Raw genomic sequence first — 72,089 nt, forward strand, 5'->3', positions numbered from 1 at the left:
GGTTCCTGGACATCGCAATGAACGCATCTCTCCTCTGAGATGCTCTCCAAGTAAGATTCATTAATTTCCACTTAATATAACATTGCAAATATGACAACCTGGCTGAAGTAATACCCGTTCGAATTGTGGTGTTACGAAAGAATGCTGAGGGTGAGATTGGTAGGTCGAATCACGAATGAAGAGATAGAATCGAATTACTGAGAGGTAATCAATTTGTCTGAATTTGATGAGGGGAAGATTTATAATGATAGGGCACATCTTAAGACAATCAAGACTTGCTCACATCGTTTTAGACGGAAGTGTAGGCGGCAATAATGGTAGGGCTAGACCGGGGTATGAACATGACGAGCAGATTAGAGGCGATGTAGGATGTAATAGTTACGCAGAAATGAAAGGATTAGCACAGGATAAGGTGAAATGAAGAGCAGCATAGGCTGGTGACTCAAACAATAACATTCATACGTGCTTGCTGCTGAATCACCACTTTGCCTGTAGATGTTAATTAACCTGCGAATGGAAAAACTCGACAGGTCCCCAGGTTAATTACATAACACCCACATTTACGCTGTCATGGTAGTTTACTTCCAATTCAGTGACACGAAACTAATCATTCCTGTAATTATTTATTGATTTATCGCATGGTTTTTAGTGCCAGGAGTGTCCGAGGACAAGTTCGCCTCGCCAGGTGTATCCCTTGTTAGGAAGACACTGCATTGATTGTGGGCGGCGTCAGTCGTGTAGGGGAACTGTGTGTTTTGTGATGAAGGCGTCTACGCTGACCATTCAGCCAAGGAGACGGATATTCCCGTACGTGAAGGTGATGGTGGTGATTATTGTGTTAAAAGGAAGTACAAGTAGGCATCCATCCTCTATATACCCCTAATCAGAGAGAAAAGGGGAAGGTATACGATACTTCGAAAAATGAAGGTATCGGCCATAAAAAGATAACGGCCATGAAGGGCGTGAAAATGAAAGACTTCTTAGGCCTCGAGTGCTCTATTACCGTCGGGGTCGTAAAAGAACAAGGGTTGACCAAGGGAAGTCTGATAGGATAGATAAAAGTGAGGAGCCTGGCACAAGTAAGTAGAAGCATTGCCAGGACTCGGCTAAGGGCGTTGGGGTCGCCAACCAACGCTTCCAAGTTTTAATCCCCTGGAGCCCCTTTTAGTCGCCTCTTACGACAGGCAGCGGATACCATGCGTGTTATTCTTCCTGCCTCCGCACACAGGGGGATATTCCCGTATTGAGAAACATACACATTGACGTGCAATTTATATGGGTCCTACCAGTGGCTTACACGCTCTATACATTACATCCTTAATACAACATTTAATACCGTCATAAACATGGGAAGAGATTTGTAAATTTCCTATACTTTACTATTGGGACATTGTTCTCGGTTTTGCGACCCGCGAACAAACTACAAAATTTCAACGAGCGTTGAACTCCAGTCTTCAATTTGCTTTTTACTTGAGCTACGCGGCTTTTTTTCTGGCTGAAACCTGAAGGCGACAGAAGTTTCACATACTTACGTTGATTTATTAATCTCTAAAGTAAATCTTCCCAAATTAATTTCTTCAAAATTCCACTTATTATCCCCATTCCATAATTGTGACACTAGATCTGGCACATCTCTTGCTATTCCCAACAACCACTCTTCAATGTATAATACATCCTTCGTTGTGGCTGAGTCACGACTTTGGAATTCACTTCCAGCTGTTGTCAGGAACTCCATTTGAACAACAAACTTTTAAATTGCATGCAGAGATTACCTGTTGAATACCGATGAATGTCTCGTGTGATTTGTGACGTTGTGTATTTGTGGTACGTAGGCTAGTAACAGTGGCATTTGACTATACAGGTGAAGAACACTGTAATAATTAATGTTAGGTTATTATCATATTTTTTTATTATAGAGAAAATGTACGTAATATTTAGGTTTTAACGCATGTACATAGATAAATGCTTATTGCCACACTTGTATTTCCGTTACTTTGTTATGTAATGTGTTCTGTTTATGTATTGCTTATGTTTTTCGGTTTTATTTTACTTTCTTCTTGTTATGAATTTTTCTCATTCTTTTTTTATTTTTATGCCCCTTATTTTTTGTCTTTATTTGTTGAGCTTTGCTTTCATTCTTATTTATATGTTCTTCATATGTGGTTTTTAGGTTATTTATCCTTGATTTCATATTAGTATATCTCTTTTATATATGTAATATCTTGTAATTTACGTGGTTACGTGTAAGAAATGACCACGAGTCCTAACTTCACGACTGCTAAAGTCAAATAAATAAAAAATAAATAACATCGTTAATATGATTTTCTCAATGAAGATCATTCCCTAATTTAACACCTAGATACTACACCCTTCCTGGGCTTGACCAGGAGACCCAAGCATAATAATGCGTCAGCGTAACCTGACGAACAACCACGGATTTGATTATATCGGAGAGCGTCCCGAATTGCCAACGCGGGCTTCGAACCGCCCCTCTCCTACTTTCTGTGCTAGCCTCGGCATACTCGAGCACTCGGGTGGTGGTAACTTTCGAAAAAATAAATAAGAAAAGTACTTATGATGGAGCCTTATCTAATGTGAAAGTAGGATTTCTCTGTTCAACTGTTTACTGGATACTTCTTAGCACTGCTGGAAATGAAAATAATCATGTAATTGGGTCACGAATATCAATTTATTCCTGAATTGTGGCATAAGGAGAAAACAAACACTATCGCAATAAAATCTCCGCATAAAGAGGAAAGAAGAAAAACACAGTACGCAAATTAAATTGATTCGCCTGAAGGGCGTTACTGATCTCACCCAGCACAAGCTTCATTTGGCAATGAAGTATAATCGAAGTCTGGCAATTAAACATCATCTATCTTTCTGTCCTTAAATTACTTTCTTTCGGTCGATCACCACCATACAATTTGAGAAGATGCCCCCTAAATAATATACAATATCATTAGCACTTAACTAACCCGTCCCTACGCTACATAATTAACACACGAGAGAAATATTTACATTAAAAAACACACAACAATGAGTCCCCGAACTCCTCGTAACCCTGACACCAAGACAGACAACGATGAATATCGATTCTGTTTGAACTCAAAGAAATGAAACAATGCCTTGAATAAAATCATATGTACACTTTATGTACAAATGGGGGCATTCCTGTTAAAAAAAACACATGGATATCACCACTTCCTTCTGCCCCCGGAGAAAGCTTGTACATGCAGGCTCATTCTGGCCGTCATATGGGTTCGAACCGGGATCCATCTGACTGAGAGATACATATCTGAAAATCCCTATCTATCCATTGCCTTGTAAACCTGTACGTGGGGACGGGGGATTTATATATATTAACTACCATCTAAATTATCATTTTATTATCACTTAACAGAAGTGTCCTTAAACCGAACTATTGAAAGACAACAGTGTGAAATCCAGGGGTCCACGGTCTTAAACGACAATAAAACGGCACGCCTCTCTGCTCATAGGGAAGAGAGAACGCAAGGAAAGTCCTTCTTATTCACTGCCTGCAATGGTCCACATCCCTTCATAATTACAGTAGCTAGCTCTCGTCCAAGGATAGGCTACACTTATTATCGCCCCAATTCATTTAATTCAGATCACCTCGGAATATCATTCATTTACTCTCTATTCTCTCATCCTTTACGTCTGTTACCTTGGGGCATTATAATATTCGAATTCATCATGTCATATCTCATCGTAGACTACTTTCGGCGTTAGGCCTTCTCATTACTTCTCATGTCGCGTATCCTATTTCATGGGCATTAGGGCTATCATTATTCCTCTCTCAACTCTTTATATTTCTCTTCGTCCACCGTAAACATTCTTACCACTCTTTCAAGAACCCGGTACCACAGCACTTCACACTGGTTTCGCATAAAAGGAAACTCCAGTCAGATTCATGTAGAAATCAGCAATCAAGGGAAATTTTAATATTGTCCCTAACATTATCTACCTAAATAACTCAATTTTGTACCTCTCTCAATTAGAACCCATCACTCTTGATGTTCATGCTTTTCCTATCCCATCGTCGTGAAAATACCTATATGTTTAGGTGCGACTTGAAGCCAATTGTAGAGAAAATGCCATACAGAAGTCGTCACTTAATCCAAACTTAAGGCCATAATTTACCGACGCGAGTAAACGCTTTCATTCCGGTTTAAAGCTAAGAAAATCGAGATAATACTTATATTTACATTCACCAACAACATTACCTCGGACAACGGGTATTATCTAGGTTAATTTTACCGCAGAAAGTTTGGCTGGTGAAACAGAAAATCTAAGATAATAGCCTTTCAAGATGGCAGCCCGTAGACGGCTGGAATATTTAACTGAAAAAAAAAAAATCAGAGCAATGTGGAATATGACCAACATTATGCAATAAAATATCCCAGGCGGATACAAAGAACGCGCTACTTACTTTGAAGACTACGATGGCTGATTTTGACACACATTTTAGGTTATCTGAAGCTTCGACACTGTCAAGTGTTACCCATGATCGAACATAACCTGCAATTAAAAGGTATGGTCAAATGTTCCACATTTACAATACTATTTTTTTTAAATTTAATTATTTAAATAACATTTAAGTCCGCCTCTGTGGTGTAGTGGTTAGCGTGATTAGCTGCCACCCCCGGAGGCCCGGGTTCGATTCCCGGCTCTGCCACGAAATTTGAAAAGTGGTATGAGGGCTGGAACGGGGTCCACTCAGCCTCGGGAGGTCAACTGAGTAGAGGTGGGTTCGATTCCCACCTCAGCCATCCTGGAAGTAGTTTTCCGTGGTTTCCCACTTCTCCTCCAGGCGAATGCCGGGATGGTACCTACCATAAGGCCACGGCCGCTTCCTTCCCTCTTCCTTGTCAATCCCTTCCCATCTTCCCATCCCTCCACAAGGCCCCTGTTCAGCATAGCAGGTGAGGCCGCCTGGGCGCGGTACTGGTCATTCTCCCCAGTTGTATCCCCGACCAAGAGTCTGAAGCTCCAGGACACTGCCCTTGAGGCGGTAGAGGTGGGATCCCTCGCTGTGTCCGAGGGAAAAGCCAACCCTGGAGGGTAAACAGATGATGATGATGATGATGAAATAACATTTAAAAGGTAACGAAACATGTGTCATCTATCTTGTGCATATCAACAGCCGAAAAGTTTAAAGATTAAGCACAAAGGACAAGGACAAAAACACATTAAAAATAATTCGGACTGTCGTATGCGTCAGTTGAAATGTTGAAAAATATGCTAGAATGTTCTGAGCACAACACTAGAATACTTTTAAAATATTGAACACATGAGATGGTTCAATAAAATTGGTAATAGAGTCTTTCATAACGTGATGATGCTGTGTTGACATACAGTTTGCCGATGCGTCGATAGAAACTTGATGATATGGAGCACAATGTTTAGTTCCATTAGAATGAAGACGATTGATAAACATGAGTGAGGGTAAAATGGTATTGAGTTCATCTTGTTGGCGTGATGATGTTAACAATTCTTGATAAAAAGAAAATTAGGCGGAATATCTGATCGTGATTTCATAAGTGGAATGTGCAGTAGAGTGCCCTGGAACGAGAATGACAGCTATTATTAGCGTTAGAAGTAGGTCAGTTTTGAAGCACGACAACACTGCTTTAGAATGAAATTCATTTTATGCAATAACCTGGAATTCCCAACACATATGGCGTATGGCTTTTAGTGCCGGGAGTGTCCGAGAACAAGTACGGCTCGCCAGATGCAGGTAATTGGATTTGAATCCCGTAGGCGCCCTGCGCGTCGTGATGAGGATGAAATGCTGTTGAAGACGACACATATACCCAGCCCCCGAGCCAGCGGAATTAACCAATTATGGTTAAAATTCCCTACCTTTCCGGGAATCGAACCCGGGACCCCTGTGACCAAAGGCCAGCACATTTAGCCATGGAGCCGGGCTCCCAGCACATAGTAGGTCTAAGATGAATTCTCGACTATAGCCTGTATCTTATGCGGTACACGAATGGATGACCCATTTTAATGAAGAATTGCGGAATACTGTCTTATTTTTTGAATGAAATATACAACGTGTAGGCTATAATTTGTTTTCTTATTCTCGATCATGTTAGTGCTTTCTGTCACTAAATTCAAATACCATTCATTGTCATGGAAAGTCATATTAGGCTTCGTTCTTCGTTTCTGCTCAATAGCGGACATAATTTATAATAAATTATTTGCAAACTCCGAATGAAATCAAGACTAGTTTACTATTCGATAGTGGCGACAGCACGTAGTAATTTCTTTTCCGTGCGTTAGTATGAAAAATAAAGTTTTCAACCGAGCTCGATAGCTGCAGTCGCTTAAGTGCGGCCAGTATCCATTAATCGGGAGATAGTGGGTTCGAGTCCCACTGTCGACAAGCCTTGAAGATGGTTTTCCGTGGTTTCCCATTTTCACACCAGGCAAATGCCGGGGCTGTATCATTATTAAGACCACGGCTGCTTCCTTCCAACTCCTAGGCCTTTCCTATCCCATCGTCGCCATGAGACCTATCTGTGTCAGTGCGACGTAAAGCAAATAGCAAAAAAAAAAAAAAAAAAAAAAATTCAAATTCAGACTGAAACGAAAACTTAGCTTTGGTAAACCGAGATAATAAATTCTGTGGTGAATACGGAAGTGAGCGTTATCCGAGATATTAACATTATCCGTGATTTGAAAATCTAAGATTTATTTTTATTTATTTATTTATTTATTTATTTATTTATTTTTTTGCTAGTCGCTTTACGTCGCACCGACACAGATAGGTCTTATGGCGACGAGGGGACAGGGAAGGGCTGGGAGTGGAAAGGAAGCGGCCGTGGCCTTAATTAAGGTACAGCCCCAGCATTTGCCTGGTGTGAAAATGGGAAACCACGGAAAACCATTTTCAGGGCTGCCGACAGTGGGGTTCGAACCTACTGTCTCCCGAATGCCGGATACTGGCCGCACTTAAGCGACTGCAGCTATCGAGCTCGGTAATCTAAGATAACAGCAAAAATAACTGACGTTGGTGAATTCGGGACTAAGGGTTATTCCCATCCCCACAGTACTCACAAGTTGTGTGCGCAACAGATGTCACGAATTACCCATGCAAAAGAGCAGCACATGATTTAGTAAACTCAAAAGTTGATGCACTGAAGATGACATCAATTTTATAAAACTACCTTAGTATCCTTCAGACACTTCTGAAGGTCAAAATGTTACGTCACCTCAGTTTTAATTACTGTGTTTATGGGGTGATAGTATCTCATGGTGATCACTCTAAGTCATGGAACCGTACAGTGTCCCGTACAGCTCATTGACAGCATCTGCATCTGTCCACCCTATTAAAATCACTTTATAAACCGCGTTTTGTGTAGCATGTTGGGCAAAAGGAACATCCTCAGGACTCGATCGGCTTGTGGTCAGAACCGGGCCCACGAACGTAGCCTGCAAAACAATAGGAAGGTGTGGCTGAAGCCAACCCCGCGAGAAAAGCGCTCTCGAGTGTAAGACAGAATAGCAGATAAGACCGTTAATTGGATCGATTTTTTCAGAAACCAGTCAAGCGCCAAGTCTGTCAGTTTTTGGGAAAGTAGAAAAAAGCTCTCTAGCGTCAGAAAAAAATGTTATCGTACGGGTTTTAATATTTTAACTGGAAATTATTATATTTTTAATTCTTTCTATCAAAGGGAAATTACTTTTGCTTATTAAAAACAGAAAATTTTTCCACTTAAAAGGTTTGTGAACTAAACGAGTGTTCCAAACATATTTTATGGGATAATTCTTGAATTTTGAAAGGATTTTGTCATAAAACCCATATTTGTGGAAATAGAAAATATTTTAGTAGGTTTAGACTGGATTGCTGTTACAAATATAATTATTAAAAGGACCAAATCAGCAATACCCGCTCATCATGACAGGAGGTAATCAATCCTCATAAACAAACTCCACACCATTCTGTCTTTGTAGTAGGCCACTTTAGAATCCTGTCATAAAAGTGTTCATATCTCATCAGGTAAGGTTTTAGGGCATTTGGGTCACGTATCTTCCTGATATTGATGGGCACATAAAACAAACAATAACAAAGAAATATGTAGGGCTCAGACCAGGTACTTCCTAGCCTGAGTAAGAAATGTAACCTTCTCTTTTTACCCTTGCATTCCGGATAATTTTACGCGTGCGAGTTTGTTTGTCTGCAAATCCTCGTTCCTTTTAGATACACGTTCGTCTTCTGAACTTTCAGACGACTATAAAAACACTGCACTAAACAAGACAAACATGTTTCCAATCAGCTGTTAACAAAACTACGAACATGCGATTCCAGAAACACAACAATGAGAATAAAAACAGCTGAACAGCTGGCTATTCTGGATTCAGAACAGCAGCGCCAACCGGAAAGGTGCGGCACATCACAAAATGTAGCAGCGGTTTACTGTGGAAACCAGCCAAGCGGTGTATCTGAACTAAATACGAAATTCAACGTAATGCCTGACCATTATAGGAAGACATTTCTTGACTCGTTTCAACACCAAAATGTGCGTATATCCTCTTAGTAGCATATTCTGCAATTAACTCTTTTTTTTTTAATCTTTTGGTATTAGACTGCTTCCTGAAAATCGATTCAATTAAGATACATGGCTACCGACAGTGGGGTTTGAACCGAATGTTTCCCGAATACAAGCTCACAGCTACGTGCCCCTAACCGCACGGCCAACTCGCTCGGCGGCTTCTGTATGATAAAGACTTTATTATTGGTGTGTTGTTGGCAAGAAGCAAGTTATAAAGTGAGCCTCAACTCTATGCATCGGCATGTCAGTGTTATATAACCGTTCCGGCGCATTCCTCGATGAAGCTTGATGCAGCTCTCGCATACGCAAAGAGGAGCTCGCTCTGTGGGTAAAGACGCCTGGACTGTTGCCAACCTCTCCATCGCACACAAGATCAAAATAGATCATCATGAATACTATTTCCGTTTACGGGCTTTGTTTTGATGTAGGTAGAAATTTTGAAATATAATTGTCCAATATCTCCAATTAGGCTACTACGATATACACCGTTCCACGTAACTTTCATCCCTGAGGGAAAAAATTTATTTCCCCAAATACTGCTTGCTTGTTTTTTAAATGGGCGTAATATTGAGGTCAGCGGCCCAATCCCTCAATACTACTGAAGCTTGTGACTTTTTGGTTGGTTTTATTTTTATTTTATTTTTAACTGTTGGGTTGCATTCCAGACCGTAAAGTGAAGGGATCCTGCTTGTCGATACGTCAAGCAGTCATGATTCAGCTCTCGTGTTGGAATTATCTGCAATGATTGAAAGCAACTGTCGTATCGCATGGTGCACATCGCAGAGATTAATTCTTTAGAATTGTAAATCTGTTAGGATAACACCAGGTATAGAGAATCGTGGGATGTTCGAATAATTTAAACACCTAATTTGATAATTCACAAATGACTTGTAAGAAGCGGTGGCGTTATTATATAGTCCAATCATATTTAAATGTTTACTGATATGTCCTATAAATCCCAAGGAATTGGCTGTGCTATTTGAGTTACATACGAACCCCACTCTCGCTAGCTCTGAAGATGGTTTTCCGACATTTTCCATTTTCACACCAGAAAAATGCTGGGTATGTACGTAAATTGAGGTCACGGCCCTTCCTTCCCACTCATATCCCTTTCCTTTCCCATCGTCGCTATGAGACCTTTCTGTGTCAGTGCGATAAGGCAAACTGCAAGACAAAGAGACCTGTTAATAAGACAATTCTCTAAGAACGCCTCCCAAAAAGGATAGAAAAATAATCTGATCTACAATACTCATATCAGAACAGTATCACTAACATGTACAAAGAACCGAGAACTTAGGAAGATGCGAAACAAGACTATGTGAAGCAGCAATAACTAAAAAGATTTGCTAAATTGGTGGCGTTAATTTTCTGAAATAATACGAATTATACGAAATTTAACAAAATTTTTACTTTCGTGATTAAGCTAACCAAACAGAAGCACATTGTTCAAATCTTTTTCTTGATTTCATGCTGGTACTGGTTGCAGATCTAAGCGTTTCTCTATTCTTATTGATTCGTAGTATTTGTGTATGTTATACATTGTATTTACCTTTTTATATTATGATAGTCAAGCGAGTGATAATGAATCTTATGTAATGTGCTTGAATTATCAAGCATTAATGTCATCGACTTTTTTACTAAGGAAGGCATTTCAAGATTAATTTATTGTAAATTATAATAAAGTAAGATAATTTCGTGAGGAATATATTGCGAGATCATGTATAGCAAATTACTTTCAAGAAAGATAACCTTTCGGAAATTATTAATCGGATCTGGTGAATATTCATATAGGCATATTTTGATACTTTACAAAAGCCTTCAATAGAATAATTTATTTACACTATTATATGTATTTGGATTCAAATGTACATTTAACTTTCAGGGCCACCCGAATACTCTTGGAAATAAGCCACAGGAAGTGCTGTTGAAGGACCTATTTCTGAGCGTTGATTACTGGCATTCTTCATGCTGGAACAGTATAAATATTTTACGTACGTTTTTCTGTTATCGTGTATTCAAACTGACTGGATGGTAAGGGAGGAAGCATTATGATACACTTTTTGCAGAGTCCTATCAATGGTTCTCCTCAAGTAAAACTAATTGTTCTTTCTCCAGTGTTGAGAAATATTTGAAACAAATTATTTTAAGTCCAAGAATAACTTTGGGAAGATATTTCACTTAAAATATCTCCAGTCTTTCCATATAATATTAGGCATTTATTGTTAGCAGCAAATAAATTGTGTTTGTTTCGTTCTTTTTTTTAAAACCAACTGAGGAAAGCAGTTGTTACGTGATGCACATTTACATTCTAAGCATCGTATTTGAAGTGCCTATATTTCAGTTTTCAGGATCAAGCAACGTTTCAGTAAGGAATCCTTTGCAAGATTAGTTGTAGCAATTCGTGTATGCTCTCAGATGTTTAAAAAAGTGTCCAATATTTCATAATTACAGTGATCATGGAATTCTTCTCTAATTAAAAATACTTTCATAACTTATTTAACCATAGTTTAATAATTCGATCACCTCTCGTTGGTGTGACTTTGCTGTATTTCATTTAATTGCATTTAAAATGAAGTCTTTTACAACACTTTAACGCAAATCCTTTCCAGCCATGTACATTAAAGTAATTATAAATTAAATCTAACATCATAAGTTTTGACTGCCAATATCTCTGAATTTTTTATGTTCTTTCGTTTATCACTCATCCTAGGGAATAACAAGATAAGTCAAAAATTAAAGTTATCATGGGAAGCATCTTATTTTTGTTTTTAAACGATACGAAATCACCGATTCACCAAATGTTGTCAGACCATTCTGCGTTATATGAAATAGCTTTTTAAATAATGATTTTGATTTCATTTTGTTTATTTCAAAATACTAATGAAGTATCTGCTTTGAATCGTGAATAAAAGTGTCTTGTCCTTGACCAGGCATTATTTTCTGATATGGACCAGTCAAAACCGAAGCCTGTAAGTCACATGTGTGTATTGTTAGCTGGTAAGTTTCTAATAGTATTCTTTAACAAAGACAGGTGTGTAAACCCGCTACCAATAATTAATCTACAAGATAATCATTTCCACGTCCACAATAGCAACGGAAAGTAAATACATATAAGACAAAGTGACTTATACAGTATAGTCTTATAGCGACTTATATGACTTTTATTAACAATATTCGGAATATTAACAAGACAATTCAACTTATCTGGTTCTGACCGGTGACTGTTTCATGTTCTTGAATAATCTGGAAGTGAAACTTGCCTATTTCTTCAGTATTATGACGAAATGTCTTATCTTGTTAGTGTCAAAGGATGGAGAGCTCTGACTTCAGTAGATTACTGCAAAAATTTAAAAACATTAAAGACTTATTTTTCTTTTCCCCGGGATGAGTGCTATATCATGTAGTAAATAACTTCAGCAAATATACAAAATTCTAGGAATATTTACTACTCTACTTGCATAAAAATTAAAGAGAAATAAAAATTATCATGGCGTACCAATATCCACAAATGTTAGAGAATGGTAGAAACACAATCAGTCGTTAGATTAATAAATAAATGTAGGAACCTGCGTCATTGTGATGGATTAAGTAGATTACCACCTTAAACGTTTGGAGTAACAACCTACAACTAAATGGAGGAAGGGCCAATTGGTGGTAATTATAGTAGACAAAATATTTTCTTTTACTGAATGGTCGCACTCCTTTCTGTAATGTTGAAAAATATAATTTTAAATTTTTCATCGGATCACAGTCATGTTTGTGTTAGAATCAAATGTCACCTACAGAAAATGCAATCAAAGATTAGTTTCAAACATGTGTCATATGAATCACAAGAGATGTACCTTATAATGTTGTTTGCTCCCCTACCCCAATACAAAATAGCGTGATTTTTTTAAAAAAACGTGCACGTTGTTGATGAAATACTACGCATTACCACTCATTCTTCAATGCTACAGAATTAGTATAATATGTGAGAAAGCAGCATTACAACAAAACAGTGACTCAAGATAAGGCCATCGATTACACAGCGCTAGATCTGTATGGAAGGAGTCTCTTCATCAGGTAGGTCGAGTGGAAATTTTATCAAATATATACCGTATCAGATACTCGTCAGGTTGTAATACTTCAATACGCAACGGGCGATGGAATAAGTAAATGAAATGGGACCTATAGCGGAGAGTATTATAATGAGGTGAGACGTGTTCCTGAAGTGGAAGAATGTTTGCTTCATTATGGAAGCAGTGAGGAGGGGAAAGAGGATCCTCAGAAGAGGAAGAGTTCGCTGTTGTACTATTAGAGTCACTTGGTAACAGGAAATATTCTGATTGATTCAACTTGACTTATAACAATTATAGACAAATATTTCTTTCCCATATATAATTATTTTGTAATTTACATGACCATGTAATGACTGTAAATTATATGATTTTTATGAAATTACTTTTATTACCTGACATATTATTATTATGACAAGAGTTCCTTCAAATGACAACATTATTTATTATTATTAATTTTATTTAAGGAGCCTCCGTGGCTCAGACGGCAGCGCGTCGGCCTCTCACCGCTGGATACCGTGGTTCAAATCCCGGTCAGTCTATGTGAGATTTGTGCTGGACAAAGCGGAGGCGGGACAGGTTTTTCTCCGGGTACTCCGGTTTTCCCTGTCATCTTTCATTCCAGCAACACTCTCCATTCTCATTTCATAGCATCTATCATTCATTAATAAATCACCTTAGGAGTAGCAACCCCATCGTACTAACAGCCTATATCTGCTTCATTCATTACATCCCTGACCCGGTCAATGACTGGAAAACAGGTTGTAGGTTTTCATTTTCATTAATTTTATTTAATCCGTTCACCCTACAGGGTTGATTCTTCCCCCGGACTCAGCGAGGGATCCCACCTCTACCACCTCAACGGAAGTGCGAAACATTTGGTCCGGAATACATAGGGGAGGAGGACCAGTACCTCGCTCAGGTGGCCTTGTGGGAGATGGGAAGATTGGAAGGGATGGGGAAGGATGACAGAAGAAAAAGGCCGTGGCCTTAAGTTATTTACGAGTACAATCCCGGCATTTTCCAGGAGGAGAAGTAGTGTGGTCATCTCACTAATTTAAAAATAAAACAGAATTAAAATATTTATGAAATAAAGTACGCAATCGTCGGACTATGTACTCACACTTAATACTTACCTAATTACTAACACATACAATTATTGATGGGCGCCAGCTACAAATAAATATAACGATAATAGAATGAGAATCTTGAATATCTCTAGGGTGTGAGGTAATAAGGTTACTTTGACAGCATAACATATAGGTTCTGGGAAAACAACATTGAAGTTTGGTTTCCCTACTAAAATTTGAGGTTAACTCACCTACCCTTGAAATGAAACAATTATTTGTATTTGATACTAAACAAACAAAATAATCTAGACATGATGTAAGCTTTTGGGCTTATCCCGCGTCAAGAAAAAGGTTAAATTCTTTACGTTTCACAGAGAACTGTGCTCTGCGTCATCAAAAGAAAATCATCTCTGTCCACGAAAAAGGCTTCTTTGAACATTCGAAATGTAGACGTTATAATAGAAGTGGAGATGGTACGTTCATTCGTAACCAGATGGCTCGCCGGACGCGACACAGCGCTAGCGTTCGAAGCGGAAGCAGACTGAACCATTAGAATCAGTCTAAGAGGGTCATATAACATGTGTAGGTAACATAATGACATTGACACAAGCCTGGAATGAAACACCTGGCGATGAGGAACGTACGAATTTGGAAAACACCGAGACGAAATAACAATAGTGAAGGGACAGGGAAGGGAACCACCTACGTAAATCCTTAATGGCTGTCAACCAGGTATTACTTAAATTATAGCCAGTGTCCCTGTTGAAATTGTTAGGAATTCTACGTATTTTCAGAGCTTCCCGTCTAATCCTGGAGCTGTAGTGTCTAGTGTGGGTAAGAGCTCGAGCATTTTGGAACATGACATCATGACTCGACGATAGAGCATGCTCAGCTATTGCCGGTTTGCCTGGCTGGTTGAGACGAACATTACGTTCATGTTCCTTGATCCGGGTACCATTGGACCGGCATGTTTGGTGTAAGCAATTTTAGTGGCGGTGCCAAACACGGTTTTTATATTGTGTTTGCAGACGACCTTGCCGTACATTCACATCACAGATCGAATTGCAAAGGTAATCCGCAAACACAATATAAAAACCGTGTTTGGACCGCCACTAAAATTTGCTCACAGTCTGGGTAAAACCAAATACTTTAATATGATAATACCGGACAGCTTGCTGTTTTCAGCGAGAAAGCCGATAGTGCTGCTACCTACATGGCTTGGTGTGACCAACTCTTCAAAAACATATTGCCATCTGCATGATTCTTGGCGCACTGCGTGTTGTTTATAATGTATCAGTGTTTGTCACTAAATAATCTTACATTGCAGTTATATTCCAAGAAAAGTGTTATGCGCTGAACAAATTACCCAGCAAGATAATGGGCGTGGGAAATGATAAGGGCCGCAAGTAATACAAAAAGTAATGACCTTCCATCTGTGTTGAGGTTACATTCTATGCCTCTTATATTAAGAAATTCAATCAAATACCCTACTGAAATGTCAGTAGGACGTAAAACCAATAATATTAACAAATATGCAACTCTAGTATACTCAAGCTTGAGGGTCCATATTGTTAAACAGTGCCATAAATTTCACAATCGAAAACTAGCGGGTCTGTAGCGTAATGGTTATCGCGGTAGTCTTGAAATTGAAAATTTAAAGCCATGAGTTTCGAATCCAGTCACCTTTTCTTTTACTGTAAGAAAATAATAATAATTTTCTTTACGTCCCACTAAGTGCTTTTATGGTTTTCGGACACGCCGAGGTGCCGGAATATAATCGCGCAGGAATTCCTTTACATGCCAGTAAATCTACCCACACGAGGCTGACGTATTTGAGCACCTTCAAATACCACCGGACTGAGCCAGGATCGAACCTCCCAAATTGGATCAGAAGGCCATCGCATCAACCGTCTGAGCCACTCAGCCCGGCGTAAGAAAATTATTTCAGTGCATTATTGGCATAGGCTTGAGCACCAGTCCAATTAACTTAAAACGTGTGTATGGTAATTCTTCATGCATTAATTGGTGAAAGAGACTTTAGGAAATTCTGGACCCTTCATCCTTGTCAGGAACATCGTAGTTCACTCACGTAACCCCAATATGTGTTATATATTACCGGTATGTATTTTTGTCTTCAGAGGTAAAACAGAAAATTCAAAGAACGGCAAAAGCGAGATGGCAGCGTGAGGTTGAGTTGCTCTGTAGAGTTCGGAAAGATCGGCCGTACCGAAGAAGAAGAAGAAGAAGAAGAAGAAGCAGAAGAAGAAGAAGAAGAAGAAGAAGAAGAAGAAGAAGAAGAAGAAGAAGAAGAAAGAAGTCCACATAATGGACCAAACTACTGTTTCTTAATTACAGCTTCTTTTCTTTCCCAAAATCTTAATAAATCATGGATGTTGTTAGGTTATCTGTCCCCGTTGGCTCTTTGGCTGATTGGTTAGCTCTTCGTGCCCCCCCCCCCATTTATGATACCTTCATTCTTTTGAGTGTTGGACTTCTTCCATTTCCCTTCTAAAACCAAACCCCTTGGCACTACAGCCCTTGAAGGGCCTTGGCCTACCAAGCAACCGTTGCTCAGCCCGAAGGCCTGCAGATTACGAGGTGTCGTGTGGTCAGCACGACGAATCCTCTCGGCCGTTATTCTTGGCTTTCTAGACCGGGGCCGCTATCTCACCGTCAGATAGCTCCTCAGTTCTAATCACGTAGGCTGAGTGGACTTCGAACCAGCCCTCAGGTAAGGACAAAAATCCCTGACCTGGCCGGGAATCGAACTCGGGGCCTCCGGGTAAGGGGCAGGCACACCACCCCTACACCACGGGGCCGGCCCATTTCCCTTCTGATTAGTGTTAATAGAGGATGACTGGCCAGTTGTACTTCCTTTTAAAATAATCACCACCACGGAATGGTCAGCGTACTGACCTTCGGTTCAGAGGGCCCTGGTACGATTCCCGGCTAAGTCGGAGATTTTAATCGCGTCTGTTAATTCCTGTAGATCGAGGGCTATGGGTTTGTGTTCGTATTCATACGCATCTTCAAGTATATAGAACACATGCAAAAAACAACCACAAAAACACTAGTGAGTACGGTATATATCCCTCCACATATGATTGCTGTTATGAAAGGCATCCGGCCGGAAAACTAGGCTAAGTCCATACAAAATCCTGCACTAGGTAATTGAGAAAAGGTTAGAAAGAAGAGGAGAGTGTAATTATTAAGTATTTCCCCAGAGGCTGGGTGGATCCTCAAACAGATTCTGCTTTATAATTTTTAAGACATAGCGAAAGGCACGGCTAACATAATGCTCGTTTGAAGGTTTATGAAGGAGAAATTTCATATTTTAAAATTTCATTCTTAATTATTGTGATTATTCAATTATTTTAACAAAAATATTTCCAATGAGTGTAGTGCATTCCTCTCAGCTGTAGCACAGACAAGTATGCAGTTCACACCAACACGCTAGATGTCACTACCATCGCTGTTCGCACTCCACTCAATGCTGTTGAGATACAGCTGTCCGGTATTGGTGTATTAAAGTATTTGGTAAAACCAAGGACAAATTATCCCCACTTTTACATCCTGTGGTATACGAAATTCCCTGTACTTGCGGTAGGGTATATATCGGCCAAACAAGTTTTACTGTCCTTCAAAGTAGCCACCAGCAATGTGTACAACCCGTTGCCAGCGATGTGGAAGTCGTAGGATACTTTTACCAGCGCCTGTTACGTTGATAGTTGGAATGGAGTGATCTATTGCCGGACGAATCTCTGGAACAGTTCCGAAGTGAATACCATGAAATGGTTCCTTCATCTTAAGAATCAAGATAAAGTCACAAGGGCTTAAATGCTGGGAGTACGGTGGATGCTATAGCAATCCCAGCCTCATTGACCGAACAAATCACTCATAGCTTGCGCTGTGTGCGGCCGAGCGTAGTCTTACAAAATGATGGGTCGTTTCTGGAGAAAATTGTCGTCGCTTCTTTCTCAAAACTGGTCGGAATTTGTGTTTCAAAAATGAACAGTAATACTACACACTGGCGATCTGTTGTGGAGAAAAGTAATGCGTTAGGATAACACCATCACAGTCGTATACGAGAATAACCTTATCTTTCAAACTGCTGGGGTTCTGACAAACATTTGATCGTCGGGATGACCCGTAGTGATGCCATTCCTTTGATTGGTGTTTCAGTTGTGGCTCGTGCGATTTGATCTATGTCTCATCCAGCGTAATGGTGCGGCGTAGGAAAGCTTCTCCTTCGCGCTCACAGCGGTCCGAGTGGTCACGAGCAACGTCGTATCGTACCTGTACCGGGTGGTACACCTTTACGCCGCAATTTTAAATCTCCCGCCAATAAGTACTCCTCTACGGGAGAAACTCTGAACTTTAAAAACTGGATCAACTCCTTAGTTTCTCAGAAGATGTCACTACCATAAATTTTGTGATTACAAAGTTGTCAATACTGTGTGGATTTCAACTTGTTTTGTTTTCCATTAATCAAGAAGTGTGGACATTCTCTCATAGATGTCACCGCCTAAAAACTATGATCATACACCCTGGTGCGAAGTGAAGGAACTTTCCTGAAGAAATTTTGTATTCATAAATTTTTGTTTTTTCTAAATTTCGTACTTTCATGTGTGGGTTGGCAATATTAATCTCTTCTCTCCGCCTGTTTTGAATTGAGCCAATCCAGAATTTCTGTAATTAATTTTTGACCAATCATGTATTTCTTCTTCGACTTTGAGTGTATTTTAAAGACGGACCAATAAACAAAGAGGGTGTGGCTTGATTATTCATGAAAGGTCTCAAATCTTCCACGAGGGTATAAAAACTGCTGATTTTCCTGTCTCTCGGCCACATCATCAACATTTAGGTTAGTGTATGGACGTGTAGCAGGGGGCAGGTAGCGCCTCTTCCTTCGGGTAGCAGCTCTTCAACAAGGTAATGGCCGTTTAACATCTTTATTTCTTGCTAGCTCAGCAGTTTAACCCTCGGGAAAGGTCCAAAACCTTTTTGTTATGTAACCTATCTCTTAAACATGTAAAATTTTGTAAAACTTCACATATCTTTAACTGTAAATCGGAGATAGAGAGTGCCTTACCCTCTCGAGCTCCGCTTCCTTTTGATTTGAGGTGACTACGTTTTCGTAACTGTTTTTCTACCCTTCCTTAATGTGTTAAATTTATTCTGTAAACGAGTCACCTCCATAGTTTGGGAATAGCCCCTGTTTCATCGGCCTCGCGCCTCTGATGTTTTAAGAAGTTTCATATAGGAGTGCAAATTCACGCCTCCATTCTGTTTTGCATTTTGGGCCATTTTCTTAACCTGTTCTTTTTCAACGAAGGCCCAGTAGGTTGGGTACAAGATACCCCTGTTTCTTTGTAAGTGTGCCTTGAGGGCCTTTGAAGGCTCAGAAAATTGAGAGCGGGTCAGCTCTTTCTGATATGGTAAAAGTGCCTCTAGGAGGCTCGATATGGTTGTTGGAGCTAATGCTCCTTGAATGAAGGGGTTTTCTGCCCTTTGAACAAATGTGTGCCTTGGTAAAGTTGGGCTAGTAGCTCAAGAATTGTAAAATTGGGGCTCGAAGCCCAGACCTTGTAAAGACCCCGACACTTGTGTTTCGTTGGTAAAATTATACCTGGTACCTGATTGTTGGCTTGTTGTTGACTTGTTATTTGTTAAAGATTTTTTTTGAAAATATAACCATTAATGAAATTATGATTCATTTCTCAGCATTGTAGTTAGACCCATTCCAGCCCGCACCTTCTTTCACCTCTGCATTCCACGGGTAACCCCGTAACAGTACCCATTTCTGCATTTCCGTCAAATCACGCAGAACCCATCTTAATGCAATTTTTGTCATGCCCAGGCGTTCCTTCAGAATGGGAAGCACAGTCGTATGCGCTAATCCGGTGTCTCTGCCCAGCTCACGAATCGTATGGAGTCGATCAGTGTCCAGTAACGGCCAGCAGGAGCATACACTTCTTCTTCTTCTTCTTCTTCTTCACTTACACTAGGACGATCTGGCCGAAGCATGTCCGCCACCTTTTTGATGTCCCTCGTTGAAGGCTTTTACCCGTCGTGCCACTGTCCTGTAAGGCAATGCAGATTCCCCGCAAGCATCTTGAAGACGTTGATGACACTGTCGTGCTGTACGACCTCTGGCACATTCAAACTTTATCCAACTCCATTGTTCCTGTTTCGAAAACATCGCGACAACACTACCTTAGACCGCCAGCTAACACGAGGCTCTCTCTTCCTCTCGCCAGTTCGCATGCGCGTGATATGAGAAGGGAGAGTCCATGTTGTCTGAGGTGAGGTAGGTATGTAACTGTGTGTATGTTGGGTATTCAGCCCGAAGGTTGATTTGATCCTTAATAGCTCCGTCAACAGCTGTCATAGATAGCTTTTTCATCACCGGAGAGACATACTATGGAAATGAGGAGTAAGGCAGTTTCCCGTTGCTTTCCACACCGAGCCAGAAATTGCTTTTACATATCAGTCTGCCAAGCCAACTGAAAAGAATGCATCAACTGACCCTATGAGCAACATTTCCACACTGTTCATAACAGGGGCTAGCTGCATAAGTTATGGTATTACTAGCATCGCTCATACCTCGGTCACTTTCACATTGTCAAAGCCAAGGATGAGACTGAGACGGGGTCAGTGAAAGTAACAAACTTATTCTAGCCCATACCGGAAGACATAGTGCACTGTAAACACTACTACATCTCGCCAGCAAATAAATAGTATGTAACTAACGTGTGCTGTCAGATACATTATTAGGTTCCGTAGCATGGCATCTCTACAGCAGTGTCGCCATTAAAGCTCCAACCTTCGTATTAAGTGATTTTAATGTGTAACCAGTCAAGTTGGCAACAGTGATGAGACTTACCTAGGACAGCCATATATGCTTTTTAGGGATCACCTTGACATGATTCCAAGTTTAGCATTTTTGTATATTGCCAGTAATTCTTAATTACCTCGTAGGGCATCCTCCCATATTGAAATATGCAGGATTATTCCACGGAGAAAATATGTTTCAACTTTTACACGTATAATTTCGGTGGAAGAAGTACCCATTGTGGCTATCTTTAAAATATCTATGTATCCACGAGGATAGCTTTCGTAAGTGTGACATGAAAGTGTTTAGACCAACATGGATGTTGTCCAGTTTGGTTGGACCTATTACAGATGTATTGTGAACCACAACAATTTACTTTACCGAGATCGATAGCTAAAGTCGCTTAAGTGCGGCCAGTATCCAGTATTCGGGAGGTAGTGGGTTCGAATCCCACTGTCGGTAGCCCTGAAGATGGTTTTCCGTGGTTTCCCATTTTCACACCAGGCAAATGCTGGGGCTGTACCTTAATTAAGGCAACGACCGCTTCCTTCCCTCTCCTAGCCCTTTCCTATCCCATCGTCGCCACAAGACCTATCTGTGTTGGTGCGACGTAAAGCAACTAGCAAAAAAAAAAAAAATACTTCCAATGCTAGCAACACCATTCAGACCTCTTCACGTGTTTACGAGGGTATGGTAGTCAAGTAAAGGAGATGGCGTTTTAAACTCTGGTAAGATCCCACTTAGGGAATTATTCCAGTATATGGGACCCACAAAAGGATTAATTGATACGAGAACTTGAAAAGATCCAAAGGAAAGCAGGACTCTTTGTTCTTGGTGATTTCCGACAAATGTTGTAAACCTTGGGCTGGGAGGACTAGATCGTAAGGAGACGAGCTGCTCGACTGATCAGTGTGTTCCGAGCTGTCAGTGGAGAGATGGTGCGCAGTGACACTGGTACACGAATAACCTTGAGTGGAGCTTTGAAAAGTAAGAAAGATCATAATATGAAGATAATGTTGGAATTCAAGAGGGCAAATAAGGAAAAATATTCATTTATACGATGAGGAGTAAGGGACTTGAATAATTTACTAAAGGACATATTCTGTAGGTTTGAAAACATTTAAGGAAAGCTAGGTAAACCATCGATAGGGTATTTTCCACTAAATGCAGTTGATTGATTGATTGATTGATTGATTGATTGATTGATTGATTGATTGATTGATTGATTGATTGATTGATTGATTGATTGATTGATTGATCGATCGATTGATTGATTGATCGATCGATTGATTGATTGATTGATTGATTGATTGATTGATTGATTGATTGATTGATTGATTGATTGATTGATTGATTGATTGATTGATTGATTGATTGATTGATTGATTGATTATCTGGTAGGTTCTGAATCCATTATCTTATTTCCCACCTAGCACACCAACAGCAGGCTTTCCACTGTCTGACTTATTGTCCCGAAGCGATTATATCATGATCTTTACGACGACAAAATGCATTCTCCTTGGGATGCCTAAATTGCATCTTGTATGTAGGAGAGAAGACCATGACAGCAATAAAATCTGCTCGACGGGTAGGACTTTATGAGAAACTCGACACGCGTAAAAGAGTACACGCGTCCTTGGCTAAATGGCCAGTGTACTGACCTTCAGTTCAGAGAGCCCTGGGTTCGTTGCCCTGTCGGCCCGGAGAATTTTACTTCATGAGGGTATTTAAGGTTCATAGCAAGGATGTAAAAGGGGCTGCCTGGCCGAGGTGGTAAAGGCGTGCTCCGTTTCGACCGAAAGGACGTGGGTTCGATTCCCCGTCAGGAAATCGTAAAATTTAAGGATCGAGATTTCCACTTACGGAGGTGCTCATGACCCTGAGGTTCACTCAGCTTACAACAAAAGTGAATACCAGGTTAATTCCTGGGGGGAAGAAAGGGGACTGGTATAATCACTACTCCATCGAGTGCTGAGGTTATGGATAGAGGAAGCCTTCACCTTCCACCCCTCCTGTACGGAGATGAATTTCCTTTCCTTTGCTTTACTTAATACGGACGTAAAGGAGCGGGCGTTCAAGTTGGCGGTAAGAACCCAATTAGACCATGGTTCTAGAGTATGTGACAAAAACAGCTGTCTTCAACTACATACAACACATCGCACCAAGCACCACCATAGAAACACACAATAGGGGATACATCCCTCCATATAGGATTGTTATCAGGAAGGGCAGCTGTCCATAAAACTGGGACAAATTAACACTCATTGCCGATCGTAGTAAACTGACAAGGTGGCAAAGAAGAAGAATTACTCTGGACATTCTATGGAATTACGTAATATTCAAATCCGATTTGTTTTTCTTTTTGCTAGTGGCTTTACGTCGCACCGACACAGATAGGTCTTATTGCGACGATGGGGGAGGAAAGGCCTAGGAGTTGGAAGGAAGCGGCCAGGGCCTTAATTAAGGTATAGACCCAGCATTTGCCTGGTGTGAAAATGGAAAACCGCGGGAAACCATCTTCAGGGCTGCCGACAGTGGGATTCGAACCCACTATCTCCCGGATGCAAGCTCACAGCGGCGCGCCTCTAACCGCACGGCCAACTCGCCCGGTAAAATCCGAATTTTCTGACGTGACTTTCTATTTCGAAATTCACTGGCGTTGGCCACTGTTCGAACTGCAGTAACTTTGGTGAGACACACCTTTATACACATCAGAATTTATTTTGATCTATGTCAATTTTATACACAGCATTTTCACCACGAGCTGGATTGCTTTATTAAAACCTGTTGATATCTACGTCTAAACATAGCTTTGTCCTCTGACTATTAAGCTTGAAACTTGAATAAGATGTCATCTTGGACCGTCTGACACTCTCTATGCAGAACACATGCACTGAAGTCACGTTTCTCTTTCCACTGATATGAGAGACCTCCTTCTGTGGTCAGACGACCTCTCACCCATGGCTAGCAAGAACTGATGTTATCTCGTAAGAAAGTGGATCAATAATCCCGTCAGGTCAGCGGCATTTATCATCCCTAGCACTGCATGTGTAACATGAAATATACCATGATTTTAACTGCCGAACATTTCTTCCGAGCAAAGCGTCCGTGGTTCAAACCCTCACAAATTTATCTGAGAATTTTTTAATTTTTTATTTTTATTTTACTTTTTGGCGTGTGACCTCTGAAGAGGCCTGGTGCAGGTGTGTCGAGTTGAAACCGTACAGGCGACCTGCGTGTCTGTGAGGATGGGGCCCTACCTATGATGAAATGTCGTATGGCTTTTAGTGCCGGGATATCCCAGGACGGGTTCGGCTCGCCAGGTGCAGGTCTTTCTAGTTGACTCCCGTAGGCGACCTGCGCGTCGTGATGAGGATGAAATAATGATGAAGACAACACATACTCCCAGCTCCCGTGCCGTAGGAATTAACCAATTAAGGTTAAAATCCCCGACCCGGCCAGGAATCGAACCCGGGACCCTCTGAACCGAAGGCCAGTACGCTGACCGTTCAGCCGAGTCGGACACTTATGATGATTTCTAATGATAAAGACGACACACACTCATCGCCCAAGTCATCGAAATTAACCAACGAAGATTAAAATCCCCGACCCGGGACCCCCTGAAGCAAAGGCCAGCACGCTTACCATTTAGCCATGGAGCCGGCCGAACTCGTATCCTCAATCCAGAGATGGTGCAGCTCTTTTCAGGCACATCCCCAATTGAGCTGCATGTACCATTTCAACCACATACCGGCCATCCTACCATTCTTAAATTTCTGGCAGTATCGGAATCGAACCCGGGCCGAATGGTGCTAACTGGTACGCTGCGGAGGCGGACATAATTTTAAATGAGAAGCAACTGATGATAAGATCAATTGACCAGTCTTTAGGCCGAAAGGTGTGTCGAATATGCACTGTCAAGTCCATAATTCCAGAGAAATGAAAACGGCGCCAAACTGCTTCCAGGTCCTGAATACTGGGAGCTAGACTCTGTTTAATGACGACGACGACGATGACAACGATATTATCTGTTTTATGTCCCTCCAAGTAGTTTTACGGCTTTCAGAGACGCTGAGATGCCGGGTTCCGGAACTTTTAATGTTAAAAACATTTCTTACTACGAAAAACGCAAACTTCAGCAATTTTCTGAATTGTGCCGAAAATTTGTCCGCTTCTGCGGTGTAGTGGTTAGTGTGATTAGCTGCCAACCCGGAGGCCTGGGTTCGATTCCCGGCTCTGCCACGAAATTTGAAAAGTGGTACGAGGGTTGGAACGGGGTCCACTCAGCCTCGGGAGATCAACTGAGTAGAGGTGGGCTCGATTCTCACCTCAGCCATCCTGGAAGTGGTTTTCCGTGCTTTTCCACTTCTCTTTCAGGCAAATGCCGGGATGGTACCTAACTTAAGGCCAGGCCGCATCCTTCCCTCTTCCTTGTCTGTCCCTTCCAATCCTCCCATCTCCCCGCAAGGCCCCTGTTCAGCATAGCAGGTGAGGTCGCCTGGACGAGGTACTGGCCATCCTCCCCAGTTGTATCCCCGACACAGATTCTGAAGCCCTTAAAGAGGTAGAGGTGGGAACACCTACACTGGAGAGTGAACCGATAAAGAAGAAGAAGAAGTCCCGAAAATTGAAGAGCTAAAGTACAAGGAAAGGTTATACATTTTAAGTCTTGAAAAGTTCTATCAAACAGAAAAGTAATACATTTCAAAAAGTCACTTCCGGCCTAAATGCAGTTCCGGAAAAACAGCATAAAATCGCTTGTTTATTTACTCGTTTTCTTTTTATTAAAATCCTAGCCGAATTAACTTATTTACATAATTCTTTCTGACATGTGTTTTTGGTTCAATATACTTTTCGAAATATGTCCACACCGAATGTAGTTATCATAGGTCTAAGGGCTTAAGTGAAACAATGCATTGACTTCCATTAACGCTCGTAGTGGTAGAAAGAGGAGAAGTGCTATAATAATCGACTGGATAACGATAATTAAGAAAAGGATGTTAATTTTTAGGAACAAATAAATAATATATTCCTCATACTTTATTATACTTTATTGACGTAAAATTCGCAGGGTGCCTTCAACATTGAGATGTTGATTTTTTTTTTTACATGAACAGTGCAATTATTTTAAATGTGAATAATAGGTGAATAACTGCCTCATCATTCCGCAGTCATGAATAAATATGAAGTAAACAACTAATTCGCAAAATTTATAAGAAAGTAGAATGCCTCTGTGGTGTAGTGGTTAGTGTGATTAGCTGTCACCCCCAGAGGTCAGGGTCCGATTCCCGGTTCTGTCACGAAATTTTAAAGTGGCACGAGGGCTGGAACAGGTCCACTCAGCCTCGGGATGTCAACTGAGTAGAGGTGGGTTCGTTTCTATCTCAGCCATCCTCGAAATGGTTTTCCCTGGTTCGCCACTTCTCCTCCAGGCAAATCCCGGGATGATACCTAACCTAAGGCCACGGCCGCTTCCTTCCCTCTTCGTTGTCTATCCCTTCCAATGTTCCCATCCCCCCACAAGGCCCATGTTCAGGATAGCAGGTGAGACCGCCTGGGCCAGGTACTGATCCTCCCCACCAGTTTCATCCCCGATCCAATGTCTCACGCCCCAGGACACTGCCCTTGTAGTGGTGGGATCCCTCGCTGAGTTCCAGGGAAAAACCAACCTTGGAGGGTAAGCAGATTAAGAAACAAAGAAAGAAGGATAAGATAGTAATGAATATTAAAAGAACTAAATTAATATTTTAGAAAATAATCACAGCGTTGTACAAACCAATTAAATTTTATACGTATCTGCCTCGTCTGAACATATATTAGAAGGATTCCTTTACTTTTCTTGGCAATGATTTCTCTCCTCGCAGTACAAACGTTATCCTAATAAATTCAATTAAAAATTACTGCGGACAACTAAAATAACTGAATTTGATAGGAAACTGCCAACCCAAACATAACAATATTGCCCCAAGAATAATCTGCAAAAGAAAGAAAATAAAACATGGCTACACACAATATGACATGAACAACGTTGGCTCCTTATGCTAAAAGTGAAAAATATCACAAACCAAATGACTCTGTTTTAAAATACGCTCTGGCTGCTACAACACAGACAACACCACGGCAAAAGATTTGAAAGCCTTCTAGCAGTGTGTAAATCAACTCACATAGCAGCTTCCAGTCAATCAGCACTATTAAGCCGGTTAAAATTTAACGATCATAGCAATCCACAATCCACCGCTGCGAAACTTTGTCCATTGTTGCTGTTTTTACCCCAACATTGTAACATGGATATGTCTTTTGCCTAGGAGTCTATCTGGAATATTGGCGGGGACGAAGCAGAGCAGTTGTTGTGACATCATCACTCGGTTGTGCCGTGTGAACTACCGAGTGAATGTACTGTAGCGCACGTTTAAACACGTTATTACCGGGCGAGTTGGCCGTGCGGTTAGGGGCGCGCTGCTGTGGACTTGCATCCGGGAGATAATGGGTTCGAGCCCCACTGTCGGCAGCTCAGAAGATGGTTTTCCGTCTTGTCCCACTTTCACACGAAGCAAATGCTGGAGCTGTACCTTAATTAAGGCCACGGTCGCTTCCTTTCCACTCCTAGGCCTTTCCTCTCCCATCGTCGCCGTAAGTCCTACCTGTGAAGGTGCAAAGTAAAATAAATTGTAAAAAAAAGTTATTAGTATGACAACGTAAAGGTACTTCACCCTTCTATTCAGTGCCCTTTTCTCACAACATAAGAGTTTTCCTGAATACAGCAATGCTGCTTTCTGCTGGAGAAGCCGATCTGCTTATTTCATCCTTGTGACGCCTCTTGTTATGATCCTACAAATTTAATATGCCATCACCTGTCTCGTAAATGCAGCCGCAAAATTTGCATTTTGCTTATTATTATTATTTTTTGTTTTAATCATCAGCATGCATCAGATGGTTTTCGTGGCATTTGTAGTACAAATTTCTGTAAACATACCTTTAAATCCATTTAAATAATCTAAAAATACTAATACCATCTAAAAATGGGGCCGGGCTGACTGGCTAAGACGGTTAAGGCGCTGGCCTTCTAACCCCAACTTGGCAGATTCGATCCTGGCTCAGTCCGGTGGTATTTGAAGGTGATCAAATACGACAGCCCCGTGTCGGTAGATTTACTAGCACGTAACAGAACTCCTGCGGGACTAAATTCCGGCACCTCGGCGTCTCCGAAGACCATAAAAGTAGTTAGTGGGACGTAAATCAAATAACATTATTATTATTATTATTCTAGAAATGCGATTAAATCTCAAGCTAATACCACGATTGTTATCTAGTATACTTTACATTATCCACAAAACACAACAAGTGGAGGAAATGTAGGCGTAAATTTGATAAGCACAGATTAAATACAGGTACAACACTCTCGAGAATGTGCCGTGAGGTACATCGGGCTCTGGTCCCCCGCGAGTGCTTGCAGTTGTACGCGGAGGGGTCGGTGGTGCACTCTAGCGCTACAACCGGATTACTCATCGGAATTAATTGTTCTGCTCCCGGCTCTAATCTGGAATTCAGCATCATCAATTTGCGTGGAGAGAAAACCGGTACCATAGAAATCAGACAACCAGTGTTCATCATCTATCTATATTAAGTCTTCGTCATATTCTTCCTCACGTTATTACCGTGTGCCACAACACTGCCTTCTATGTACAGAATCAACCAATCAGTCACTACTGATCTGCATTTAGGGCACTCGCCCAGATGGCAGATTCCCTATCTATTGTTTTCCTAGCCTTTTCTTAAATGATTGCAAAGAAATTGGAAATTTATTCAACATCTCCCGTAGTTATTACAATCCCTAACTCCCCTTCCTAAAAACGAATAGTTACCCCAATTTTTCCTCTTAAATTCAGATTTATCTTCATATTGTGATCTTTGCTACTTTAAAGTCACCACTCAAACTGATGTCATTTCAAGCCATCTCTCAGTTGACAGATCGGAACATACCACTTAGTCGAACAGCTCGTCTCCTTTCTCCAAAGTCTTCCCAGCCCAAACTTTGCAACATTTTTTTAACGCTACTCATTTGTTGGAAATCACCCATAAATGGCGCCGTGTTTTAGACGAGTCTACACTGCCTTTGACTGGTGTTTCGTCTAGGTCACAGCAAACTCACCACAGGCAGCAGAAATTGTCTCATAATACGTATCTTGCAAATATTTATGGCCATAAGATTGTGTGCTAAATCAGCGACCATTTTGTTGGACGTAGATCTTGGTGACATGGCATGGGAATGTTGTGTGGTCGATCCGCTGCCATACTTTTGGACGCAGGTTATGATGCTACATATTTCCTTCGACTTATCCCCCTTGTGGGTCCAGCTCCTGCATGTCGTAAAAAGCTACTAAAAGGGGAACAATCAAAGAATGTGTTTCGCTCTCTCGTTTTCTTTGCTGGGCTGAGTGGCTCAGACGGTTAAGGCGCTGGCCTTCTAACCCCAACTTGGCAGGTTCGATCCTGGCTCAGTCCGGTGGTATTTGAAGGTGTTCAAATACGACAGCCCTGTGTCAGTAGATTTACTGGCACGTAAAATAACTCCTGCGGGACTAAATTCTGGCACCTCGGCGTCTCCGAAGACCTTAAAAAGTAGTTAGTGGGACGTAAAACAAATAACATTATTATTATTATTATTATTATTATTATTATTATTATTATTATTATTATTACTCGTTTTCTAGGCCAAAAGTATACCCATGATTCTATGCTTTTCCGAGTATTGAAGAAATCTAGGTTTCTTAGCTGTTACTTACTACCATATTGGGAACCTGCACGCTAAATTTCACTCTCATGGGCTTGATGGTTCTTGAGATATGGTGATGAGTGAATGAGAGAGTGACTGAGTGGGTGGCATTTGGCATTTACTGTAAATACAGGGAGTTTCAGAATTGCCATACTTTCGAACGATATTAAATTTGTGTGTACAACCCTTCTTGCGTGTCTCTACAGGGTCGTTTATGATCCTCATATCGAGTTTTACGACCTGGTGCCCTTCCTGACGTCATCATCAGAGGAGTTCTTGGGATTAAATGAATGATGTAATATATGATAGGAGTTAGGTAGAAGGAGAAACCCGGTGCCAGCACATAGCCTACTCTTTTCGAATAGCACCAAGGTGTCTGCTTAAGGCTTAACATCTCTATCCGACGAATCAACAGCCTTATACGCCCTCACTCCATTTGAACACTGCGGGGGGGGGGGGGCAGGCTTTTGGCACGCAACTTCTCCTAGCCTGCAGGTCAACATTTTTATGGTGAAAAGTTTTTGGGCCAGCAGGACTCGAACCGGCCAACCACGGTGTTTTTTAATTATTCAGATTATGATACAAGTTCAGCAGCGCACAAATTAAGAGTCATGAAAAACAAATAATTTATAAAACAGAATAAATATAAGAAGTCAAGGTAAAACATAAAGTAGAAATCAAGAGAGATACTCTATGTGGAATACGGAAAAAATGAAAAGAAAAAACACAAACACACAGAAATCTTGTAAAATACAAGTAAATACACAAATGAACACATGAAAAATGTTAATTAAACTAGAATATCCAGCTGTTGCAACCGCGGTGTTAGACCATATTATAACAGTTCGTGGATGTGGGTGGTTCGAAATAACACGTTTTGTTTTCAATTAAATCTCGGCTAGTGTCAATGGTCCGCAAGAAATTCCACTCACGGGCATAGTCATTCGGCGAGTACGCGTTATATCCCTTTCCAACGTCAGGCTCAAAACACAGAGTAACTTCTACGTCCTACCTAACTGCATAAGGCTATTCAATTATAATTTACTGGCAATTACCCGCGGCTTCGCTCGCGTAGATTTCGTAATTTGATCAGAGTAATCGTTCCTCGGCATTGTACTAAGAGACTATCTGAAAATACCTAAAGTATAAAAACTCACCCAAACTTTGAGTTTCATTTACCCCAGAAATTCTTTGTAAACCATGTTTATGGTTATTACCTTCAGGGGCTAGGACGACCATGAGACATAGAACTGTACATGCGAGAAACAGTCTTCTCTCAAGTCAAAATATAAATACATGTTTCTATATTTTTAAAGGAGATTCCAAATACCAATTCCCACATCTGTAACATATTCAGTTTTTGAGATATACATAAGTATCCCCATAAAAAGAATTCAACCCCTTGATCTGTCGTTCCCCTACCCCCATCTAAGTGTATTTTCCGAAAACAAAAATATATGTTTCCTTACTTTTAAAGGTTATTCCAAATATCAATTTTTACGTCTGTAACATTTTCAGTCTTTAAGATATGAGTATCCTCATAAAAAATAATTAAACTATTTTTCACTACTTTTCACCCACTGTTAAGTGCCCTCTTCGAAAACAAAAAGGTACAGGTTCCTGTATATCTAAAGGGCTTTCCAAATACCAAGTTTTTTTGTCTCTAGCATGTTAAGTTTTTGACATAAGTTATAATGTAAAATGAAATGGCGTATGGCTTTTATTGCCTGGAGATCCCAGGACGGGGTCGCCTCGCCAGGTGCAGGTCTTTGTATTTGGCACCCACAGGTGACCTGCGCATCGCAATGAGGCTGAAATGATGGTGAAGACAACACATACATAAAGCCCCCGTGCCAGGGAAATTAACCAATGGTGATTAAAATTCCCGACCCTGTCGGGAATCGAACCCGGGGCCTCGGTGACCAAAGGCCAGCACACTAACCATTTAGCTATGGAGCCGAACGACATGTAATGTAGATATACCGGTACTCATTTTAAAAATTCACACGCTTTTCTAATTCTTTCCAGCCCATCAATTGGATTTTCCGAAAGCAAAAAGAAATATGTGTTTCATTGTTTTTAAATTATATTAAAATACCAGTTTTCATCTCTGTACGTCTGTAATACATTCAGTTTTTGAGATAAATGTATACTCATAAGAATTATTCTGCTTCTTCTACCTCACTTCTTTCCACCCCTCTCCCGCCTTAAGTGGATTTTCCGAAAACATAAAGTACGTGTTTCTTTATTTTGAAAGGAAATTCAAAATACCAACTTTCACGTCTGTAACAGCTTCAGTTTTTAAGATAAAGTATACTCATAACTGTATTTCAACTCTTTATCTACTTATTTTCAACCCCACACACCTTACGTCGATTTTCCGAAAAAAATGCGCATTTCTTTATTTTTAAAGGAGATTCCAAATTTTCACGTCTGTAACATCTTCAGTTTTTGGGATATAATTATACTCATGAAAGTAAATCAACTCCTTTACCACCCCCTTCCTATCCGTTAAGTTGTTTCCCCCTCCCCAGAAGTGCGTGTTACTTAATTTTAAAAAAGAGATTCCAAATACCAATGTTCATGTCTTTAACATTTTTAGTTAGAATGAAATGGCGTATGACTTTTAGATCCTAGGACGGGTTCGGCTCGCCAGGTGAAGGTCCTTTGATTTGACGCCCATAGGTTACCTGTGCGCCGTGATGAGGATGAAATGATGATGAAGACATCACATTCACCCAGTCCCCGTGCCAGGGAAATTAACCAATGATGGTTAAAATTCCCGACCCTGCCGGGAATCGAACCCACGACCCCTGTGACCAAAGACCAGCACGCTAACCATTTAGCCATGGAGCCGAACAACATTTTTAATTTTTTGAGATATAAGTATATAAGAGACAATAGATCCCGATAATATTAGAGATTTATGGAAGAAGGCTGACCAATCTTAAAGTGTCCCATGAAAAGGTTAGGGAAAGATATGATCGTGGACGGAGGCCCACCAATTTAAATGTTGGAGATCAAGTCATGGTTAGGAACCTTGTTCCCGCAGGCAAGCTTGCCCCCAGATTTCATGGGCCGTGCATTATTTTAGATTTTTTGACGCCAGTTACATTATTAGTAAGCAATCCAGCCACAGAGAGGATCTTTAGAGTGCACCTCTCTCAGGTGAAACCTGTATAATTACAGTACCTTTTTGCCTCTAAAATTTAGCAGGAGTTTGAAGGTTATATTTTATTACTATTCGAGGCCTTCTGCCTCGATTATGTTATTAAATTTGGTATATGATCTGTATGTACGATCTTCCCCTCTGGTTTTCCTGCTGTCAATTCCTTAGTGGCCATTACCAAGCCCCCGTCTCCTGCATCTCCGCACTATTGGCACTAAAGCACTTTCCACGCCGCCCGCCCCTCTGCATCACCAATAAAGATCGTACTAGCAAGTCTCCAACAACACTTTTCTGTCGTCGAGATCTTACTGTTTCAGTGCCCCCTCAGCTGTCTGGCACCGTACTGTAACATCTTGTGAGGGACACAAGAGAGAATAAAGGGCGCACTTCGCTCGAGTTATGCCTCCTTGTGAACGGCGCGCCGGAGTGCATCTCCCGGCAAAGGCTGAAGTGCGGTGACCCTACTGCTGACTCATCTGGGAACTGTACATATACTTCTAATCTGCGGAGACCATCACCACGACTATCCCTCTGATAGCAGCGGGAGAGGTGTATCTCAGAATACCCGGGTAGTTGGGGGGGAGGGCGGCGTCCGGGCGACCTTCTCCTGGGTATCGGCAAGCGGCGCCAGGACTTGCCGTCAAATCTATCAACATGTATTTCATATTCTACAACAACAAGGACACTCTAAAGCCGGAGTTAAAAGAGTTTCTACCTATCAATTTCAAAAAAATTAGAATGTTTTCTCAAAATTCTTCTGTGTCAGCCCAAGGAAGTACATTTGGGGTGGGGGAGGCCTGTACCGGGAATTACACCTCAACGCCGCGTATTCAAAATTAGCGCCTAAAATAACTCCTCTATTGGCAAAACCGTGAAACTGAAACTACACCAACTTGGAACTTTAATCAGATGATGTCACCACTAAAATATTGAGTAATTTTGTTAATGTGAAGTTTCCTAAACTGAGTGAATTTCTCCTGGTTTTTTTTGCCATTCATCAAGAAGTTTGGACTTTCTTCCATAGATGACACTACAAAAAACTATGATTATGCACCCTAGTGCAAAGTGAAAGAACTTATAATTTAAAGACGTTTTGAATTTCTAGGTTTTTGTAACTGTTTGATGTTCATTTATTTTTGGGTTGGCAATACTTCCTTTTTCTTTCCGCCAGTTTTAAATCTAGCCAATCACTAATTTCTGTAATTAATTTTCTACTTATCACAGGCTTCTTGTTCGATTTTGAGTGTTACTTTTCAATTTAACCAATAAAATTAAGAGGGTGTGTCCTGATTAATCTTGAATGATCTCGAACCTTTCCTCAGGGTTTATAAACCACGCCTTTTCACATTTCTGGGCCAATTGATGGACGTCTATCTGAGTGTGTGTGTTAAGCAGGAGGCGGGCGGCCTCTTTCGCCGGCAACCAGAACATCTACAAGCTAATGGCCACACAACTTTATTCTCCCTTGCTACCTCCACAGTTTAACCCGAGGGAAAGGTCCGACTCTTTAGTATGTAACAACTTTTCTAAAATGTAACTTTCTTCAGGCTAATGTAAAAACTTCATAAAATCTTTAAGTGTAAATCGGGGATAGAGAGTGAATTACCCTCTCGAACTCCCCTTCATCTTGGTTTGAGGTGACTACGTTTTATAACTGTTTTTCATTCTGTAATGTGGTAAAGTAATTTCCATACAAGTCACCTCAGTAGTTTGGGAATAGCCCCTGTTCCATCGGCCTAGAGCCCTTTAGGTTTTTAAGTGTTCATATCTAGGAGAGCAAGTATACGCCTCCATTCATTTTGTGTTCGGGCCATTAATTTAACCTGTTATTCTTATTCCACGAGGGCGCAGTAGCTTGGGTATTTAATACCCCTGTAAACATAAGTTCCATTTGTAAATGGTGGTTTGAGACACCAGAGATTGATGTAATGTTGCCTCGAGTAGGCTTGGAAAACGGAAGGCCTGTTAGCTCGTTTTCAAGTTTTGTAATTGTAAAGAGTGCCTCTAGGAGGCTAGCAATTGTATTTTGAGGAGCAAGTGCTCCATGAATTAGGGGATTTCTGCCCTTAACTAAATAATTCTTCCTCCATTTGTAAGATTGTAACACTAGGGGCTTAAAGCCCAAATTGTTAAGGTTCTGAATCTTGGATTTTTCCTAATCTGGTTTCTAGATTGGCATTGTACCTGATTATTATTTTTCCCTTGTGGAAATTTGTTAAGTTTTATTTTAATGAAAGAAAACCTTTGTAAAAGTTAATTCAATTCTTGACACCTTCTTTCACCTCTGCGTTCCACAGATACCCCGATCGGTGCGACGTAAAGCCCCTAGCAAAAAGAAAAAAAAAAAGATACCCCGGAACAATTAATATCGCTCATTTCGTGCCTATTTGTGTGCTATCTACAGAACCTGTCTACAAATATCTACACGTTGTGAATGACCTTCAGCGCCATCTAAAATTTCCTTCGGGAACTACCTGAAACTAGCTAGAGATTGGAAAAATAAGCCCCATTAAACCTTCACCGGGGTGATTCAGATCCAGTCCCTCTTGCTCGCAAAACTATCATCACTACCCTCATGCTCATATTTAAGGAACACGTCGAAGTTATTGAAGAATCACACAACAACCTCTTTATGGTTACACTTCGTCGCAACTCCTTAGTCCACCCAGTACTGGAAGCCCTAGAATACTCCAACATCTCCACTCTTCATCTTCTTTCCTGGCCGTGTGTGTACCCACAATGGACACTCCCAAGTATCACTCAGATTCGGCCCTTCAGATCCTTGGGGAGTCCTCCCTGCGGTTGGATGTCTCCGCCACCGGAATGCCGTTTCTATTCAAGGCCTTTTCGGCTGCACGCTATCTTGTTGTTTCTCCTGGACGTCCGCGCCCACTCCTTGATTCTTCGATTGCAAGAGCTCTCTTAACGGGATGATCTTCGTCTCGACGTTGTACGTGTCCGTACCACGCAACTGGTGCTCCTCCAATTTCTCACTGATAGGGGCCGTACTAAATGATTCTCTTAAATGCTCCTTGCGCACTCGGCCAAGAGGATGACACCCGCAGACCATCGCAGCATCCTCATTTCTGTTACAAGCATTTGCCGATCATGCTTCTTTTGCCTTGTCCAACTCTCGGAGCCGTAAGTGAGGGCAGGTCTAACAACAGTCTTGTATATCTTGCCTTTGAGCTTTATAGGCATCCTCCTGTCACATAAGACACCTGTTAGCAAATGCCATTTGGTCTATCCGACGTTGATGCAATGCTTCACGTCATCACCAATCGTGGTATCGGTGATAATAATTTACCCCAGGTATTTGAATTTATTCACCATTTTCAATAGTTCACCCAATAAGAAAATTGTATTGAGTGGACCTTAAACTTGGCGACGTCAAAGAACGTATACTCCGTGTCCTTACGGCTTATTCTGAGTTCATTTGTCTCCAAAGCTATTCCTCTAAAGTTCTAAGGCTGCCTCGACCTCTTTACTTGTTTCGCCAACTAGGTCGATCGTCATAAATGCCGTTAACCACTCAGTAAACCAGAAATTCACCATCGAACCCAAAACCGAGAAAAAACAAACCTGAATCTCCGCCTTCCCCCTCCTTCTGAACTTCTGCCAACCCACTGCATCAGTCAAATATGTCCACACGCAAGCTACTCCACCCTCAAATTACATCTACATTCAAGCTACCAAATCCTCACAATATTTCTTCACTCGACTCAACATCAACCCACCTAAACCAAAAAGTAGAACCAAAGAGCTGCAGTTTCTCTTCGAACCCTAGACTTTTCCAACCAAGTCAGACCGAAGTCAGAAGAAACCTCCTCACAAACCAACTCACATACTACCGAAAAATCTTCACAAGCAACATTCCCCAGCCAAGAGGCTTGATCACAAACCATACCAATCCCTCCCCTGCATTCACACCACACACAAATCTATACAAGCCACCCACCACCACTACCACCACCACTACCACCACCACAACCACCCACCTACAATCCATTCCATCAACACGGGCTCCTGAGAAGAAACATTCCTCCTCAAACAAGCAAAACAAGCCTCAGGAGGCCACCAACACTACTGTAAGTAACATACCCCACCCCCGACACAATAAAGGACCACGTCCCCCTAACCATTCACTCACAAAATTATGTTTCCTCAAAGTGGATCACCATGCAGCTAGCTTGCTGCAAAAATAACACCCGCTGCAACAGGTGTGGCACAACGACTGTAAGGAGCCTCGGGATCAGGCGAGATGCGCGAAATGCCACGGTAGTCATGCTACCTAGTTTGCTGGCTGCCCAGACACCAAGATCAATTAAGGCTAAACATCGCAAACAAGCACACTTACATAGTCACACACGGACCGGCACCCCTCTGAAACTTCCTCCACACCCTCCTACCAAATCACCAACAATAAACTACTGCTTCTCCTCAACCTCCTAAACAGCCAACACCGAACTAATTCAAGGCCACCTTGGCGGATTGAGTATCCGAGTCCCTGAACAAACCAGTCTCCCCCCACTACCACCACCACCCCCACCACCAAAATAAACACCACGTCAAGATAATCCATAAGTCTCACTTCTTCTATACCATCTACCACTTCAAAATCTTTATTCACAATATTAAAACCAAATAACACTTCAAACTGCCTACTTCCTAGCAAAATTAAAATCTATCCACTACACCAGATGAAGCACAGACCCTTAAAACGGAGTCGCGGTGGGACGCTAACACCGATATATAAGGTTGCCCATTAGAAAACAACTAAAACAACTAACACCTGCATTAAATTTATCCCAGTATAAATTAGCTCGAAATATACGGCGTGGTCCGTTGCATTCTCAAAAGAAACATCCGGCATGGTTGGTACTTGACGGGGCGACCATTCAGGACTAACCACATGCTGTATTCCAAAAGAATTACTGTGTCAGTATGGTAACGAATGGGAAGCGAATGGGTTCCCCGGTCACACCTCATAACTAAAATGCATTATTATTTAAACAACTCTAAAACTAACATTCCCTTTGTTAAACTAAACTGTTTACTTTTGAAATTCAGACCGACAAATGAGCGCCAGGAGCGCACCGGTATCGGTATTACTCAAATCGCCTATCTCTTTTGACATGGGTGACTCATACAGATAACCTATCATCTCTGAACAATACGCTTTTTATTTATTTATTTATTTATTTATTGTGCTTCAGACAGGTACAAACCTAATGATGTGAAACACATATACATATACTCTAACATTAGATAAAAACAAATATTAAATTAAAATTATAATACCTCTTATGAAAGTCCTTGTAAAATAAAGTCATAAATGAAATAAAAAATACACTTTTCTTCAGTAACATAGTATTACAAATATTCAGTTACATATGCACATATTATAACAAGGTATTTAAAATATTACAATTAAAATTATTTACGAACTGCTTTAAAGTTGCATTAGTACTGTAATTATACATGATGGTAGTGATGTTATCGAAGATAATAATGATGATGACCTAGATGGTATAACTAGAAACTAGAATATTAACTAAAGTTATGAGGCTAACACTGGGAATCAGCAAAGTGGGATTTTAACTTAGAACAGAAAACAATTAAGTTATTTGTTTACATTGTTTTACTATGGATGTGTATGTAGTTGCAAATATATCTATTCTATGCTCATTGCTATATTTATTAAATATTTTCATTGAGTTTAACACTGGTGAATTACTATGTTGTTGGGTTCTTGATCTAGAGCAGTAGAAAGTAACATATTTCGGGCGTGTAGATGGATTAGGGACAGACAAGTTGAACAGAGAGAGCAAGTTAGAGCTACCAATAATATTGTTAAATAATTTGTAGACAAATAGAAGAACTGCAATTACTCGTCTTTTTGCTAAGGACTTATAGCCAAGTTGTTTCATTAAGTCATCATACGAATCAAATTTAGGATAATTATTAGTTATTTTGTACGTAAGGTATCTAAGAAATTTGTTTTGCACCATTTCAACTTTGTTTTCATATAGTTTAAAGGTGGGATTCCAAATGGTTGGTGCATATTCCAGCCGACTTCTTACAAAGGAGTTGTATAATAGCTTTATTGCCTCGGGATTTGTGAAGTCACGTGTGCATCTCTTAATAAATCCTAATATTCTGTAAGCATCTGCAACTACTTCGTTTATGTGCAGAGAGAACGTCAATTTAGCGTCAAAATGCACGCCAAGATCCTTGATAAAATTCACTGATGACAGATTAGTATTCAAAATATTATATGAGTAACTCATTTTATTTTTATTCCTAGAAAATACCATTACATGACACTTGTTAATGTTAAAATCTAACTTGTTAATAACGCTCCAATGTGATATGCTATTGAGGTCTTTCTGAAGAAATCTACAGTCCACCTGTGAACGAATGGTTCTGAATTTTTTTTACATCGTCTGCGAATAGCAATATGTTTGAATACTGTACGCATTTAGGAAGATCATTGATAAGGAGTAAGACGAGTAATGGTCCAAGATTTGAGCCCTGTGGGACACCAGATCGAGTATTGTAATACTCAGATTCAAATCCTTTATAAGACACAAATTGTTGTCTATCAGAGAGATATGATGCAAATAATTTTATTAAGCTGTCAGAGAGTCCATAATAAGCTAATTTATTTAAAAGTACATCGTGATCAACTTTATCGAATGCTTTTCTAAAATCTGTGAAAACTACATCCACTTGGCCTCCTGTATCCATGGCTGCCGACACTTCATAAGTGAACTCCAACAAATTTGTCGTTGTCGATTTCCCCGGTCTGAAGCCATGTTGGGTGTCACTGATGATAATTTCTACATGTTCGAACAGATGCCGATATAGGGTTTGTTCGTAGACTTTTGCTAATGCGGAAGAAATAGACATCATGCAACAGTTACGCTCCGACCACAGACCTGTACTCGTAGAAATAGGCATTAAACAGTACCACCGTAACACGCACAAACTTATGGACAACAAACGCATCGACACATACACCGAGCTACTAGAATTAATAATAATCTTATTGGCTTAACATCCCACTAACTACTGTTGACATTTCTCGGAGACGCCGAGGTGCCAGAATTTAGCCCTGCAGGGGCTCTTTTACGTGCCAGTAAATCTACCGATACGAGGCTGACGTATTTGAGCACCTTCAAATACCACTGGACTGAACCAGGATCGAACCTGCCAAGTTGGGGTCAGAAAGCCAGCGCCTCAACCGTCTGAGCCACTCAGCCCAGTAAGCCTACAACTAGAATTACTAAGGGATACAAACCAGATATCACCTGAACACAGATATGATAAAATAATTAACAAATATATTTAACTTCCCATAACAGTGGGAAGTAGCTAAACTCATATGCTTTCCTAAAACCAGAAAAAGATCCTAGAGACCCAACTAACTACCGCCCGATAAGTCTGCTAAGCATCTTAAATATTTGAAAAACCACTCCACTTCCGTATTAAAAACACTATTAATGACAACCTCAGATGCGAACATTTCGGGTTCAGACCATAACACTCTACCACACAACAACTCCTCCGGATTACCGAATACATTACACAAGATTTGCAACACAATCAAGTACAGTTTCAGTATTCTATACACATACGAACATGGTTCGGCAAACTTGGTCTTTTTCTAAATTCACGAACCAAGATCGCTTGTGTGTATTGTCTCACCAACATCGACTTCTGTCGAGTTGGAAAACTTAGTTTGTGGAGTTGCCAGCGACGAACCATGATCCCGCGTGTGTAGTTGAGGGTGCGAACCTGGTCTTCCTGTCAACTGTGCCGTACTGTACAAGCCCGTTTTGGCCGGCTGAGTTGCTAATATGAGACCAGGGTTTGGTAGCGAGGAGATGATAAATACAGACAAGGCGACCTTTATGCATTCTATACTCATTCCATGTTAAGAAAAAGTATTGCTCTTATAACAACAGGGTTGCCATATCGAACGGCTCTGCTCAACACCATCACAAGAAAACGGCGGACCATAAATTTGTTAAATTCAGTTTTTGAAGTACAAGACAAGAAGCGGAAGAAACTAGGCTACAAATTACTTTTATGAGCTAAAGGGAACGGGTGTTTACATGGCCTATTTTTGGTTTGTACATAATCAGAGGTAAATTACGGCACATAAAAAACCTCAGCATTGTAGTATAAAGCAAATTGGGGAAGAAAATAGACAAATAACTTGTATGGGTTCGAGGGGTGAGGGATGCATTTAATTGCATTTAATAAATTTCTCCGTGCAATAAAGACTAGGAAAGAGATGCAACAAATATATAGGTACTGTAGATGACTACAAAATATCACAGTATTAATGTTATAGAAAGAAATCACACGCGTAGGCTTATCGCATAACTCTCTCAACGCAAAACAATTACGCACTGATTTAAAACCTATAAACATACACGCGACAAATAATTACTGTAGATGACTTCACTACAGAAGCGAGCTGCAGGCGGTTCACAGAGTGAGGGACTAAACGAGGCTTGTACCAGAGCAACACAGAAGAAGGAAAATGAGGGAAGGCAACGATGCGATGGCTGTTCACACCATTGTGCTTCTTCCCTGCAAATTTATTTATGGAAAACGAAAATGTTATGTAGTGATTTTAATAACTCGCGGGCAAAAATGCCTCATCCTTTTTAACTGTCTTTCATAATACATTACAAAGTACCGTATAATATCTGTTAATGACGAGGAATTATGGGTATCTCAGAGGGGCTGTGTTCACTGCTTGTAGGTCCATAAGAGGAATAGCCTACTGTTTTCTTAGCTTGGAATGAGCAATAGCTTCTTGACAAATTTTATAGAGTCTTCTGGAGGCTCTCCTTGTCTTTGGAAAGTGAAGTCAGGTGAATATAGAGACAGATATAAACGGAAAGAGGCATTACAGGAGTGAATGAGTATGACGCGAGAGAAGATACCCGCGGAAGATTTACCGTTTTTAACTGCGAGAGTTAATTCTTTGAAACGAAGTTTCCATGTGGGAAGCGAGGAAAGTTAAAGAGTCGAAAAGTAAAACGGATTCGTCGCAGGAATTTTCCATACATTAAAAATGTGGTACTTTGGTCTTCTTTCATTTCTCATTGCCCAAGAGGAAATACGGGACTCGAAATCCAACATTGATGTTCCAGTCACTGAAGAATAGGAGCCAGATGATGACAGCCAGTACGAGGAAAGTCAGTTACTGGAATTGCAGACAATAATAATAAGTTATTGCATATATTATAGTTCAGTTATTATGAGTTTCGACTTGATGTTTGAGCGCTGCCTTTTGGCGGAGGGTAAGTGAATTAATCATTAGCCAATCATAGGCAGCCGATCACTCCGATAGAGCGCGTTAGACTCCAGTTCCAGTTAGCGGTGTTGTCGATTTGTTGTTTACTGTAACCACGTGCTATCAGCTGTGTGTTGTGTTGTGCTCAGTTTTCGCGGTCTTTGTGTGTCTTTGTGCTAGGTTGTTGTTCGTTTATATTTCGTAGTGTAGAGTTTATAAATGATTTGTTTAGTATTTTAATAGTATAGCGCGTTATAATTGTAGTGAATAGTGTGTAAAAGGTGATCTAGTTTATATAGTAGCTTAGTTTAATATTTCGTTCGGTAGTAATTTAGTAGGTTAATTTTAGGCACGTGTGTGAATTTGATATTCTGTCATGTCGACGCCTACGTCTAAGGATGAAGCTCCCAAGAGAAGAAAGCTCTTCGGACGCCGTACTCCACTAAGGAGCCAGACCCGGGAAATTGTTTGTAATGTTAGGGAGTCATTCTTGACAGAGTACCAACAATGGCGGCTAGAAAGAATGAGCTGATTAAGTGGGAGAAAGAGCACAATATTTCGGTTCGCGATGTCATGGGGAAGGTGGATCATATGCATGTCTTGAAACAAAACAAGCCCCAGTGTGTAGTTTATGTGGTGGATGAAATAGCCAGAAGGAAGGGGAATAAAGTAGTTCACCTTCTACTATACCAATGCCATTTTAACACCTTATAACTGATTTGGGCCCAATTGAAGAATTATATAGCTGAGAATAACCGACTCTTCACAATTTCGGAAGTTGAAAGACTTATTTTCGAAACCGTAAGTTAGGCCGTATAAATGCGGAAGACTGGAGCAACGTTGTGAAACACACGAAATCCGAGATGATTAAAGCTCACGGACGATTATGTTGAATACTTGATTATCTCTGTAGGATCAAGCGAGAGTGAAACCTCAACATACGATGACAATGCCGATAGTGAGTCAGAAATGAGTGGTATATTCGCTTTGTAGGATTATTTCCTTCGTTAGGAGAAACTGAATCTAAAAGCAACGCGAGATCTTCTACATGGCGAGTAGAAATTTCATTTAATTTTCTCACTTTTTATCTGTTCGAGCAAGGACATATTTATCTTGTAGCCTCATCCTAAAAGTGTTGTGTGTTATTGTTCATCTTATGTGAATCATGTATGTTGCTACAAAGAATAACTGATTATGGACTCATATTCCAGTATTTGCATTTCTGTATCGTAAATCAGCTGTTTGTATTCGTAGCAGTTTGGCACCACCGTCTGACTTCCGGCTAACTGTCAAGTCGAAACTCATAAAAACGGGACTATAGTAGACTAGTTATTAAAATGATTCTAACAATGATTTCTTTTACAAGCTGATTTGCGTCGCACTGACACCGATAGGTCTAGGAGTGTGAAGGAAGTGGCCGTGGCCGTAATTAAGGTCGTGATTACTTGCCTGGTGTAAAAATGGGAAACCACGAAAAACCGTCTTCAGGGATGCCGACAGTGGAACTCGAAGCTACTATCTCCCGGATGCAATCTCACAGCTGCGAGCCCCCAATCGCACGGCCAACTCGCCCGGTAACAAAGACTTAAAAACTCAATACATTATGTTTGATATTGTTCTTTTTATATTGAGGATACGTTTCGGTATTGCTAGGCAAGTTTTCCCTGGGAATTAGGTATTTAAATAACTCACATAATCCAATCTTCTCTGCGTTTTAACTAATTTCTATATTCTACACCTGGCATTCGCAGAATATTATGAAAGTATTTTTTTCACTTGTGTCTTTTAGCATTTTTAAAAGATCCATATGTGACCACTTGCCTCTTTCTCGTAACCAGTCCTTACACTTCGTGCTCCTTTTCTACTTCTTTCTCCTAAAACAGGGCCTCTCAGGCTGCATGCACTGTGCACGGTGCAAAAGACGACTTGGCTTGGTTGACCAGAGTGCAGACCCCCCACTCCTCGATTTGGAGCAATAGCGCTAACTCTCTCTTTCCTTACGCCTCTCTCGCTCGCTCCGCCTGTCTCCCTCTCCCCCACTTGCGCCGTAGCGCTCCAAATCCGGGCTGAGTTGAGCCGAGTAGAGCCGAGTATAGCCGAGTAGCCCAGAGACGAAGCGTTGATCCGAGCCATACCGAGCGGCACCGAGCGGCACCGATGCACAGTGCACGGAGCTCTTGCGCCTCGCTCTGCACGCGTGAGATTTTGGGCGTTTGAGAGGCCCTGTCCTAAAACAACCCAACTCGTCAAGCACAATAACAGCAGCCACAGCTTTGAAAACACTCATTTCCACGACAATTGGGAGATCAAGTTCTTTGTACTGGGTAAACATGTGTGTAGCGAAACAGAAGTGAACCAACGAACTTCAGGAACCATGTTCGCCGAGCCATGTTCGTATGTGTATAGGGCGCTTTTAGACTATCGTCAAAGCTTTTGACAGAGTACACCACTCCAGTCTCAGAGACAAGTTAACACGACTCAAACTTCACTTAACATACATAATTACGTCACTAACTGCACATTTTTACATAAGTCAAAACGGCATATAAATTCCACTCACAGAAACCTCCACGCAGGCGTCTCATGGAGCAGTATTTTAAATCCAATACATTTCCTCCAATATATCAATGATATTCCACCCACAAACAACACCCTCACAGCCATCTACGCCGACGACACGGCCATCATGGCCAAATCCAGAAACCCCGACTTAGCCACGCAACCTACACAACAATACATACAGAAACTCGAACCATGGCTCATTAAATGAAAGCAGTGCACTTTATACGGGGATACAGACAAACCCAACAGCAATTCAAATTACACAAACAACCCATAGTTATTTCTTCGGAGAGTCCTTAACCTCCCCCACCCCTACCCGTGTGGCTATAGACTCTAATGTACATCGCCTCCGGCATGCTGTTAGTTCTAGGAAGAAAAGATAGCAGGGAGGATTGGGAGTGTGATACCACAGGAGTATCTGCCTGTCCCCATGCTCAGCATGCTACCTGGCCAGATGTGGTGATGGGTATCAATAGCGGTGTAATCGGGATAGTTAAGTGTCGAGACAAAACCACATGGGCCGATGACCTTCGATGTTAGGCGCCTTAAAACAACAAGCATCATCATCATCATCATCACAAAACCACATAGGCCTACAAGTAAAACCTGACATTTTGTAAATAGCACATGAAGGGATGTGGTTCTGGAAGGGTCTGGGTAATTATGGTAGTTAAAAATAGGTATCAGGCACAAGTCATTAGCCTAATTCTCTCCAGTCCAGTTATTCAGAGGATTAGTCTTTCTAGGCATTGCTGTGACTAGCGTGGGCCTTGCCGTTTGCCGAGCCATGCGGCAATAGTCACTACGCCCTATCGCACCGCTCGACCCCACTGGGGTCCTATGTACCCAGTCTCCGATCCTGGAGAATGAGGCTAAGCCCGGCAAGGCGGGGGCTTCCTGGAAGGGGGTGACACATGACGCTCGACCTCCTTCCTCTGTGCCCGGTCCAAGGCCCGGAAGACCGGGCAACTACGATGGGAGGCCGGGTGGCTCCTGGCGCAGTTGGAGCACACCGGCGCCTCCCTTAAGTGCTCCCTAGGCCTCGAGTGCTCTAATACCGTCGAGGTCAGAAAAGAACAGGAGTTGACCAAGGGAGGTCGGATAGGATAGTTGAAAGTGAGCAGCGTGGCACAAGTAAGTGGAATCAATGCTAGGGCTTAGCTAAGGGCCCCGTGATCACCAACCAACGCTCCCTACTTGAGAGCCCCTGGAACCCATGTTAGTCTCCCCATACGGCAGGCAGGGGATACCGTGGCTGTTATTCTACCGCCCCCACACACAAAGGGAGGCAAAGCCGGGAGTCGAACCCGCGAGTGGCAGGTAATCACACTACCCACTACACCACAGAGGCCAAGTCCTAAAGCAACTAAGTAGAACCAAGTTTTACATTTTTATCCAAGATCAATAAAAAATATAACCCTTTGAAGAAACAGCACAAAAGGGCCATGGCGTATCAAGACGACTGTTACTAAGCAAAATGGTCTTCAGATACTGAAGTGCTACGTAGTTTTTGTGAATTTTTCCTCAGCCCTACTGATTGGCTTTCTTGTCCGGGACTGCTACCTCTCATACAAGACAGCTTCTTAGTATTTGCTCTTACGATCTGAGTGAACCCCGTTGGAGCCCTTAATCGAGAAGTAATTTCCCTGAACTGGCCAAGAATAGAACTCGGGAACTTAGCGTAAGAGGGGGCTCGCTACCAGTACCACACAGCTGGCAGTACCCAACATAGCCTTATCTAATATTCAGGTCAAACAAACACATCTTTAGACTGCAGACCATAAAAACCACACACTGGTCCCAAGATAGACTACTCGGTTGCGGCAAATGACCTCCTGTGCCCATTTCAATTACTACATCTTACATTTCGCGCTTCCTGGTTTGACGATAGCATATCATCATTCAAAAACTTCGTCTTCTTCGTCTGAAGCGTTTCCCATCTTCTATATGGGTTTACTGTTTTTGATCAATCAGATCTCACGTACTCGCTCTTGCAACCATCGTGGTTTTAATTGCTTCACCCTCAAGTCCTTTCCTCCTGTGGGTGGAGATGGTAGAACATCCACGGTATTCCCTGCCTATTGTAAGTCTTCCCAGGGTCTCTTAACTTGGGTTGGCGACTACGGGGCCCTTAGCTGAGTCATGGTATTGCTTCGATTTACTTGTGCTTGGCTTCTCACTTTTATCTATCCAATTCGACCTCCCTTGGTCAACTCTTCTTATATTCCAACCCTGACGGTATTACGCTTATAAAAGTAGGGAGTCTTCCATGTTCACTTCCTCCGATGCTCTTGTCTTTCTTTGGCCGATATCTTTAATTTTTGAAGGTGTCAGACCCCTTCTATTTTTTCTCCGATTAGTTTTAATATAGGATCGTTGCCCTGGTGAAGAAAGGGCGACGACACAAGAAACCATTCAAAAGAGGAAGAAGAATTGGTTAGGTCACATTTTACGAAGAAAATGTTTATCAACACAGGCAATGAAAGGAAACGTATCAGGGAGAAGGCTGAGAGGAAGAAAGAGGTATCAGATGATGGACAGTGTGAAAATTAATGAATGACACTGGAAGACTAAAAGGATGGCAGAAGACAGATCGGCTTGGAAAATGCATGCGAAAACCTGTTGATAGACAGAGAACCGATGGTGATGATGCCCAGTTGTAATCACCTCCACCACGACTTCGTGTCTTTTTCCGCTATCTAGTTTCATCTCTAACTCACGTTTAAATGATTACTTTGAACAGAACACCACACAGACGCACACGATCAACGTTAAATATATTTCTTTTTCATTTAACTTAATTCTTAAACTACCTTTCATTCTGTAACTGGATTAAATTCAGATTAATAATTGGAACCAGAAAAAGTTTGAAAACATTGCAACACACGGACATAAACATTGACAATTAACTCTTCACACCCTTCTTCTATTAATACAAATAAATAGACCTAAACATCATTTCTTTGTCACAATGGAAAGTAAACTTATATGCTATCTGGTTATAAACCTCGTATAAATATAATTAAAGTCCGCCTCTACAGTGTAGTGGTTATTGAGATTAGCTGCCATCCCCGGAGGCCCGGGTTCGATTCCCGGCTTTGCCACGAAATTTGAAAAGTGGTACGAGGGCTGGAATGTTGTTCACTCAGCCTCGGGAGGTCAACTGAGCCATCCTGGAAGTGGTTTTTCGTTGTTTCCCACTTCTCCTCCAGGCAAATGTCGAGATGGTACCTAACTTAAGGCCACGGCCGCTTCCTTCCCTCTTCCTTGTCTATCCCTTCCAATCTTCCCATCCACCACCAAGGCCCCTGTTCAGCATAGCAGGTGAGGCAGCCTGGGCAAGTACTGGTCATCCTCTCCAGTTGTATCCCCGACCCTATGTCTCACGTTCCAGGATACTGCCCTGGAGGGTGAGCAGATTAAGAAATAAATAAATATAATTAAAACACACAAAAGTATTACCACGGAGAGTACTCCTAATCTGTGGTTACATGAACGAAACGAATCCATCGAATATTATGATTATTTCTGTCTTAAATGAAAGTTAATATTTTTTTAGGGTAAATCATCATCATCATCATCATCATCATCTGTTTACCCTCCAGGTTCGGTTTTCCCCTCGGACTTAGCGAGGGATCCCACCTCTACCGCCTCAAGGGCAGTGTCCTGGAGCTTCAGACTCTTGGTCGGGGGATACAACTGGGGAGTATGACCAGTACCTCGCCCAGGCGGCCTCACCTGCTATGCTGAACAGGGGCCTTGTGGAGGGATGGAAAGATTGGAAGGGATAGGCAAGGAAGAGGGAAGGAAGCGGCCGTGGCCTTAAGTTAGGTACCATTCCGGCATTCGCCTGGAGGAGAAGTGGGAAACCACGGAAAACCACTTCCAGGATGGCAGAGGTGGGAATCGAACCCACCTCTACTCAGTTGACCTCCCGAGGCTGAGTGGACCCCGTTCCAGCCCTCGTACCACTTTTCAAATTTCGTGGCAGAGCCGGGAATCGAACCCGGGCCTCCGAGGCTGGCAGCTAATTACGCTAACCACTACACCCACAGAGGCGGACTTCAGGGTAAATTAAAAGTCAAATTAGGTGAGGCTTAATAAATGTGATTACTAAAACAGAAAAATATGCGTACATACATTGCCGTGTACATTTGGAGTATCTGCTGGAATGTACGACGTCACTACGCTTTACTATGTAATTTGTCCTTTGTTTTTGAGCCTTTTCGCGATTGAAATTCTTTGCTTTGCTTGATTATAATTTTTTGAAGTATGAATCCTTTCCGATCCGTTGGTTTTTGGCCATAATTCATTATTAATGAATTATGAATTACGGTGTCCACCTCTGTGGTGTAGTGGTTAGCGTGATTAGCTGCCACCCCCGGAGGCCCGGGTTCGATTCCCGGCTCTGCCACGACGGGCTGGAACGGGGTCCACTCAGCCTCGGGAGGTCAACTGAGTAGAGGTGGGTTCGATTCCCCTCAGCCATCCTGGAAGTGGTTTTCCGTGGTTTCCCACTTCTCCTCCAGGCGAATGCCAGGATGATACCTAACTTAAGGCCACGGCCGCTTCCTTCCCTCTTCCTTGCCTATCCCTTCCAATCTTCCCATCCCTCCACAAGGCCCCTGTTCAGCATAGCAGGTGAGGCCGCCTGGGCGAGGTACTGGTCATACTCCTCAGTTGTATCCCCCGACCAAGAGTCTGAAGCTCCAGGACACTGCCCTTGAGGCGGTAGAGGTGGGATCCCTCGCTAAGTCCGAGGGAAAAACCGAACCTGGAGGGTAAACAGATGATGATGATGATGATGATGATGAATTACGGTAATGAATGAATTCGTTCACGGGTCATGCAAATTTTGGTGAGATACATAAGTTTGTGTTAGTTCTTGCGGTTTTTTGTAAATTACGTTCATTGTTTATTCTCTCGAGAAGGTTTTCATATCCTCGACACTTTTCGTCCGGGTCCATAGCTAAGTGGTTAGCGGGCTGGCGTTTGGGCACAGGGATCCCGGGTTCGATTCCTGGCGGGGTCGGGAATTTTAATTATAATGGGTTAATTTCGATTACACGGGTTTGGATGTATGTGACGTCTTCATCATCATTTCAGTCTCATCACGACACGCAGGTCGCCTACGAATGTCAAATCGAAAGACCTGCATCAGGCGAGCCGAACTTGTCCTCGGACACTCCCGGCACTAAAAGCCATGTGCCATTTCATTTTTTCACTTCCATTTTTTTTAGTTTGAACTGCCCACGCTAGTCGTGGATGGACAAAGATATTCAGAATTCATAGACATAACACTCAACATTCGTTGGTGCCAGCCCTGGACCTCAAGAAAGGTAACAAAAGACGACACGACGAAACACAATGCCAGAGATGGAAGTAGAGTCGGCAGTGAATTAGTCGTCGTATGTACACATATTATATTTCTCTTATACTAATCATATTTATTAAGCTTCACTTCATTCGTCTCATGGTTTTAACTAAGACAACTATTGTCTTCCATTTAACCTCGTCTTGCGTGGTGGTGTCATTGACACCACCTTCTTGCGTAAGCTCTTGGATCATTTCACACCGAGCTCGATAGCTGTAGTCGCTTAAATGCGGCCAGTATCCAGTATTCGGGAGATAGTAGGTTCGAACCCCACTGTTGGCAGCCCTGAAAATAGTTTTCCGTGGTTTCCCATTTTCACACCAGGCAAATGCTGGGACTGTACCTTAATTAAGGCCATGGCCACTTCCTTCCCACTCCTAGCCCTTCCCTGTCCCATTGTCGCCATAAGACCTATCTGTATCGGTGCGACGTAAAGCAACTGGCAAAAAAAAAAAAAAAAAAAAAAAAAAAGATCATTTCAGTGAAGCGAGTCATTGTCTCAACATTCGAGTTCTGTTACTTGAAGTTTACGTAGAGAGCATTATTGTGTAGTTTAACAATAATATGTTGAATCAGTCAAGGTTTCCCTCCATTTTTACCAACTGAGATAATTATATTCCTTGATGGTGACTATTGTCGAGGTAGTTTGCAGCTGCTTCGCAACACAAACAATTCGTATTTTTGGTAAGAAAAAATATTGTGTTCATCTATATAGAGTATTAAATCCAACTGAAATAATAACAGTGATTTATGTTATCCGCCTCTGTGGTGTAGTGGTTAGCGTGATTAGCTGCCACCCCCAGAGGCCCGGGTTCGATTCCCGGCTCTGCCACGAAATTTGAAAAGTGGTACGAGGGCTGGAACGGGGTCCACTCAGCCTCGGGAGGTCAACTGAGTAGAGGTGGGTTCGATTCCCACCTCAGCTATCCTGGAAGTGGTTTTCCGTGGTTTCCCACTTCTCCTCCAGGCGAATGCCGGGATGGTACCTAACTTAAGGCCACGGACGCTTCCTTCCCTCTTCCTTGCCTATCCCTTCCAATCTTCACATCCCTCCACAAGGCCCCTGTTCAGCATAGCAGGTGAGGCCGCCTGGGCGAGGTACTGGTCATACTCCCCAGTTGTATCCCCGACCAAGAGTCTGAAGCTCCAGGACACTGCCCGTGAGGCGGTACAGGTGGGATCCCTCGCTAAGTCCGAGGGAAAAACCGAACCTGGAGGGTAAACAGATGATGATGATGATGATGATGATTTATGTTATACTGAAAATAGTGTATGTCTATACATGTACGTGGTGGCATATGACACCTTCATGCAATCATGGTAAGAAGAAGTTCCCGCCTAATTTTTAAGGTTGTATGACCAAACACATTTTACTTGTCCATTTTATGTGGCTTTAACTTTAAAATGTTGTCTCCAGAGGAAATTGAGACACATTTACATCAATTGAGGAGCGAAGATGACATCCCTTAGAATCTGAAGCTGATGAATATAGCCTTTCAGGTGATGAACTGGTTTCTAATGATGAGTTAGAGCGCATTATAGAAGAATATCAGTGTAACAATAGTGAAAGTGTTTAAACTACCAGCATATATACAAATGAAACTGATGATAGACCTGTGTTGTCACATGAATCAATCATATATTGCGTGAAGTGGTGTGAAAAAGAGAAACCACAGAAAACCATCTTGAGGGCTGCCGACAGTGGGATTCAAACCAACTACATTCCGGAGGCAAAGTCACAGCTGCGCATCCGTAAACGCACGGCCAACTCGCCCGGTATTATTGAAATTAGCAGCATCCGAAAAACGATACTTTTGGAACTCGAAAAGAAGGATTTGCAGCAACAGAAGTAGAAGAAATAGAAGAATAAGAATTGAAATGAAAGCAAATTTAATTTTTCTTTATTATTTACTACAGGTAAATATTATCATGATTGTTAAACTGTTTTATTTGGAATAAAATACATGTTTCCTACGTAAGAGTCTTCTTATTGCATGGAGGTGCCACATCTGCATTTATTAAAGTTAGGCACCGGAAAATTAAAAATTAATATTTTTATATTCCAAAAGCCCAAAGGTAACTAAAAAACTGAAAACATACTTTTTACGATATTTGAATAGGCCTATACTCATTCATGCATGAAATGCTTAAGACAGAGATAACCATGGAATTCGACGGATACGATTCGTTCACGTAATTCTAACGTCTTTCCCCGTTAATGTTTTGTCCTTAGGAGAACTAAAAGTTGTGGTCTTGGCACATTTATTATTATTATTATTATTATTATTATTATTATTGTTATTAATAATAACAAATACAATGCAATTGGGAAATATCCCGGTGCCAATGGTCACTTACAGTAGTGTGATAATAAAGTTACAACATAATTACCAAACAACAACAACCACAACAACAGTGCAACAGCATCTCCATGGAAAGAAAATATTACAAGAAATACTACTATTTTAAGTGGTGTAGTACCTGGCGTGATTAGCTGCCACCCCTGAGTCCCGGGTTCGATTCCCGGCTGTGCCACGAAATTTGAAATAAATGTTACGAGGGCTGGAACGGGGTCCAATCAGCCTCGGGAGGTCAGCTGAGTAGAGGTGGACTCAATTCCCACCTCAGCCATCCTAGAAGTGGTTTTCCGTGGTTTCCCACTTCTCCTCCAGGCAAATGCCAGGATGGTAGCTAAATTAAGACCACGGCAATTTTCTTCCCTCTTCCTTGTCTATACCTTTCAATATTTTCATCCCACTACAAGGCCCCTGTTCAGCATATTAGGTGTGGCCACCTGGCCGAGGTACTGGTCCTCTCACCAGTTGTATCTCCCGACACCAAGTCTCACGTTTCAGGGAACTGCCCTTGAGACGGTACACGTGGGATCCCTCACTAAGTCCGAAGGAAAACCCTGGAGGGTAAACAGATTGGGAGAGAAACTACTAGCTTAAATCCATTATCATCGTATACAAAGTCACACACATCTTAAGTATCCAGTACTTAACACCACGGCTTACAATAGTATAGGTTGAGCTTAATACTAGCTTAACATTACAACACCGTCATATACAAATTCACACGTACCTTAAGTATCTCAAAATTTTGCACTATGACTTACAACAACATGACAAGAGTACAACAAGCAATTCTATGAAATGCGCGGCACTGTTGCTAAATCTGTACGTGACTCAAAACGAGCATGAGAGCTCCAGTCGAAGAAGAAAATTCCACCAGGGGATTGGTTTGAATACAGACCTTCGAGCTTACAGGATCGCACCAAAGCGAGTACGCTACGGTATCACCGGCCAAAAACAACTGTGTGTTTGTGCTTGATGGTGATTTTTCGGTACGGGCAGGTTTAGCAACACCGCCGCTCAAAGCCTTTGAATTCGCCCGCGAAGAGATTTGGTTGACGAACTTCAGCAACTGATAAAATTACAACTGTGTGTGATATAGAATTATTTATTTAAAATTATATACCCAGTTCACATGTTTCCGACCAGGTCTGAAAATATTGTCTTCGTTGGCCCGGTACCTCTGTATTCTCCATGAAGCTTGGTCATGGCACTTGAGTGTCAAAGATGATATACGAAAGACTTTATCACTTAGTCTAGGAAATACGTATTTTAAAAAAAGATATTGTTTTTGAAGAAACGAAGGGGAATGCAAAACTATGGCACTAGAGCAAGTAATAGGCTACGCACCTGAAATCAATCACTAAATTCTCATTCTAGGCAATAAATCGCTAGGTTGTACCATACAGGAAAATCCGCCATCTCAAAACAATCATTCGATACTCATTTTCCAGAGAATAAATCGCTACACTCTATCATATAAATTCATTGCTAATGTTCGATGTTGTACCATATAGCAAAATCCGCGACCTCTAAGCAGTCATTTGATAATCATTTATAATATTAATGGATTTATTGCAGTTGAAAGACCAAATGCTACATAAAATATGTACCGTAGTTCACATTACACTTTATTCTGTGATCGAGATCGTTCTTTTTTATGGCACCACGTTTTGTGATATCTTTCACATAGTGAGTGGCATAATCTGCAATTGCATGTTTCGTTTGGTTCATGGAAATGTTATGGAATTGTGGTTAATTTTCCAGAGAAAAGATTTCTAGATTATGTGATGGATTTTAAGTTCCATGCAATTCGTGTGTCCAATCTATTCCTTAACTGCTTCGCCATTAAAAATGGCGCGGGCACAAAAAAGTCTTCTACCCGTATAACATATTATGACCAAATTTATTTCATTAAAACTTTCACGATGTAACTACCTCTACGACCCATCCGAGTGCCTCACGAAGTTTGGTTCAAATTTTGGTCTAGGCGTGTAGATTTGTACAACGAACTGATAAACATTAAAAAATGAAAATCCACTGCCTCTTTTAGGTCATTCGACCGGGTCAAGAATGGAAAGAATGGTCCCCATCTAGCGGGGAGGATAGGAATTGTGCCGGCTGCCGAAGCCTGTCGCACTCCTCAGGGACAATGATTAATGACTGATAGATGAAATGATATCGTAGAGTGTTGCTGGGATGGAAGATGACAGGGAAAACTGGAGTACCCAGAGAAAAAGCTGTCCCAGTCCCGCCTCCGCTTTGTCCAGCACAAATCTCATAATATGAAATGACCGGGATTTGATGCACGGAACCTAGTGCTGAAAGGCCGGCGTGCTGCCGCCTGAGCCACGGAGGCTCTAACGGACAAACTTACTTTTCGTTTTATAGATACAGATTTGTAAACAGTTTAGGAGGTATGCTCGCTTGATGTTTGAATATTCAGTTATCTGCCTACTGTTAAAATAGACATTTCGAGGTATTTCTTTGAAAGTCTAATTTTTGCAACAGTGGAACAAAAGGGGCTAGGTTTTCGCACTATTTTTATCCATCTTAAAATTTCAGCTACATGTGACATTCATGCGGGCTAAACTTAAAAGGGTGAATGTTCGTGTTCTATACAGACGATGGCAACCCAATAGACCCAATAGGCATTCCCTTTCAGTTTGATGGGATTTATTTTATGAACAACGCCTCTACGAACTTCGACATCTCTCGCCAGTATCTATGTATGGATAAGACTCACTTGTTTCTCACTTCACTCATTTATATCATTAATCCCACAGAACCAAGATAGTCGTACGTGAAGCGACCAATTTTAACTAATTTTTGTTAAAGATTCTCCAACTTTCCGTCAAATAACAAAGAATACTGGACTCAACCATGGACTGTAAGAGAAGCAGAGGGAGGATATGATGACGATGGTGAGGGAGATTTTAATTGTCTAATGTTAAGAGAGCGAAAAGGAAGCAGCAGGAAGTAAATTTAATGGAAATACATTCAGATTGGCAGATGACACATTGTTTTTGGCAGAAAGCCTACGAGATTTACAGCGGCTGACCAACTGAGTCGTGGAGACAAGTGATCACTGTTGTTTAACATTTAATATAAGTAAGACATGTTTTATGGTAGTTTATGGTAGCACCAAGAGAGCTTGCTGATCATTGGAGAGACAGTACAGCAAATGATAAATCTGAAGTATTTAGGAGCAAATGTGAATTGCAAAATTGACTGTACTGAGGAAATACAGTCCAGGATCGGCCAAGCCAGAAATGCATTCAATAAAATAAGGAGAGTTTCCTGTACCAGAGACCTTAATGTACATCAAAAAATTGGACTTCTGTGATGTTACATCTTCTCCACCTTGTTCTATGGAGTTGAGACATGGACCGTAAAGAAAGGATAAATCGACAGATTAGAGACATTCGATATATGGACGTACAGAAAGATACGGCGGCAGAGTTGGACACAAACGGTGAGGTAAAGAGGCGAATGGAAAAGAGAAAGGAAATATTAAATGCTGTCAAAATAAGAAAGCTGTAGTATCTTGGTCGTGTGAAGCGAAGGGAGAAATATAATCTATTGCAGCTGGTCATTCAAGGGAAGATACAAGGCAAAAGAAGACCAGGAGGAAGACGCATTTCTAGGACTAATAATGTGAAAACTTGGTTAAACTGTTCCACTATTGAGCTGTTTCGTACTGCATCGTCTAAAGCGAGAATCTGTATGATGCTATCCGACCTTCTGAGAGGGGATGGCATTTGAAGAAGAAGAAGAAAAAGAAGAAAAAAGTTAAGAGATGAGGGACGAAGCCACTGTAGTTGCAAATAGAGGATTGTGGCGGTGATTAATTTATTTTGAACTGAACTCTGAAAGGCATAGCAGTCTATAATGAAGATATATGTATGCACAAAGCGAGTTATAATCCGGTTCCTTGGCTAAATGCTCAGCGTACTGGCCTTCAATTCAGACGACCATGAGTTCGACTGCCGTGGATTGGTTGATTCCACTAGCTCGGAGTGTTCACCTCTTCATTTACATACAAAATGCCACACTACCAGCCCCCACAGAAATAAGCAACAGTGAATATACAACTCCACAAATGATTTTAGTCAGGAAGGGTATCCGTTCGTCAAAATAGGCCAAATCCCGATGAAGTGCAGCCGCAATAAATTATTAAAGAAGATTAGGAAGAAAAAAGGATGGGGAGAAGAAGTACAAAACGAGTTACCAAAACCGTTCATTGCGAAGATGACTTCTTAGAGACCCGCTACTGTTGGAGCGTGTAATCAGTGTTAACCCACTGTGCACCCCTACATTCTGAGAGACACCATTATAATAGGATTGTGATTATGATTCTAATTATAATTATAATCTGATAATAATAATTATAATAATTATAATAATAACAATAATAATAATAAATTATTATTATTATTAATATTATTATTATTATTAATGGGTCGTGGAGTGGGCTACTGTAGTCACTTCCTAGTTCCTGAGCCATTGCAATGACAGAGTGGCGTTGTAAGTGGTTGTTATTTATTACTATTATTATTATTATTATTATTAGTAGTAGTAGTAGTAGTAGTAGTAGTAGTAGTAGTACAGGGAATTATCGTGGAACGCAGAGGTAAAGAAGCGCGTGGGGTGAATGGCTAGACAGGGGATACCCCCCATACCCCATGGCACTACAGCCCTTGAAGGGCCTTGGCCTACCAAGCGACCACTGCTCAGCCCGAAGGCCTGCAGATTACGAGGTGTCGTCTGGTCAGAACGACGAATCCTCTCGGCCGTTATTCTTGGCTTTCTAAAATAATTTAATGATTTAAAAAGAACCAGTTCAACAATAACTTGAGAATACTCACATTTAATAACAATACGTTGGACTTAGAAGCCCTTAATCTGGTACATGTTTGATTGGGATAAACTCCCAGTCGTTAATCTACACGCGAAAGAGCATAATTGCTCCTAACAGTTAAATATTGTAGAGTCTGAGCTCCAAATACATAGACACTAGCCTCAATAAAGTGAAGTGTCCGTTGTTACATTCTCAATTACACTAGTAACCAAATGAGTGACTCCACTAAATCTTGTTCATACACAGGTTGCCCAAGGTGGACTTATCAATTATAATATTTTACAATCACGTGAAGTACTGTTCCACAAGGGAACCTAAATGTAGACACGGTTACCCGCAAAAACACAATGAATATACAGGGGCATACTGTCCATCCTACTATGCCTTAAGAATGAAAAGGAAAAACGGATTACATTAAATTAAGGGGATAAACAAAAGGAAAGGAGGCACAAAACAAGCACTCCTTAAAAGACCCAATGACACAGAGGCTAATCCCATGCTAAAAAGTGTGACTAAAAGGGGAACGTTTTTAAGGCCAAGACAAAATGTCCAAAATTTAGAGGTTAAAAGATCTTTAGTCACCCAGCTCAAATGTAGAAGAGGAGAGTTTCGGTGGTCACCACTCGTGCTCCCTTACATTAAATATTTTCCCAGTAGGGAGTATAAATTGAGTCGGAAGACTGCGCAGAAGGTCTTACATTTCATCGAAAAATGAAAATTACATATTAGATTATAAGGAAAACTGTTGACATCTTCCCCTCAAAACTCACGAAGGAAGTCACATTTTTAGGGTAATTCTGCCATTACTTGTTAGCGCTGGATCCTCTTCAAGCCGGCCACCTCCTGCCTCCTAGCCCTTCTAACGTCCGTCAAGTCGCGTACTCAATCACCGGAGCAAATCAGACAAGACAATCAAGGATATGCGGGCAAGAGCCCGGATCCTTTGTGCCATTTTAGCCCTTCTACCTATTCAGTCTTGAATGCTGCTTTCGGTGAGTATTGAATGGATGGATGGTTTGGATGGTCAGACAAGACGGCCCTAAAGCGCCTAAAGCACTGATAGGCTAAATTTCCGTACACTCCCTTTGGTTCTGATTGGCTAGAGTACTTAGTTAGATGCATGTGCTAGGCCAGATTACATTAGAAAAGGAACTACGTGAAGTGTTGACAACTTCGACACGTGACAAAAATTAAAATAACCAGAAAAAATGTTTACCAACTACAACAAGTTAAATTTCTCTGGAAAATAAACTGGGACTTAGCCCACAAGAGATCACTAGAAAATAGATGTCAGAGCAATCTAGCTAACGGAGAAGAACGTTTTATAAATCTTAAAAGTTCTCAATCACTGTCAGAGTTGACCATGTCAGTCATCTAAACTGTAGGGACACAGAAAGGACGAACGTAAGAAAAGCTGCAGAATTGATGTCACACAGTTTAGCTACAGGGTTACGACATTTAAAATTAGGAGATGATGCAACTTTTGCTGAAAGCTCGAGTGAATTCATCGAAACTGTTAATAATTGGTCCTATATCATGAATTCCTACAGTCCGACAATTTCTAAAGTCCCTAGCAAAAATACGTATGGTCTTCAGTTAAAACAATGAGACGAAATTTCGGATAAAATGTGTGGCCTTTATAACAGTATGCCCTGCAAGGGGAAAAACGTTAAGCAAGAGTTCAGCAAAGCTATCGTTCTGACCACTACCTCCTTTAAATATCTGATCTCAGAAGTTCGGAATCTAGGAATGAAGTACATTTTAACCCACCGACTGAACCAAGATTCACTGGAGAATTTGTGTTCTCATATCCGTTTTCAAGGAGTATCATACGACCACTCTACAACGCTGAACGTTCTTTATCGTCATCGGATGATTATTCTCGGAAATAATGCCGGTAAAATAGAGAAAAACTAAAACAAGCGAACAGAAACCCTTGGTGAATAGTTATCATCACGAATGCTGAGGAAGTGTGGAATAACGTGTTGTGTGTTAGAATATTCTCCTGCTGAAAGCTGTTTTGAAGAAGGCAAATTTAATACTGTTCCAACGTTTGCCGGTGACGCAGACACTGAAGTGGAGGTAGAAGGTTCGAATTACATTGCAGGTTGGATGGCTAAAAGACACGAAAGTGCTCATCCACACTTAGGTTCCCAAACAGACATAGAAGGAACATACGACAGTATGTATTATTCAGGATCCTGGGTTCGAACGAAGTCTGTCATACGGTGGTCTTACAGAGCCGACAGCTGAATGGTCACAAACTGTAAGAGATATGGGGAAACGTTTCTGTTCTTATCATGGACTTACAGGCCGAAGAGGGTTGGCAGTAAAACATAACCTAGTTTACTTAATATGTGCAAGTGATCCTAATTTAAATAGTGATCTGGCAGCCACATTTGTAAAAAAGAAGACATATTCTCGTATAATTTTTTTAAACAAATGTGAGGAAAAAGTGGAAGCTAACGTGTCAACGTTATGAAGGTGAAAGTCAAGAAGATAAAGAAAATGATGAAACTTACCAGTTAAGGTAAGATGCACTTTATCATGATAGAACTGTTTGTTCGTTCTTTTGTTTGCTTGCTTGTTTATTGTTCATATTTAATGCTCAGTTTTGTTTCACTCAGAATATTTTATTGGATTTCAGTAGCGTTGTGTGGCCACTAAAATCCTGTTAATAATAACCACTGTGTTGTGACACGATCAGCTATTGTATTGTACATTATTATGTTCGTTATCTATTATTTACGAAGTAATTTTGTTCAGGTATAGGGGACACACGAGCTAATAATTGTTTGGTTGAAACATATCGCAATCATTAAATTCCTTTGGAAAGCGCTCCCGCGATCAGAGAACAGGTATCTGTGCGACGTTACGCTCGAATAACCAATGACTGCAAACCAGCCGTTGTGGGGAACCTGTTATATACTAACCTTGGATATAACTTATTTTCTTCTTCTACAAGTGAGAAATGTCTCCTGAAAGATTTATTGTTGCATCATGCAGATACTTGAGATCACGTGTCAATGCTTACTGCGACAAAATAATGGAAGTTCATACACAAACGAATGCTTCTTCGATGAAATGGCGTGAGGAGTAATGTGACAATGTGACAATGTGAATTACTGCGTTGATGGGGTGAAAGTTCCTTTTGGGGATCATTGTAAGTATCTAAGTGTTAATATAAGGAAACATCTTCATTGGGGTAATCACATAAATGGGATTGTAAATAAAGGGTACAGATCTCTGCACATGGTTATGAGGGTGTTTAAGGGTTGTAGTAAGGATGTAAAGGAGAGTGCATATAAGTCTCTGGTAAGACCCCAACTAGAGTATGGTTCCAGTGTATGGGACCCTCGCCAGGATTACCTGATTCAAGAAGTGGAAAAAATCCAAAGAAAAGCAGCTCGATTTGTTCTGGGTGATTTCCTACAAAAGAGTAGCGTTACAAAAATGTTGCAATGTTTGGTTTGGGAAGAACTGAGAGAAAGAAGAAGAGCTGCTCGACTAAGTGGTATGTTCCGAGCTGTCAGCGGAGAGATGGCGTGGAATGACATTAGTAGACGAATAAGTTTGAATGGCGTTTATAAAAGTAGGAAAGATTACAATATGAAGATAAAGTTGGAATTCAAGAGGACAAACTGGGGCAAATATTCATTTATAGGAAGGGGAGTTAGGGATTGGAATAACTTACCAAGGGAGATGTTCAATAAATTTCCAATTTCTTTGAAATCATTTAGGAAAAGGCTAAGAAAGCAACAGATATCTGCCACCTGTGCGACTGCCCTAAATGCAGATCAGTATTGATTGATTGATTGATTGATTGACAAGAAACTCGCTCTACCTCTCAGATCTAAAGTGTACAGTACTATTATCATACCAGTGTCCGGCTCCATGGCTAAAGGTTAGCGTTCTGGCCTTTGTCCAGAGGGTCTCAGGTTCGATTTACGGGAAGGTCGTGTATTTTAATTTTAATTAGTTAATTCGTCTGACTCGCGGATTGGGTGTGTGTGTCGTCATCATCATTAGAAATCATCTTAGGTAGGGCCCCATCCTCAAAGACTTATAGGTCGCCTATATGCCGTTCTACTGGAAAGACACCTGCACCTATCCTGTGCCAATATTATTATTATTATATTATTATTATTATTATTATTATTATTATTCTCCGCCTACGTGGTGTACTGGTTAGTGTGATTAACTCCCACTCCCGGAGGCCCGTGTTCGATTCCCGACTCTGTCAGGAAAATTTGAAAGCTGGTACGAGGGGTTGAACGGGGTCCACTCAGCCTCGGGAGGTCTACTGAGTAGCGGGTGGGAGGGGGGGGGGGGACGAGTATTCGACTCCCTTCTCAGCCATCCTCGAAGTGGCTTTGTGTGGTTTCACACTTCTCCTCCAGGTAAATGACGGGATGCTAGCCAACTTAAGGCAACGGCCACTTTCTTCCCTCTTCCTTGTCTAATCCCTTCCAATCTTCCCATCCCCCGACAAGGCCCCTGTTCAGCATAGCAGATGAGACCTCCTGGGCGAGGTACTGGTCCTCCTCCCCATTTGTACGCCCAACCCAAATTCTCACGCTCCAGGACAATGCCCTTGAGGTGGTACAGGTAGGATCCCTCGCTGAGTCAGAGGGAAAAACCAACCCTGGAGGGTGAACAGATTAAGAAAGGAAGAAAGATTATTATTATCGGATCAGTGGTTTTCTGTGGCTTCGAGTGTCGGCCATGGACAAGTAGACACGAGAAGACCCTCCATTTCATAAAGATGAAAATACTGAAATGATTCTTTGGGTTTTTCTTCTTTTTTACAACAGGCTTCATAGCGCACCGACACAGATGGGTTTTACGGTGGTGAAGGGATAAGGAAGGAGCTGGGAGTGGAAAGGAAGGGGCCGTGACCTTAATTAAGGCACAACCCTGGGATTTCCCTGATATGAAAGTGGGAACACATGATAACCACCTTCAGGGCTGCCATCAGTGGGGTTCGAACCCAGTATCTCTCGATTTCAAGCTCACAGCTACGAGTCCCTAATCGCATGGGCAACGCGCTCCCTCGGTGCTAACAAGATTTTTTTTTTTTTTTTTGCTAGTCGTTTTACGTCGCACCGACACAGATAGGTCTTACGGCGACGATGGGAGGGGAAAGGGCTAGGAGTGGGAAGGAAGCGGCCGTGGCCTTAATTAAGGTACAGCCCCAGCATTTGCCTGGTGTGAAAATGGGAAACCACGGAAAACCATTTTCAGGGCTGCCGACAGTGAGGTTCGAACCTACTATCTCCCGAATACTGGATACTGGCCGCACTTAAGCGACTGCAGCTATCGAGCTCCAATCTATGAGAAGGTGGGACGGTCAAGACATAGACGATATGGCAGTGTTGTGCACAGCTACGTCAACTCTGCTGCAAAATCCGTGACGAAATTGCTGCCGTCAGGCAGTAAGTTGAGAGGACGTCCAAAGATGGCGTGAACGGCTGATCGATGATGAGGCGGACAAATCTTATCTCTCGAGATGCACCAGACAGTGTTAAGGTGACCAAGTAATGTCGTCGAGCAGACACTGCAACGAAGCGGCATAAAGATGAAGAAGAAGAATTTGCATGACGTGGAATATATTCCGACCTGAAAATTGTCAATCTCTAACTATTTTGAAGGCACGATCTTGGAATCCAGAAACCAATACTACTATTTCTTCTATCATTTATCCCACTTCTTTTGGATCGCGGGCGCAAAATGTATCGCCAACCCTATGCGGAGGGATGTAATCACTGTTGTGTGGTGGTTGGTAGTGTTGTGTGTTGTCTGAATATGAAAAGGAAAGTGTTGGGACAAAAACAAACACCCAGACCCCGAGCCAGAAGAATTAACCACATGCGATTAAATCCATGACCCGGTCAGGAATCGAACCCGAGGGTCGATTCAGAAGTCATGACAACCATTCTTTTCCCTCAGAAAAGCTCCGGAATAAGAAATTTTCAAAGTAAATTTGAAAGTGTTGAACAAGGACTGTTAAAGGTGTCACCACATGAGGGTAGTAGGGATGCAGGAATCTCTGGTAAGGTAAAATGACAAACACGGCTTTTGAAAATCATTGCTTTATTAGATTTATTCTCGCACAACCTGTATACAATCATTTGTAGGTACCGAGATCGATAGCTGCAGTCGCTTAAGTGCGGCCAGTATCCAGTATTCGGGAGGTAGTAGGTTCGAACCCCATTGTCGACAGCCCTGAAAATGGTTTTCCGTGGTTTCCCATTTTCACACCAGGCGAATGCTGGGTCTGTGCCTTAATTAAGGCCACGGCCGCTTCCTTCCCACTCCTAACCCTCCCCTGTTCCATCGTCGCCATAAGACCTATCTGTGTCGGTGCGACGTTAAGCAACTAGCATTTGTAGATCCGTACAATCTGTTTAACATCCTTCAAAGTAATCGCCTAAGTTGCCCATGGTCAGTAGACATTGATGAGGATGACAGAAAATGCCATCGGCTGCATGAGATTCATCAATGTGCGTTACCTTATGTCAAATAATTCGTAAGATGCCTTATTTATTGGCAAAGTGTTTCCAACTCAATGGCTACTTCACTTTGAAAGTAAGATCGAAGTCGCATGACAAAAATGTTGGAACGCTGATCAGTTTTGGTTAGTTACATTACATATCGCCGTCATCAGGCAATTAACATAGAGAGCGTAATCGCGGCCAGAATGATACACCCATATCCCCATCTCTCGGCAACGTTGTAAAGTACAAGAGACGTACTTTTACGAACAAAATGAAACCAAACCAAACGAAACCCATGGCGTAAAAGCCCCGAAGAACCATAGTCTTCCAAACGACCGCTGCTTAGCCCGAAGGCCTGCAGATTACGAGGTGTCATGTGGTCAGTAAGACGAAAATTCTCGGGCGTTATTAACGGCTTTCTAGACTAGGACTGACAACTCACCGTCAGATAGTAATCAATTTTAATCACGTAGGCTGATTGGACATCGAACCAGCCCTCAGGTTCACGTAAAAATTCCTGACTTAGCCGGGAATCGAGCGCGGGACCTTTGGCTAAAAGTCAGGTACGCTGTCCCTACCCTCCGGAGCCAGCTACGAATAAAACACCGTCTATTTTATTACGCTAATTTATTTCTGGATGACCCAATAAACACGCACACATTCGTATTCAACCATGAACACCCACACTTAATATAATCGGAGTCAACTCAAGTCCTAAGCGGTCCCTTTGATGTTATACAGGTAGTCAACTAAAGAACTTAGCCCTCTTCCTCATCCTTAACCTGGCAGATAATATAAGCGGTAACATATTCAACATCAAAAGGACAACTTAGGACTTAATTAATCCTATTCACAAGCTCTCGTTATTTTCGCTTCTCCAAGTCCATTCGCCCCACACAGCAGCTCGTGCAGACCGCTAGGGTCGAGCACAGTGCAACTGGCTACCCAACACGCGATTACTGTTCCTTGGTTCGACTCCAGATGCAGTCCAGTAAGTCATGCAGTCTATCACAAAACAGCAACAGTAGAACAGTGTTAACCAGCAGGACTCTTCTCACAACACGACCACTAGCGCTGTTCCAATTTCACTCACGTTAGCTGCTCCGGTCGCCGACTCTGCGCCGATTCTCAGTCCAGTGAAGTTCACAAACACACAGTACTCTAAGGCAGTACTCAGTTTTCTGTCCCGTACGCCGTCTTTAGTCCAGCCAGTCGCCGGATACTCCGACACAACAACTCTTCGTTCAGACCTCGATGGGCCACTATTGACAGCCAACACCTCTATCGCACTTAGCCTAGCCACCGAACTCCGACACACTGTGTCCCACACTGACGTCAAATCCAACACTACCTCCGAGTCCAGCACCAACACTGACCGACTGACTCTCCGCGGCTAGCCTCCCTTTTTATAGCTCGCGTCATGTGTACCAGAATATTCGCGGCGTAGCTTAAGGCAGAACATTCTCGTTGCATCTACCAGAAACTCGCCGGTAAGCCAGCCGACGAGAACAATACACGGAAAGACCGGCTTCGCCCTCCGGGTTGGGTGGGTGATTCCTGGTCGTCTGATTCACTAGCACCTTCCAGGAAGTACCGAAACGGACTACCACAGGGCCGTTACGTAACAATACTTTCAAATGTATTGAACCCTTGGGAGGAAGGTCATGGGTTCAGTGTGTATTTCATATGGACATTGGTACATTTCGGGAAATTAAAAAAATCGTTGCAATGACTTTTGAATCAACCCTCGTACATAAATTCATTTTCCGCCGAAAGGCGAAGTGAAAGTCGACAGTCACTTGGGCTTCGATGGGTTGCTGTTATGTAAAGCACATACGGTAATATAGGAATGGTGGCACCCAATTGAGAATTCTATATACTTATCACTTGAATGAAATTCGTAGCGTCACATAACAAAGGCGAAGAGATCAGGAATCATTAACCTTATAATGAAATCTGTTATATTTCTTTATGGTAGTGTTACTGACGTCTTATTGTTTTGATAAGAGAGGAAAGTGTGTGAATGCATTAGGATGTTGACGAACTTTGCCCGGACCTTGAACTTGAATATCAATGGTGTACAAATGCCATACAGAATATTTTAGTCGAGTCATATTTAATAAGGCATGGAGATTAACAGCCAAAAGCCCTGGGGAACTCATATTCAATATGCACTGATCTCAATTTAATTGTAGTATGCTAAAATTTGTCTCCTCCTTGGTGTAGGGATATCATCTCCTACCCCGAGGTATCAAATTCGATTCCACGATATTCGCAAAAAGGGTTTTAATTTCTTTCTACCGAACAGGTTGGCTGAGTGTGATGAGGCACGGCCACGTTGGTTGATATCTTTGTACTCTGGAGGAAGATTGGTTCGAATCTCTCGTCGGTCATACTCGAAAGAGTTTTCCGTGGTACCCCATTTTCATCTCCAAGAAAATGCAGGGCTCGTACCTTTCTCTTTTCCTCTTCATGCCAACTTAGGAGCTGTCTGGACAAAGTCTGCGAACTCCATTCATGATACCCAGCATTTTTCCACTTTCTGGCACTTTTCACACAGTAGTAACGCCGTGGGTACTATCTACGGAGCACATGTTTTACAACCGGAAGCCCTTCCTGATGTCATCTCTATGTGGAGAGGTACAATCAACCGTTACGTGGGATTACTACCACAATGCTCGAACCATATAAATTAGTCAGTCGTGATTAAAATCAGTCATCCGACAAGGAATTGCGCCCAAGATCCTCTGAACAGATGATTACTGCATTCATACAAAAACAACGAAGTCATCCAGTACAGCCTATGAAGGCCCTTGGAGGGGTTGAAGGTAAAGGCTTCCACTTTCCGTAACCTCGGTATCTGGTGGGGTACAGTAGTTATCTCTAGGCTCCCAGTAATTAACTTGGTACTCATTTTTTGTGTAGGCTGAATGGACCTCTAAGGAAGTTGAAATCTCGCTGCTTAAATTACCATTCAACCAAGGACTCGGAAGATTAATGCCAAGCATACTACTGAGTTGTTATTCTGACTACTCTTAACACTATAGCACATCTAGCTGGACAGCAACAGCACTTGCAGCATTATGTAATCCTTGGCCTTGCCCTACCAAGCTAGCGGTGCTCAGTTGGAAGGCCTGCAGTTTACGAGGTGATTCATGGTCAGTGCCACGAATCCTCTCGGCCGTTCATCTATCCTTACCTCGTCAGATAGCTCCTTAATTGTAATCACCTGGGCTGGGTGGACCTCGAAAAAACCCTCAGGTCCGGGCAAAATTCCCTGACCTGGCCGGAAATTGAACCCGGGAACCCCGGAATAGAGACAGGCATAGGCCGCAGATCCAAAATGTTGTAATCCGCTATATGTATAACATCACTTCCTCGTGCATTTCGAAAGTTAAATTATTGGTACAAGACAACCAACGTTGTAAATTAAGGGTGGTTACGATCAAATGCGGAGAAGTATTTCGGGATCCAAGAGATAAATTATCGTAAATGCAAAAACGACGATTTTGAGGTTTTAATCGCACGTGACTTGTTTTGATAGTGGCTTTTTATGTGTACACTATTGTTTCTGTATGTTTCACTGGAATGAAGATAAGCTATGTGATATTATCGTATATGCAAAGAGAACCCAATGATAAACAATGGTAACTGGTTATACAACAGTTCAAACTTACTCCGTTGTCTGACTCGTTGGCTGAATGATCAGCATACTGGCCTTCGGTTCAGAGGGTCCCGGGTTCGATTCCCGGCCGGGTCGGGGATTTTAACCTTAATCGGTTAATTCCAATGGCCCGGGGCCTGGGCGTTAGTGCTGTCCCCAACATCCCTGCAACTCACACATCACATCACACTATCCTCCAGCACAATAACACGCAGTTACCTACACATGGCCCCCTCATCGGAGGGTCTGCCTTACAAGGGCTACACTCGGCTAGAAATAGCCACACGGAATTATTATTACTTACTCCGTCCGCCGCATTCCTTACTGTACTGGCTCTTACAATAGTTGTATTTCTTTCTGTTTTTAGCAACCTGAAATCTGGAACTTATCTTAAAGATTTGTCTCTACTCAAGCAGGTACTGTATAGCCTAGACACCGGATATAAACAAAAATAGACATAATATATTTTTCTAAATATTGAGTGTGATTTGATATAATCTAATGATATTCTTTCTAATAACGAAACATGTTATTCTAATTTAATTAAGTTGTTCCTTTTTCAGGTGTAATACTGTTACTACACGTTTTATCTTTATGGCAGTTTATACTTTTTTTATACAAGATTACTTTCGGCACACTGAAGAGTCTAATAGATATAAATTAACTGGGTCTAAACTGAAAAGAGATGGCTTTAGATGTTTAAAAAATCCGTAATTGCTGAATAATTTTGCCTGCATGAACACAGTGGGCTGTTTAATGTACAAGGATTAATAATTAGTAGACTCCACAAACATTTGGAGTATAAGGAGCATACTTACTGTACCTTAAAATATGTAACATCTCAGCAACATGTTTTATGTAATACGTCATTTCAAAATAATTTACTCAACTTCTACATTCGTACTTTATCTCCTTTACTCGCAGTGACACGAGGTAGTAATGAAACTCAAGACACATATTGTGGTCATGCAAGTTTATCCAATTATAGCCTACGAGGAATTTTGCATTTCCTTCTGTTGGAGACAAGTATTACCTGGTCTAATGAGAGCCAAATGATGTCAGAATATTTATTAACCAGTAAATTACAAAATGACTTTATCATTTAATGACAGTGCTAAGAGCTGTAAATCGTTTGCAGAAAGTTTCACTAACTCATAACACTGAGTTCTTTATGCCTAATGATAATTAGACATGTGCGGGGGGAAAAACGCGTGTATAGTGTATATAAAAATGAATGTTATAAACATATCTACATGGATTCCGTTAAAAGTTTCTTCATCACGTTATTTGCCACATTTCTCACTCCACGTGCTCTCTCAATGATTTAAAACAATTTCAGTTAAAATTTATCCATCGTTGAGATGCTCATTTGATTTGAGAAAACAGCTACCTCAGCAGAACAATTTCAGCAAATTTCCAAGCTGGAAATTTGGTTAGTTTCATTTATGGTTTCTCAACCGTATTATTCTAACCCTCATAGACCCAGATTGATGACAGACAGTCAGTCATAGCTCCTTCTAAAAATAGAAAAATTAATCACCACTGATCTGCATTTAGGGCAGTCGCCCAGGTGGCAAATTCTCTATCTTGTTTACCTAGTCTCCTCGTGAATAATAGTAAAGAATGTGGAAATTTTTTGAACTTCTCCTTTGATAAATTATTCCAATCCCTAACTCATCCCCCTATAAACGAACATTTGCCCCAATTTGTCCTCTTGAATTCCAACTTTATCTTCATATTGTGATCTTTCCTACTTCTAAAAACACTTTTCAAATTCGTCTATTAATGTCATTCCAGTAACAGCTCGGAACATACGACTTAGTTGAGCAGCTCGTATCCCTTCTCCAAAGTCTTCCCCGTCCAAACTTTGCAACATTTTCGTAACGACTCTTTTGTCGGAAATCACCCTGAAATCGAGCTGCATTTCTTTGGATTTTTTTTCAGTTCTCGAATCACGTAATGCTGGCGAGTATCCCATATACTGGTGCCATACTCTATTTGGAGTGGGAAGACTGTATTCGTTTGCCTTAAATCTGCACTGACAACCATACAAAGCCAGCACATCTTACACTGATGTCAAGAACCGAGAAAATGGTCGCACGATTTTTTTCGCATACCTATCAGTTTGCATTCAGGAAATAGTTGTTTCAAAACTCACTCTTGGGGTCCCTGAAGATTACTTTTCGTTGATTCTCGTTTTTACACCAATCACATGCTAGGGTTTTACCTTAATTAAGGCGAGGGTCGCATCCTTCCCACTCCTGGCCCTTTTTTATCCCATCATTGCCGTAAGACCGATTTATGTCTACGTGAACCAAAGCAAATAGTAAAAAACTTGCATCAATGCTAAACACTTTTACACTCTGAAGAAATCAATATCCAGCAAATTTGAGGTGCGACGGAATTTATTAACTTTTTGGTCTACTCAAACCGTGAACTTTCGTGGGATAATGATGGGGCTAAGAATATAAAATATGATGAAATATGTGACGTAAAGTGAGATAATTTGTTGACAATAATTATTTCACTTCCCCAAGCCTACAGCCAAATCAATGCCACATGAAAAATATGTAATCAGGAAACAATTAAAGCTCCTGTTTTGCGTTCGCTCTTCGTCTACCTGCTGTCAAAAAATGCAGCATTGCAATTACTCTGAAGTACGCTTCATTGAAACCACTCTCACTGCTACTCTCAAAATAGGCCCCATTGATTTTCACTGTAGCTGTTCATAAACATTGCAATCTAAATGCCGGACAATCACGGCTTGAAGTTTCCATGTATTCCATTCCTATGCATGATAAACATATTTCCGCCTTTTACTGGCACGAGCAAGCTTTCTGACCATTTCTTGGAATTCCTTGCAACCATAGGTCTGTAATTTGCATACCGCTATATCTGTTAGGCTACAGTAGTTCCTTATAAGTGTCGGAGCTTATTGTTCAAACATCGTCAAGTAACACTAAAAACAGAATGAGCGTATGTTCAATGAGCATGCAAAATCATAGTTTGTTTAATTCGAAATTAATTGTCAGATGTAAATTAACAGTGAATATACAGCCACAAATTATTATTAATATTTCTGATATGAATGTGGTATTATCACCTTATGTATCGTCGCTGCGCATACAAAACTGTTATGTGACGATATTTCATTTTAGAAATCTGCCCGGAAATGTTCCCCGACATTTAAGGTTCAATATTGCAAATATTGCATGGATTATATTAGCGAATTTTCGTTCTAAGTGATACATGTGCTGCGGGTCAGTATTTCTCGCCTTAACATGTGATAACGACGGTATTTCGAGGTGCAAAGACGATATGCTCTCTACTGTATAAGACACCATGAGGTCTAACATTAAGTGCGTTACCATTGTCGCCAACCTTGGTAACTAGATAAAGTAAGAATAGCCACAAAAGATCGTGTTCTTAAGTTTCGAGAAACTCGTCACTACACCAGTAAATTTTTTTACAAATTACAATTTTACATTCTTTCTTTCTTAATCCGTTCATTGTCCAGCGTTAGCTTTCTTAGCGAGGGATCCCACCTCTACCGCCTCAAGGGCAGTGTCCTGGAGCTTCAGACATCGGATTGGGGGATACAACTGGGGAGAATGATCAGTACCTTGCCCAGGCGGCCTCACCTGCTATACTGAACAGGGGCCTTCGTGGGGGATGGGAAGATTGGAAGAATGGAAGGGATAGACAAGGAAGAGGGAAGGAAGCGGCCGTGGCCTTATGTTAGGTACCATCCCGGCATTTGCCTGGAGGAGAAGTGGGAAACCACGGAAAACCACTTCCAGGATGGCTGAGGTGGGAATCGAACCCACCTCTACTCAGTTGACCTCCCGAGACTGAGTGGACCCCGTTCCAGCCCTCGTACCACATTTCAAATTTCGTGGCAGAGCCGCGAATCGAACCCGGGCCTCCGGGGGTGGCAGCTAATCACACTAACCACTACACCACAGAGGCGGACACAATTTTACATACCATTGATAATTTCCTGATACATTATTTTTTATTTTCAAAATCTTCCTCCACTTGAACGCTGCCTACGACATATAACACACACAAATATTTCATTAAAAATAAAGCAGTACCGAGCTCGATAGCTGCAGTCGCTTAAGTGCGGTCAGTATCCAGTAATCGAGAGATAGTGGGTTCGAACCGCACTGTCGGCATCCTTGAAGATGGTTTTCCGTGGTTTCCCATTTTCACACCAGGCAAATGCTGGGGCTGTACCGTAATTAAGGCCACGGCCGCTTCCTTCCCATTCCTACGCCCTTCCTATCCCATCGTCGCCATAAGATATATCTGTGTCGGTGTGCGACGTAAAGCAAATAGCAAAAAAAAAAAAAAAAAAGAAAAAAAGAAAAAAAAAAAAGTAAATCGTGTCTCAGCCTGGGGAATATAAGTGGTGTCTGAGTATCAAAAGAGAACCCCTGAGCACTTTCAGCAACAAGTCTATGAACTTCTTTAAACTAACGTTGAAGGTCTTCATCAGCTCTATCGTCTTCTCAGTACAGGGACTGTTTCTCTCGCACCGATCATGAGACCCCTCACTTCTACGTCGTCCAGCGTGTACTTATTCATATAATACAGCACTGTAAGCAGGTAGATAGAATTCTTTCCTCTATCTACTTCGTCTGGTTGGCCGGAGTGCGTTTTAAATCTTACTGTGGGGTCTAATATACAGCGTGATACAGCCGCCCCTTCCCATGCAGTTTATGCAACCCACTATATTCATTCCGTCCTGAAAACATCTGCCCTGCCGGTATCTTAAGAAAACACAACCGGATATCTTGGTATTTACCGCCTCACCATGATAGGACACCGTAATGTTATACTAGTACTAAACACTGGAAGACTTGCATGTGCCTTTTAGATCATATGAACCTAACACGCCGGTGAAACACTAAATGATATTGTGACCACAGTAAACTTGATACTTGCTATAAGCTGCACAGTGTGCCGTACGGA

The sequence above is a fragment of the Anabrus simplex genome, chromosome 1 (genome assembly GCF_040414725.1).
Source record: "Anabrus simplex isolate iqAnaSimp1 chromosome 1, ASM4041472v1, whole genome shotgun sequence".
NCBI lineage: Eukaryota > Metazoa > Arthropoda > Insecta > Orthoptera > Tettigoniidae > Anabrus > Anabrus simplex.